Raw genomic sequence first — 72,089 nt, 5'->3', positions numbered from 1 at the left:
AAATCAATGAAAAACGAGTTCTTGAAAGGTTATTTCGAGTAAACAATACAATTGTAAATTTCTCAAATTCAGAACCCGTTTGGACTTAAAAATGGTCATTGTGTACTTCTGGTTCTTCAATACTTAATAAGGGTACAGCTTGAATTTCACAAATGAGTAATTTGTTAATATTAGACGAATTTTAATATTTTTAGAAACACATACAGTGTTAGAAGCACGACACGTCTTGTCAAGTACGGAGTACAGTACTGTCCTGGAATTCCAAACAAATTAAAAACGTCAACACATGGATATCAACATTTATATTGGATCAAACCTTCCCCCTATAACTGTGTTATGTGTAAACATCCCTTCCGGATTATTCGGAAGAAAGGTAGATTTCACATGTGGCAGTCGTATCAATATGCCAAATGAAGGTGCAGTGTTACTTTAGATATTTAATTTGCACAGCACTGATTGAAAGATAACCACCAGGGTGGTATGTTAATATATTTGTAATACTTTCAAATATCTAGAAACTCCGTCATCTTAAAACCTTGTTATAGAAAAAGTTGTTATAGGCATATAAATTTGTTCGTAAAAATTATTTGATTTACGAAACGAATAAAATATTATTTTTAAAAGTCTATTAACTTATAATAATTCTTTTATAAATTTCTAAAATATCGGTATGGACCCACCTTGACACCTTACAGAATTATAGAAAAAATTAGTAAGAATAAATGCTTTTTGAAATAAAAAAAATACTTAGGAGCAATTAATTTTACGGTTTTGTATTTTATGTTGTTTTGGTGCTTCAAAATCCACACCACCAAAGTGGTGTTAAGTGGTGTTTACTTAACTTTAACATCCAATAAGCATAAATTTTTAAAGTCAAATACAAATAGTTTAAATATTACAGATAAAAATGTTTTTGAACAACTTAAAATAAATGAACTCAAATTAAAGTTAATATTTTTATACACAAAAGAGCCATGGATTTTTATATCCCAGTTATGTTGGCTTAAAGGATTTAAGTCAACGACCACACGTTTCAACGTTTTAATTGTTGCATATACGAATCAAGCGAGGCTCTAGATTATATAAATCTTTTTCTGAATCTGAATGTAAAAATAGTTTCGCTTGACATGTTGACTGCGACAGATCCTTCAGTACTTACTGAATGGTTAAGGGTACTCAGTATCACTCAGTGTGTAGCCACAGTGATTCATGTTAACTGCGACAGATCCTTCAGTACTTACTGAATGGTTAAGGGTACTTCAGTATCACTCAGTGTGTTGCCACAGTGTGTTAACTGCGACAGATCCTTCAGTACTTACTGAATGGTTAAGGGTACTCAGTATCACTCAGTGTGTAGCCACGTGATTCATGTTAACTGCGACAGATCCTTCAGTACTTACTGAATGGTTAAGGGTACTCAGTATCAATCAGTACGTAGCCACAGTGATTCATGTTGACTGCGACAGATCCTTCAGTACTTACTGAATGGTTAAGGGTACTCAGTATCACTCAGTGTGTAGCCACAGTGATTCATGTTAACTGCGACAGATCCTTCAGTACTTACTGAATGGTTAAGGGTACTCAGTTTCACTCAGTGTGTAGCCACAGTGATTCATGTTGACTGCGACAGATCCTTCAGTACTTACTGAATGGTTAAGGGTTACTCAGTATCACTCAGTGTGTAGCCACAGTGATTCATGTGACTACAGTATAACCACATAACTGGACAGTTGGTTAGGGTACTCAGTATCACTCAGTGTGTAGCCACAGTGATTCATGTTGACTGCGACAGATCCTTCAGTACTTACTGAATGGTTAAGGGTACTCAGTATCACTCAGTGTGTAGCCACAGTGATTCATGTTGACTGCGACAGATCCTTCAGTACTTACTGAATGGTTAAGGGTACTCAGTATCACTCAGTGTGTAGCCACAGTGATTCATGTTAACTGCGACAGATCCTTCAGTACTTACTGAATGGTTAAGGGTACTCAGTATCACTCAGTGTGTAGCCACAGTGATTCCATGTTGACTGCGACAGATCCTTCAGTACTTACTGAATGGTTAAGGGTACTCAGTATCACTCAGTGTGTAGCCACAGTGATTCATGTTAACTGCGACAGATCCTTCAGTACTTACTGAATGGTTAAGGGTACTCAGTATCACTCAGTGTGTAGCCACAGTGATTCATGTTAAACTGCGACAGATCCTTCAGTACTTTACTGAATGGTTAAGGGTACTCAGTATCACTCAGTGTGTAGCCACAGTGATTCATGTTAACTGCGACAGATCTTCGAGTACTTACTGAATGGTTAAGGGTACTCAGTATCACTCAGTGTGTAGCCACAGTGATTCATGTTAACTGCGACAGATCCTTCAGTACTTACTGAATGGTTAAGGGTACCCAGTATCACTCAGTGTGTAGCCACAGTGATTCATGTTAACTTGGACAGATCCTTCATACTGCTGACAGTTGTTAAGGGTAAACTCAGTGTGTAGCTGATTCATGTTGACTGCGACAGATCCTTCAGTACTTACTGAATGGTTAAGGGTACCCAGTATCACTCAGTGTGTAGCCACAGTGATTCATGTTGACTGCGACAGATCCTTCAGTACTTACTGGAATGGTTAAGGGTATCAGTATCACTCAGTGTGTAGCCACAGTGATTCATGTTTGACTGCGACAGATCCTTCAGTACTTACTGAATGGTTAAGGGTACTCAGTATCACTCAGTGTGTAGCCACAGTGATTCATGTTGACTGCGACAGATCCTTCAGTACTTACTGAATGGTTAAGGGTACTCAGTATCACTCAGTGTGTAGCCACAGTGATTCATGTTGACTGCGACAGATCCTTCAGTACTTACTGAATGGTTAAGGGTACTCAGTATCACTCAGTGTGTAGCCACAGTGATTCATGTTGACTGCGACAGATCCTTCAGTACTTACTGAATGGTTAAGGGTACTCAGTATCACTCAGTGTGTAGCCACAGTGATTCATGGTTGACTGCGACAGATCCTTCAGTACTTACTGAATGGTTAAGGGTACTCAGTATCACTCAGTGTGTAGCCACAGTGATTCATGTTAACTGCGACAGATCCTTCAGTACTTACTGAATGGTTAAGGGTACTCAGTATCACTCAGTGTGTAGCCACAGTGATTCATTGTTAACTGCGACAGATCCTTCAGTACTTACTGAATGGTTAAGGGTATCAGTATCACTCAGTGTGTAGCCACAGTGATTCATGTTGACTGCGACAGATCCTTCAGTACTTACTGAATGGTTAAGGGTATCTCAGTATCACTCAGTGTGTAGCCACAGTGATTCATGTTAACTACATGTATAACCACATAACTGGACAGTGTGTAGCCACAGTTTTGCTTGTCATGTTGACTGCGACAGATCCTTCAGTACTTACTGAATGGTTAAGGGTACTCAGTATCACTCAGTGTGTAGCCACAGTGATTCATGTTGACTGCGACAGATCCTTCAGTACTTACTGAATGGTTAAGGGTACTCAGTATCACTCAGTGTGTAGCCACCAGTGATTCATGTTAACTGCGACAGATCCTTCAGTACTTACTGAATGGTTAAGGGTACTCAGTATCCACTCAGTGTGTAGCCACAGTGATTCATGTTGACTGCGACAGATCCTTTCAGTACTTACTGAATGGTTAAGGGTACTCAGTATCACTCAGTGTGTAGCCACAGTGATTCATGTTGACTGCGACAGATCCTTCAGTACTTACTGAATGGTTAAGGGTACCTCAGTATCACTCAGTGTGTAGCCACAGTGATTCATGTTGAACTGCGACAGATCCTTCAGTACTTACTGAATGGTTAAGGGTACTCAGTATCACTCAGTGTGTAGCCACAGTGATTCATGTTGACTGCGACAGATCCTTCAGTACTTACTGAATGGTTAAGGGTACTCAGTATCACTCAGTGTGTAGCCACAGTGATTTCATGTTAACTGCGACATGTATAACCCACATAACTGGACAGGGTACTCAGTATCACTCAGTAGTTTTGCCACAGTGACATGTTGACTGCGACAGATCCTTCAGTACTTACTGAATGGTTAAGGGTACTCAGTATCACTCAGTGTGTAGCCACAGTGATTCATGTTAACTACATGTATAACCACATAACTGGACAGTTGTTATAAAATAGTTTAAAGTAATTTTTAAACGCATCACCCACCCAAGCTGAATTTTCATTTATGTACTTCACGTACATTGTGCAGTGATGTAAATATTAAAATATGATCTCACTCCTGTTCTTCGTGTGTAAGAATAAAATGCTTCAAGCTCAGAGGGGCAATTATTTAAGCTGCAATCAATTTGAAACTAGTTCGTAATAATCTGCCACATGCCTGTTGCGTGCGTATGCACACAGAAATTTTTCCAGTTGGCTTCGATTTTCAAATTCTGTTTTTACGTAATTTATTGTTTAAGTGAATCTAAGGTAAGGTCCAATCCATAAAAGTAAAGGTTATAATTATAATCAACATAAAGACTTATTTTCTCCCAGGATTAAATTACAATACGGCTTCGTTAGCTAGAAAAGATCGAATCAATTTATTTTAAATCTTTTTTTAAATCTCTTCAGGACAAAACTAGTAGTGAACGAATTAATATTAACCGTGTTGAAAATAAATTTAAAATCCGATGAGCTTGCTATCCAAATACTGCTATTAAATGACGACCATATGCTATTACCATATATTTTAGTCTGTTTGCAACGATTTTTTGGCGATGAAAGTTTTTTAGTGCGTTACAGTCAACATAGCTACTAATAGCAGAGTATGAATTGATTTTGTAAATTGTGACAACTATTTAATTGGAGCTTAAGTAAGCAACCTAACCTGAAAAATTCCATAACAACAAAATATAATGTCAATGAAAATGAAGTAATTGTCTCTGTAATACAAGATTGTAGTGAAAATGATACTGACCAAATTATAGAAACTAATATAAACGGTAATAACGAAAATGTATGAATATTTATTATTTTAATAATTAGAAGTCAGTGATTATTGTAATATATGAAATGTAAAAATTATACATACAGTAAAAAAATCTATAAAATTAATAGAAAGTATAAAAATGTTTTATGTTAATGAATCGAGTGTCTCATGTTATTTTAAAATATAAATAAACCATTTAATAATTAGCAAACGCACTTTTCGAGATATAAATTCACAGCCCGTTATAAGAAGTAATCACTTCTGTCGGTCAGTCCCGCGACTGCGTTTTCTTTTTTATTTCAGAAACCAAAAAAGATATATATCTCAAAATTACCACATTTTATTACAGTCTAAAATTACGAGAAAAATAAATATATTATAAATTAATTAATTAAATTTCAATATAGCGCACGGTTGAAGTTTTTGAAGTTGAATACTGTAAAAACTAAATATTTTATAATATGATATTCGGTCAGAAAGTAATGTAAATATAAGCTTGTAACTGTTGCAATGCAAGGTTATAATGCTGTAAAGTGTAAACAATGAAAACTTCGCCATGCATTATAATAGTTAATAGCTTACATCTACATTATTTATTGATCGTTTTATGTGTCAAAATATTTGTAATTAGATTGAGCAACATTTTATTACTATTTAAGGTTTTTTCATAATTGTATTAATATTTACGGTATTAAACTTTAAAACCCATCCAACATTTTGAAACGTGATATGATAATATAATATACATATTTCTCTTGATTTCAGACTGCATGAAAAATAACAGTACTAAATTTGGATTTGATATGTTTACTTGTTTCTGAAATAAAAAATAAAAACACATAAAGACAGTCGGTAAACGTAAATACATAAATCATTGGTTACATTTAGTTTTTAGCCCCTTTTGGTCTATGGAACAATATTCTAACGTTTGCGTAGAGAGTTTTGATTCACCCTGTATAAAAATGATATCTATACTCGTATATATATTATACGATCGCTTATTCAATATTAAAGTACGGTGAAGATTTTCCGCACCAAAAGAACATAAAAATACAAAACCGACAAATTACTCTAAAATAGTTCTGTAAAAGTAAACATTAATTAATTGAATCCATGTGTGTTTCATTTCAAAAAACATTTATTCTTACTATTTGCTTATAACTCTGTAAGGTTACTTTTAGTAAGCCATTGATTATTTTATAAATGTACAATTGAACAATTTGCTTTCAAACATAATTTTTAATTCATTTCGTAAATGCGTTTTTACGAACAAATTGATATGTTTATAACAACTCATAACAAGGTTTTAAGATGATGGAATTTCTAAATATTTGAGAGTATTACGATTATATTAATATACCAACCTTGGGAGTTGTTCAATCAGCTTTGTGCAAATTAAATATCTCAAGTAATACTGCATCTTCATTTGGCATTTTGAGATGACTGCCACATGTGAAATCTACCTTTCTTCCGAATAATCCGGGAGGGATGTTTGCACATAACACAGTTATGGTGGGAAGGTTTTTTCAGTATGAATGTTGGTATCCATGTGTTGACGTTTGTAATTTGTCTAGCATTCCAACACAGTACCGTAATTGACAAAGCGTGTCGTACTTCTAACATTCTGTGATAAGAAAGTCTTCGTGCGTCTGCTGTTAACTTACGTTCTATCCGATGTAAGCGAAAGAATGACCTATCATACACCATGTAATCTGTCACCAAACCCAGAGACGCTGAGCCAAAGACCATCTTCTCTAACGAATTCTCCATTGGACATTTCCCACCTGCAAATAAGTTAATGTCAGAGAGACTTTCGAACAATGCCGCATGTATTTTAAGTGAGCCCACGTTAATATTGGTTGGTTATAAGCATATATCGTTATAAAGCACGATATTACTTCACCTAATCAAAAGCAAGATTGATGAATATGATAAATTGAATTAGTATATTGGCTAAAAAGTCTTAGAAGTGTTGGTACAGCTACGTTTTTATTCCAACAGGTTTCTTTGTTTAAAGATTAATATTTAGAATGCATTCTTTGAGAGGATAACATTATTTCTGACATTTACCGTCGTTATAATGTCGAAATGTTACAAAGCTAGAAAGTTTTGAAGATTTTAATCTATCATCTTCTTCAGGCGTTAAAAGTGAAGACACCTGTATCTTCTGTTTTGAATCTGGTTAATAACTGAATACCTAGTCTGACAATAATTTCATTAGATAGGCTCGTACTAACTATGTACCAGCATGGTCAGAAATTATATCTTGCTTTAGAGAAGAACTGCCGAATAATCAACAGGTATATAAACGCTACGTTATCTAAGCAAGCTTAATTTATTATGATTTAAGACATATTTTAAAATATCTTGGATATCAGACACATCAGTTTTCAATCTATCTGCATTTAGGTTACCTGCAAGAACCAAATACTAAGACCTAAACGTTTTACTTGTAGTAAAACTAAATACATTTTCTAGACTGTATAAATGTTTGTGCTTGAAATTAGAATCTGTGGTACGCCACAAGGAGAATCTCTGCAGAAATGCCCTGCCAGGACAAAGCGTTCCGGAATATCTCTATATTTTTCCAACGAAGACCAGTGTTCATTAATACAAATAATTTCATGATTTTAAGCCTAAAATTTATTTCTCAGCTATTGACTATTAAAAGAACATATATTTAATATAAACAGTTTCTTTTCAAAAAATAGGTCCTAGGTCATTTTGGTTGTTTGGTGGTTTTATACAAAGAAAAAACAATTTCTTTCTAAATAGTAACAAATTTAAGAAGCCAGTTTTATTGTAACTATAGAACACTCAGACTTTATATTAGGATTCATTAATTCTTCACCTAGTACTAATTATACACATATTTTAAAGGATACTAGCAACTATGCTACATATATATGGTTACTATTACACACACACACACACACACACACACACACACCACACACACACACACACATATATATATATATATCTATATATATATATATATATATATATATATATATATATATATATATATATATATATATATATATATATAGATATAATGGCTGAATTTTTCACACTGATTTAAGCTATTCAAATAATTATGTCTAGCATCAGGTTTCAGTCCAGACATGAAAGTACACAACAAACGTTTAGTCGGTTTAAGAGTATTATTATTGTGCAGTGGATAACTGTATTTATGTTGTTACTTTTTAATTCCCATTGTAAGAAGCACGATTTAATATTGAAAGTTCTAGTGAACTAGTTTCTTTTACTCTCCACATTTGGAATTTCTGGACAAATCCCTAGGGCTATTTTATGTATTATTATTACTATAAACCTTGACTCATCACGTAACAAAGTAATCGAACAAAAGAAAGAATTAACGAAATATTTTTTATCAGGAGCACAATTGATAAAAGTGCTCAACAGCGATCATTGTAAGGAGCTGCTCGATTCATCACAACACCGTTAGAATTTAGAAAATGATTTTTGACGTCTTGCGTCATAAAAGATTCTCCACGATCTTAATGTCATGTATGTACGTACATGGGTGTCCCAAAAATGCAGAAGAGAGTTTTAGGTATTTTACAACATCAGTTGAAAACATACCTCGACAAGAATATACAAATTGAAAATAAGATAATTCATCAATTATTGTATGTAGAAGTTTCTAGGATTTGTTGGAAGCTAACCGTTGAAATCAATGTTGAAACATTCAAACTGAGAAGTTGCCTTCACGGGTTCTTCTAGATTTTAGAAACCTGAACTAGACTTCAGCTCATATAAAGCAATTTTCAGACACTTTCGGACGTTATCAAACGAGTACGGTAGATGTTTGCTTCTTAGCCAGTTAAATATACAGGTAATTCCAGAATGGTGAAGGGACTGGTGAAGTTGATAGAGTGCATTTACACCATCAGTGTCGCAAGGTTGTGTTAATGGATCAGGTTTACTATTTTCAGTACTAGATGGTAATTAATGTTTTATACAAATTTGGAGCCAATTCTATCCTATCGAACTATTTTCTCGTTATTAATTTAACTTTTTGCTAGCTTTTAACTGAAATTAAAAACACAGCTTCTTCTGAAAATACGTGTGATAAAACGAGGTGAAAATTTCTTCCAAGAAGAAAAGCATATCAGCTCCTAGTAGTACCTATATCGGAAACCCCGGTGTGCTTTATAGGCATCATGGTCCCAACACCAAAGGCAGATGTGCGTTAAACACTCTACAATTGCAGCTACCCATTTTCTACTGAAGAATGTATTCCAACAGACTTATTTACCGATCTGAAACAATGCAACTGGGCGCTCCCTTTTTCTAGCAGTTGCTGCTAATACTACGTCAGAGGACTCTGTCTCCATCAGCAAAGGGTATTAATTTTTGCGTTTTTATTAAAGATTCTGTCATTTCTTTCTTCATAGTTTCAATGCAATCAATAGCTGCACTCAGAGTTTGTGGAAATGAAGAACAATCCGAGAGTTTCCTGGTTTATGAGAAAACGCAATATCCACTTTGAGCACATAAATAGTGAGCAAAAAGCCCTAGAGCTCTTCCCTGGGATCGAGAATTCTGAGGAAGTGTTATGTTCAGAAGTGGAGTGAGATGAGATTGATTGGGCTTAATAGAGTTGTACGAGATCATGATACAAAATTATCTAGTATATTGTTACGAAAATGTGGGAGAATGTTCCAGATAAACGGGACAACCTCCAATTCAAAGAGACAATAGGTGAATAACGGCGTTGGAAAGGGAGCGATCATTGGGTTGGATCAGTTTCTTTGATCCCCCCTCCTTATCTGAACGGGGAATGAGGCACTATGACCCTTCTCCACTCGTCTTGTAAGTTCTGGACTCCACTTGAATTTTCTAGAAGTACCAATAACCTTATAAGGAGCTGTGGCTACGCAGCTAGTTGAGTTGAGCTTCAGAAGTGAACTTGTGAAGTCACAGAACTAGTGATAATACTCGTTACAGCTGGATTTGAGTTAATAATGATTATTGACTGTGACAGTGTTAAATAGACTTGTTTGTAATTAGATAGCTAATTTAGTGAATAGTGCATTGTGACAGAATAAATTAGTGCCAGTTAATAAGGCATGTAAATAAGTAGTTTATTTAAAGCCAGTCTAGTTTTAAATGGATATTATTTTTAGATTTATTTACATGATTAATAATAATATTTAATGATTCAATATTCGCCGAGTGTTTCATTCAAGCAAGCCCTTAACAATTGGAGTCAGAAGTGGGATTGCTGATTTTTCTTTACTTTTGAATTTTTGCTTAGAATCACTTGAAAGTTTAATTATTTTTCGTACACTAAGAATGGCTGGCGTAGGCATGAAACTTTCGGACCTACAAGTAACAGAGTTGAAACGTGAACTGGAGGAACGAGATCTTGAAACAGCGGGAACAAATGCTGTGCTAGAGAACCGGTTACGGATGGCATTGATCCAGGTGAATTCCTATTTGAGTCTTACGTCTTACTTAAGCAAGCTTATGAGTAAACGTTTGAAAAAAATAAAAGAATTTTAGAAGATAATAAAAAATGTTAGAATGTAAATTAGGAAAAACAAAAACATTTTAGAGGCTAAATTTCAATAAAATTTTAAAGTATTTGAAGATAAGGTCGAAGTTATTAATATAGATGCTAAGGTTAACATATTAGAAGATGGATTTACAACACTAGAAAACAACCTCAGTAAACTGGAAGACAGGTTCATACACTTAGAGAGCGGCGAGGTCAGGTTAGAACCAATACACCGGGGCTTGCCAACAAAACGGAACCTTCAAGCGATAGAGCCCTGGGACCATGGTGTTATCCCTACCACGCAGCGAGTTACCTATTTTCGACTGAACCCTGAGAGGACTTTCTCTCTTTGTTTGAGACAGCGGCATCAGCTGGATGGACACCTTTAGTCAGAGCGGTTATGTTATGCCTGTTACTTCGAGGCGACGCATTGGTGCTCCAGACTGTGCCTATGGCTAATATACAAAGTTTCAATGAAATAATTAAGCGCTTGGATGTTCGTTTCGGTCATAGACACTTTGTCATTCCCAATTGAAGAGTAGTACCTATAGAAGCCTAACGAGTCTTTGTTTGAGACTGACATCTCGCCCTGAGAGGAGTGCTTACATTTCAGTAGATGAGAAGGTCTATGCAAGTTTATCTGTGGGAAGGTTCTTGGACGGTCTTCGTGAGCCAGAATTGCAGCGGGCCATCAAGCTCGCCTGCCCCAAATCCCTCAGCGAAGCATTGAACCAGGCCCTAGAATTCGAAGCAATGAGGTAGTCTCTTCGGGGCCATGGACGAGTGAGGGCTGTGTGAGCTGAAGATGTGTGCTCGCCATCAGTAGAGGATATTGCCAAGAGAGTGGTAGAGAGATTAAATACTGAAACAAGACTCCGGATTTGTGGAGAGAAGAGGCATCTCCTAAATAAGCATACGATGTGAGTCCAAGGAGGAATAATCTGAGAAAAGGGTTGGTGAGGAGGGGCGGCCGTTGACCTGTGGACTAAAGACTAGGCATTAGTGGCCATGTTAGCTGGGAGCGCGAAAAGTCTCAATATTTTGATGAACATGAAGCCGAGTAAGCTCCTATTCTGGAGCCTGATAGAGGGAAAATAGTTCCAACGTCCTAGATATTAAGGATCGCAACACGAGAGGCTGAAAAGGTCTACGGAGAGACGACTGCTACCTTTCTCATCGGGAGAGGCTGCTTCAAGCATCGCGTTGGTAGCTAATAATAAAGAAGGTGTTATACTAGGAATTGACTTCCTATCCACCTTTGGACTCGAAATAAGAAGCTGGTGCAAGAGGTAGAAAGTAAGTGCATTGGGATGCCGCTCAGTGGTATCTTTGGTGGTGCGCTAGGTCTTGTCAACTCGGCTTGAAACAATACGCCTTCCAGAGAAGCTGGAAAACTTCGTATCAGAATCCTGCCGAGAACTTTAGAAGGTACAAGGAGACGTAGTGAGAGGGCCAATAACTAAATATCGGGACGTCTTCAAGATAAGAGAAGGTCCTAAAGAGAAAACCAGCATCTTCCAGCACGCAATAGACACTGGGGACACCAAGGTTATCCACCAGAATTTCCGGAGGTTACCGCTAGATAAACTGGAGGAGGCAAGGAAGATCATCATGGAAATGAAGAATGACGGCGTTATAGAGCCAGCCAATTGTCCATGGGTTTTACCAGATGAATTGGTAAAAAGGATGGAACTCTGAGATTCTGCGTGGACTATCAGATGCTGAATAACGTCACAAACAAAGACAGCTACCCTCTGCCACGAATTAATGACACCTTGGACAGTCTAGAAGGCTGTAAACTGCTCTCCACATTAGATCTGAAGATTGGCTATTGGCAAGTGGGACTTCAGCCGGAAGGCAAAGAAAACTGCATTTGTTATCGGGACATGGCAGTTCAACATGATGCCATTTGGTCTATGTAACGCTCCAGCGACGTTTGAAAGGCTTATTGAAAATGTGTTCAGAGGATTGGCATGGGAGAGTTGTATGGTTTATCTTTACATCATCGAATCCTTTCAACAACATTTGAAAACTTGGAACAAGTTTTGGAAGATTACTGCAAACCAACTTGAAACTTAACCCGAAGAAATGCAATCTGTTTCGGAGGTAAGTTAGTTTCTTGGGCCATGTAATTTCCGATGAAGTTGTATGCGTGGAACAAGAAAGACTATAAAAGTTACCAAGTGGTCGGTCCCCGAGACAAACAGGAAGTAAGAAGCTTCTTGGGGCTTTGCACATCGGCGGTTCGTGGAAGGATTTTTAAACATCGCAATGCACCTCACAAAACTTATAGAGGAGAAGCGAAGCTTTGTCTGGGACCTGAACTGCTAAAATGCGTTTGACAGTTTAAAAGAAGCGCTTCGAAATGCTCCAATCCCCGGATACCCAAGGTCAGAAGGCAGGTTTATACTTGACACCGACGCCAGTAATACCGCAATTGCAGGTATACTGTCCCAGGAGCGAGAGGATGAAGAAAATGTCATCAGCTATTTAGTAAAATAGCCGATGACATTTTCTTCATAGTGTTATTAAAGTCAGAGCGGCACTGTGTCACCTGAAGGGAGTTGCACGGTGGACAGAACGTCCGCAAGAATATGATTTATAATCAGTCCATCGTGCAAGAACTAGTCACCGGAACGCCGATGCTCTTTCCCGTAGACCCTGCGATGAAAAATCTCAACACTGCTTGCGCCAAAAGATGACAAGGAAGCCATTAGAAACGACTGTTGTAAATTTGCCACAGTGAACGCTGTGATATTAAAGACGCGGGAGGAAGACATCGAACCGAAAACCTACGGACTTGAATGACATCATGGAAGGGAAGACCAGTAGGAAAAGTAGGAAAGTAGAACCGTTTTTGCCGTACATTAAGACTTTGTGGGCACAGTGGAACTCACTTGTAGTAGACGAAGGCATCCTGAAGCGTGCATTAGAAAATGCAAAGGGAAATAAAAAAAAACTGCAAGTCTTGGTTCTCCGGCATGAGTTCCTAACGTACTACGGCATCTGCACAACGGCATTTCAGGAGGCCATTTGGGAGTGATTGAGACCCTGGATAAGACACAAGAAAGGTTTTATTGGTCAAATATGTCGATGGATGTCAAGAATTGGTGCAGGAAATATAGTACTTGCGCATGAACAAATGACCCTTTGCGTAGGGAAAAGGCTCCTCTAGAGAAGTACAACGTTGGAGCACCTTTCGAGCGCGTAGATATCGATATAACTGGGTTTTTTTCCTAGGATGAGAATGGAGACAAGTACATTCTGATGACGGAGGACTCTTTTAGCAAATGCGTTGAAACTTATGCATTGCCAAATTAAAAAGCAGTCACTGTAGCCGACGTGTTAGTGAAGGTTCATCAGCCGTTTTGGGGTCCCGGCAGAACTACATTCTGACCAAGGAAGACATTTTGAGTCTGCAATATTCTCCCAGATGTGTGAAGTATTGGGCATCCGCAAGACAAGAACAGTTCTTCATCCACAAATTGATGGAATGGTGGAAAGGATGTATAGAACTTTGGGAATATATCTATCCAAGGTCGTCTCTGAACATCAGCGAGATTGGGACCAGCACATACACTTCTTGCTGATGGCGTACTACACCTCTGTCAGCGAAATACAAAACAAACACCGGCAAGTATTGTATTTGCTCGAGAAATTCAATTACCGTGCAACTTACAGTTTGGTTGCAAACTATGAGAAGACTTATCAGGAGAGGATCATATTACCCAGTTTCGGAAGCGGCTGAATGGAACTAATAATAGAGTGCGTGCCAACATCCAGGAAGTAAGTGACCGGACAAAGGACTGATACGACGTTTGAGTTCACGAAGGAGTCTATCAGCAAGGAGACCTCTTTTTGGTTATATAAATCTCGAAAACGCCGTTGATTGTCTCCAAAACTACAAACATCTTGGCAGGGGCCGTTTGAGGTAGTGACAAGAATAAATGATGTCATCTATCGGATTAAGAAGCTACCGAAAGGGAAGATTCGAATTGTCCATTTTAACCGCCTCTCTCCCTATCATGTAAACAAAGGAAAAGAAGAAAGCCGGGAAGTTTAAATTCTACAGTCGGCACAGATTCAATAATTGCCGAGTGTTTCATTCAAGTAAACCCGTAACGATGTTAATAGACATCAGATAGAATTTTCTCTTCAGCAATTTTAATGCCTAATTTTTCTAGAGCCAACAAGAATTTACTAACCAGATATTAAACCTAAACCGCAGCACCAAGATATACTATCGAGCACGTATCTTTTTTTGCCATAATTACTTGGATGCCATTGACACACGCCCTTCGTAAGGTATTATTGTAATGTCATGTTTCCTTTAAATTCGAAAGTGATGAAACTTTCCGTACTTTCTGTATCCAGTAGAAAAATACAGGACATATCATTGATTGTAGTGAGAATAATTGCCTGACTCAGTTGTTTCAAAACTCTTTTTAAAATGTTTTGAATCATGTTTTGTCTAAAGTTTTCTGTACCCATATAGTGCCTTTTAATTGTAGAATTACTATATTGCCCTTTTCTAGTACCTTTAAATTTTAGTAAAAATGTGTAAGAGACAAAAAGGTTAAAGAATTTATTCCTTACATCGATGGCATAAATATTTTTGAGATTGAACAACTACATAATTAAAAAGCTTAAATTTTGTATAGAATAATAATTGCCTATTATTAGTCCTAATTGTACAGTATTGTTTATTCCATATAGTTGCACACTCAAACCCACGCATCTAATGAATATGATTTCTCAATTTTTTATACTATTATCCAGAAGTTTTAAAAGTAGAGTTTAAATTTTTTGTTTAAGATTTAAATTGAAATTTTGTAATGATAGTAAGCAAGTTTTATTTGATAAAAATTTCAATTTTCATTTATAGAGTTCCGATTTCAAAAATATTAGTTTTTGAGGAATTTAGCTTTAAACATTTGAAATAACCACCATTTTAAAAAGGAATGTAGTACAAAAATGAAACTTTTAAGGAATATGCAAATTAGCAAGACCAATATCCATACCAACGTTCATGATTTTATCTTGAATCTGAGCAATTAAGCTTTTTGTAGAAATCACATACAGACAGAATAGATGGAATACGGAGAGAGATAGACATTATGATCTCATGACATTTTTTGTTTCCTTTGACCTTTGGAATAAACTCCTGAAGTTAGTTCTTTTTACTTCCAATCGTTCTAAAATAAAAGTAGGCTACTTAACTTTGCCTAATTTATTTGTCTTATTTTATTTATTTTGTCAGATTACTCAGTTTCAATATTTGCTCAATAACTGATTCTTGTAGAAAGATTTGCTATCTACATTCTGATAGAGTAAAATCTGTTAGTTATGTCATTTATACAAATTAAGAACTCAATTAGAGTATCTGCGGTCACTACCTGTATGAGACTTACATTGTGTTGCTTTATAGTATTTGTACAGAGATCGATGCAAGCATAACACTTAAGGATCTACTGTAAACAACAAGAAATATTTGTGTTTGTAATGCAGGGGCGCTCTCTAGGAGTGCAATTCAAAATATAACTATTACATTGGAACGAATTACTACTAGACGTCATCAATCACTAGATAGTAAGGACTAATGAAATGCAATAAATGGTGCTTATGATACTTAAATTATTTTTATGATGGTTATTCTTATACTCTTTTGAACTCAAGAATTTATATGGACTTTATAACGTTGGTAAACCTGGAATCCTAAGGATATGGTCAATGACAATCGTCTGCATTAAGTCAGCTGACTATTGGAGTCGTCATCGTTTTTGTTTGTTTTATGAATGTTGGTCTGAATTTACAATAAATTTACTACAGTACGTAGCTAATTTGAAATACCGGTGAGGTAAGATTTATTATTGTATTTTATGAAGTTCGCAAGAATTTAACAGTTTGCTTGCAATTTTTAAGTTATTTTGTTATTGAGTGTTTCAATTAATAAATTTCGAGATTTTATAAATATGCTTGAAAGTTATTATATTAAATATTTATATAGTAATAAGAACATGATAGGAAATTTTGTACTAGCAACATTTAATAGTAGAAATAGAACATAAATAAAGATATTTCATGTAAACAATCCACTTTTCAGAGGCACATTTTATGATAAAAAAATAATGCAAGATAGTCATTTATAACAATCAGAAACCAACAATAATAAGAGAAGTCTCATTAACTGTTGTTAGCAGTCATCACAATCTGCAAACAGTGGTGCCACTGAGTTGGAAGCCTGAAGATTATTTATTCCAATTTTCATATCAAATTTATAGGTAGGCTAACAATTACAAAAGAGAAATCGGTACTTTGGTATTATCCAGAGGCCACTTTCTTTTTAACAGTTTTGGGTAGAGTACGACAAACAGACCCAATTTTCATATCGCTTACTACAATCATCGATACTTTACATATCGAATAACAGAACTATCAATCGTTATCAATGTATATAAAATACTAAATTAAAGGCACACACTTCAAATTAATAAAAATAATTTAAACAACTATGTAATGTTATGAATAATAAACCATAACCATTATTCAAACAAAAAATTAAGAAAGGTGACAGGAAAATGTCATTTAAATGATAAACAAAACGTAACAACAAAATAAACATCTTGAAATCGATAAAGACATAGTTAATTATCTTTTAGTGTTATTATGAATAGTTATTTAGAAATTTAAATATCTTTTTTATTTAAAAGAATTTACTTATAGAACAAATTGTGTTGGGAATATGATAATGTGCATACAGTTGGTGCAGATGATAGTTATTGGTCAGATTAATTACTATTGGTTGGTTTTATATATATGGGTACAGTAATTAAATATTGTTTGCTAAATTCTATATAAAAACCGGGAGTCCGCTTATCGTACTCCTCCCGTTTTTCTTACCAAGGACCTTAAAAACTACATTATCAGAAAGAACAGACTTTATTTGACGTACTGTGTAAATTACATGTCATTATGGTGATCAGTTCTTAATTTCTGCCTCCTCAAAGGAAGTGATGTCGCTGAGGAGTCCACTGTGTCCCTATCTACTATGTATCAATAGCCAATAAAAAAAAAACATCCACTTGAATTAAACAGATTTAGTTTCCTTTTATTTTCTGGAGTAGGCTACATGTCTCAAAGATTCTCGTTGATAACACCCCTCTCTAGAATTAACATTTTTTTAATCCTAGATCTGCATCATCATTATAAGTTGTAAATGAATTATTACGTATTTTACTATATTATTTATTATAATGTAAATATTGTATTCAAATTCATTACATATTTCTTTGCCACTTTTAACTGACAGTTAAGGGTAGACTTTAATAAGCGGCCTACACTCATTATTCTGTTGTTTTTATCGAATGGTTCAATGTTTTTATCCAAAGGAATAATTTAATATTACAATTTAACTTAGCATATGATTTCAACTTATTAGTTATAGTAATTTTAATGTAAACAATAACCGGTGAGAAGTAAGTAATGTTTTGAGACATTGAAAATGGCAATGAATATGAGGAAAATATGTGAGATATTTCTCACAAGTGACGAGATTTGTTTAAGTGGCTTCAACATATGGGTTTGGCTCTTGGTAAGTCATGGGGACAATTCTTCCTCTATTTCACAAAAACCTTTACTGACTCATATCAAGCTGGGCAAGTTATAAATATTGTAAGATTTCTTTGATATCCAAGACTAGGCCATAGTTGGTTTAGTTGTTTTGCAATGTTAGTGTTAAATATATTTTTTTTCTTAATTGTAATGCACGAGATTCTTCTTATTACGACAATTTATTAAAACTCTTTTTGTGTACAGTTTTTACATATCGAAGTTGGATAATATATCGAATCGTTCAATAAAAACAACCGAACGAGTATAGGCTGCTTATTAAAGTCCCCACACAGTTAATTTATTAATTTAAGCCTTATTATATTATTGATTAGGGCTGCAGTTCCATATCGGATCACCAAAACAATTTATTAGAATATTGAATCAATATAAATCTATCTATATCTACCATCAAAACAACATGGATTTTACTATATTATGTAAACAATATAGATAACAGAATGTATGTGGGTCTATGAATAACAGAGTTTACATGTGACAACTTCCTTACAACAACCAGGATCAAAAATTGTTAGTTCTGGAGAGGAATATTATCAGTTAGAATTGGACTAAGCTAAACAATAGAGCATCATGTAGGCTACTGTAGTCTCACTAATTCAAAACAATTAAGAGTCAACCTTGGCTGTCATTGCTGGGTCTTTGGATCAATATATAATAAAATATTTGCTGTAAAAAATGCTACATTGTTAAAGTAAAGCTGTTACCAAATAGCAATATAATTAGATCTACCTCCAAAGACAAAAGTCAATTCCGGTTTCGTACTGCAAGAATGTTTGGTTCAACTGAATTGTTATTGAAACGATCCAGTTCGGAACATTACAAATTCAGGGATTTTCACATAATCAGGGACATTACATAAAAATTAGCCTTCAACGTTTGGATACTCGTTAATATGTGAGAGGTAGCACTCATAGTTTTTGGCATGGATTTTGGCTGAGGAACAGATGAAGTGGAGATAGGTTGTGATGCCCGATATTGAAAAATTGTATGATGATAGGATATTTGAGTGTTGTGCAACAATGTTCATTGTAAATAATGTAAAATTTGTTGTTGTGGGTCTTTACCAATTCCCTAACGCAGATGTAAACATATTTTTAGATAGATTAAGTGTTTTGATAGGATATGTTCTAAAGCTCTTCTCAAATATAATCTTAGCAGGTGATTTAAATATAATCACACAAAAACAGGACATCATCAATTTTCAAAAACATTTTGAAGAGTTACAATATGCATTGTCTAATTAACTTTCCAACGAGAGTATTCCAGGGCTCGAGTTCAGCAATTGACAACATTTCTACAAACTTTAAAAGGGAATGTTTGGAAATTAGTGGTGTAGTAACAATGCTATCTGATCATGATGGGCAAATTTTAAAAATAAAAAATCTGAAACATTGTAATGGACACAATGATTATTACATTGAAAACCGTAGGGATTACTCTGCACTTAATATAAAATTATTTAAAGATTTTCTAAAAAAATGAAACTTGGGAAAAAATATACCTTGCTCCATGCAGATATAAATATAATATCTTTGATCAGGTTTTTACTTATTATTTTAACTGGTGTTTTCCAATAAAAATGTTTAAGATAAAAAATAATCCATTTAAGTGGATAAAAAATTAACTTAAGATGGAGAAACAAGAAATCATAAACACTGGCAAATATGCAAGATCTACTAAAGATGAAGAGCTATCTAGTTTTGTCAAATTACAAACCAAGACTTATAGGGAAAAACTATTACTAGCCAAAAGGCAATTTTTCAGTGATAAAATCAGTAAGGCTTCCAATGTAGTAAAAACCACTTGGAATATAATTAATTATGAAGTAGGAAATAAAAGATGTAGACTAAATAAGAATTTTAATATAGTAGGCCTACTTCAAGAGAACAATGCATGCATAGAAATGTAATCCATAGAAAATCCAGAAATAGTTTGTAACATTTTTAATGATTATTTTATAAATATGACTAATAGAAAATCGAAAATGTCCAACCATTAACAAGTTTAAATATTAATGACTTAGATATAAGAAATGTTGAGAATTTATTCGGTAAGTTCTTTTGTCTAACTCCGACAAATGTAAAGGAGGTCTAAGAAATTATTGTCTCTTTTGATAATAAACTGACTTGTGGTTACGATGAAGTGCCATTAAAAATTATAAAAGAAGTTAAAGAAGAGCTAAGCAAAATTCTTGTACATTTGATAAATTCTTCATTTGTTAGTGGAATCTTTCCTAATCTACTCAAAATTGCTAAAATTATTCCGATATTTAAAGCAAATGATACATTCCTTAAATCAAACTATAGACCTATTTCCTTGTTACCATCTATATCGAAAGTTTATGAAAAAGTAGTATATAATAGACTGAAGACTTATATAGAACAAAACAATATTACCAACGACACCCAACATGGATTTAGGAAACATAAATCAACCGTCACAGCAGCAGTAAGTTTTATAGAATCAGTCATAAATTCAATAGACAAAGGGGAAGTTGTTATTGGAATTTTTATGGACCTCTCTAAGGCCTTTGACAGTGTTGATCACCATCTTTTATTATCAATATTATATGATATTGGAGTTAGAGGTATTGCACTGAATTGGTTCAAATCATATTTGACGGGTAGGAAACAGTTTGTTGAAATAGCTCATAAGTCGACAAATAGAAATTTAACAAGATTTAAATCTAAATTAGAGCAAAGTGTGATTGGAGTCCTGCAAGGGTCAAATCTTGGACCTCTTCTTTTTATATGTTATTTGAGGAATATTGAAAGCAAACTATCTTATACTGCAAACAGTACGTTGTGTTTATTTGCAAATGATACAAATCTAAAGGTATCTGGAATTTCGAAAGAAGAAGTTGAATTCATCTCAGCAATCAAATTGGCTAATCTACAACAATTTTTAACAACAAAAACTTAATTTAAATTATGAGAAAACTAAATTCATTAATTTTAAAACTAAACAAAATAATAATGATTATGACTTTGATATTCTTATAGATGATTCAGAGATTGAAAATACATCAAAAATTAAATTTCTCGGATTGATCATTGATTGTCACTTGAGCTGGGATGACCACATTAAATTTGTGTTTGGTAAAATTAGTTCTGGCTTATATTCAATTAGGCAAATGTCTTGTTTATGTACTACTGAAGTGCTAAAACAGATTTATTATGCTCATATACATTCACATATTGCTTATGGCATAGCCATATTTGGTGCCACAACTAAGAAAAACCTAACTGACATTTTAAAGTTGCAAAAACAAGCCATTAGAAGTATACTTAAGCTTAAATTCTCAGAATCTGTTAGAAAATGTTTTAAAGAATTAAAAATAATAACAGTTTTTGGACTTTATATATATGAAACCATCCTATATTTTAAATTCAATCATGGCCAACAAATTAACTTAGAAAATAATGTGCACAAATATAACACACGCCATAAGAATGAAATCATCAGTGATCATCATAGGCTTGAAATATAGTCTTGCTCATAGTCATAGCATCATAGTCTTGCTCGATATTTTTACTTAGATAAACCAATTTACAAAAGACACAGAGGTACATGGATGAAAATTATACTTTTTACATGCTTCTTAATTACTCAATTAAACTTTTAACTTCCAAAGTAACTTGCGGGAAAACATACGAAAAAAACTATGTATGTCGGGAAAAGATTTCTGAAAAATATTCCTCAAAGCATAAAGATGGAAAATAGAATTACCAAATTTAAAAGAAAACTAAAAAACTATTTGATTGATTTAGTTTTGTATTCAATAGAGAAACTTGAGTACGTTTAGTACGTTTATATATACATAAGTAATGTATGACACTATTCGATGTACCGTATTGTACAACTAATGAATAAAGAATTATTGATTGATCGATGTCAGTTTGCTGCTATTTTTAAAATTCATAGTATTATTATGATTTGACAATATCAGCTGCTTGAGAACTCGTATCTCTTCTACATATTTCTGTACAAGACCTTGACATCTGTTGCAGGTAACACCAATTTACTACAAATGATCAAGTACAGACTAAAAATTCTGTAACCGATTGGCAATCAAATAAATCCAGGGCTATGTGGTACCATACTGATAATACTTTTTAATCCTTGTAAATGTCAAATGTTATGTGCATTAAATTTGACTTTCTCTGCTATATGTTTTGCTTCTTACAAACACTGTTATCACTCATCGTGACTCATATGTTTGCCGTAAGTTATGCACATTTAGGGATCTCAAATTGATAATTGATTACTGGTAATTGTTTCATGCATACTTTTAATACATGCTCACTGTTATCCATTGTTTACAGTCATTTATTTCATTTGGTACTTGTAAAAAAAGTACATTATGACTTGGTTTTATTCCTACAAAAATTTGTTAACATGTTCATTGCTGAATAAATATACGTATATTCACGTATATGTTTTTTTTTTTTTTTAAACATTATAATTAATAAAGCTAGCCTATTTGGCGTTACTCGCCTATCAACTTACATCATCGATTTTGCAATGTGAAGGGAACACTAATTGGTGTTCCATGCTCATTTTGCAGTAAAATTAGAGCACTTAAATGTCATTACAAATATTTAAATATTACTTACTAAATTTTGTTGTTTTAGTGATTGTCTAAACCAGGGGTTCTCAACTTTTCAGACATTGTTTTTTTTTTACAATTTTGTAAATATCTTGGTTTTAACTATCACAAAGCACATCGCAGATAACTTTCAACGTCCAGTCTTGCTCGATATTTTTACTTAGATAAACCAATGTAGAAAAGACGCAGAGGTACATGGATGAAAATTATACTTTTTACATACTTCTTAATTACTCAATTAAACTTTTAACTTCCAAAGTAACTTGCGGGTAAACAGTAAAATAACTCAACCAAAAATCTTCAATGCCAATGTTTTGAAATTCCGCCAGAGCTTGAGAATCACATTTTATGTTGTTGCCTATTACTAAATATGGTCAGGAAGTATATCCAAATCAAATTTAAATGGATCTCTTTTCAACTTAAATTACTAGCTAGCTCTCTGTCCTAACATCTGGAAAATATTGTCTAAATTAATTTTTAAGTTAGACCAAATGCTGTGATACAAAAATTTTTGATTAATTGCAGAGGTGGATTTATCTTCGACAGCATTCTTGTTTTCCATTTGAAAACTTCCAGTAGAGTAGAATTAAAACTGGCCGCATAGTATCATTATTAAAAATATTATAACAGTCTTTGTCAATGAAGATGAATCCATATTTAATATATCATCACTATGCAGTATTTTTGTTGGCAGTGGTTTGGCTATTTTTACTACAATAACGTCATACAACTTGTATGTCTCACTTTTTACTGGTCCAACAAACTGCAGTACACTACTAATAAACCATGCTAATGACAATAATCATACAGTAAACAAAATAACACCTGGGCATCACGAGAATCGCATGCAAGCCGTGTTCACCAACACTTTCCTATTATTCTGATACATTGACACCTCCCTTGAAAATTTACAATTCCCCAGGGGGCGCACCCCTCAATTTGAGAACCACTGGTCTATACCATTTCAGGTTCTAAACACAGTAATATTTACAATAGTATGTACAACACACTTTTGAGTTATTACAATAATTGTTCTGTGAATCATTCTCCGAAGCAAAAAGCTGGCTTATTGTCACATGTCTCACAAAAATAATTAGTATCTTCTCTTTTTCTATTACTAATGTAAACAATGTTATGTCTATATAGAGGTCTGCCTTTTTCACCCAATTTAAATGATGATCAAAGATACTGTATTGCTTTACTTTTGGGTTCGTCTGGTTTTAATGGATTTAAAAGCCTATCAATTACTTTAGCCTGAATTCAAATATGTCGTCTTTTTGTGTATACTATGCTATTGTATAAAATGAAAGCATTAATGATGTACATCTGAAAAATGTTATTAACAATTTTTATACTACATAATGGTTTTTCTCTCACGGGTAATAGCATAGTAACTATTCCTGTCAGTCGATCCATTCATACATGATTATATTTGGCAATAGGTTTTTTTTCTTTTCCTTTCCCCAATTATTTAGAGTTTCAATCATTTTGATTTCATATTGATTAGATATGTAAAGGACTGTTATTTGATCTATGCACATACCCACCATTGTTCCTTTGTGTTATTTGGCAACTGTTTCTACCCTTTTAAAGTTTTTTTTTTCTTCATAGGACAAGAAGCTTATAAATTGCACCTAGTCCAGTAAGGGCCTTTGCACTGCTTCCAGAGTGACAGGATATTCAGGGAATCTCGACATTTGAGGGTAGTGATGTGCCGCTCCTGTACAACCATAAGGTTGCCCAGATTTAGGCAGGGGGTGGCATACCCTTGTTGAAGTTAGCAAGAACCTCTGAGGTTAGGGAACAAACCCCACCAACTCCAACAGTCATCTCCCACACTAGACTAGACCTATCGAATTGCCCTTGAACCCCAGAATCTCGACATTTGAGGCTAGCTCCTGTACATCCATAAGGTTGCCCAGATTTAAGTAACACATTGGTGTTTTGCTATACCAAGTGGTAGGTTCAACTGGGAGGTATAAACCAGCCAGAAATGATCCCTGCTGGGTACCCCTTTAAAGTTATTTTAGATACTACTTAGGGATTGTTGAGCCTGTCTACACACAATGTGCCAGTAACATAAACTTTTCAGCCACAAAATCCACGGATTCCTCTAGGAAAAGTTCTTTGCCTGGTGAAAAGATACAGTTGATCTTATTGTTACAATCATCTGCAACTAGTCTAATATTATGTAGAGGTGATCATCAGAATCTGGATCTCATAAATTCATCAAAACAAGTTTTGAATAGATTTCACACCCTTTGTAAAAATACTGAATGCCAATTGGTATTTCCAGCAGAGAACGTGTTTGTCTAGACGATTAATATTAATATTAGCTGAATTAACATTAGGGAAGTATATCATTCAGGGACAGGAAAAACTTCATTTCTGTCTGTCTTTCTTCACGATATCTCGAACAAAACTGACCTGAAGATATTTCATGGATTTGTCATGAACCTTTATTCTTGTGTAAGGAATATTGAGTTCAATGTTAGTGGTTCAAGCTACTCTATGGGAGTCAGCTGAATGTTAGCAGGCATTTCTACATTAGTTTAATGGATAACCATGATTGCAAAGGAAACATCATAGAATAAACAAATTTGTAAACAGACCGATTAAAATTATATGATATTTTAACATGAGATATTTGCTATATTTGTTGGTAAGACTTTCCTTACAATCTATTGTCTCCTTCAATTTATTCAGTTGTATCAATTATTTTGTAAACTATTTAATAAATTACAAAAAGGAGGATGGATTGTAAATATAAATAGGTTTAAAAGAGTTGTAAGCAAATGGCTTATAAAGAAAAGGCATTTTACTCTGTGAATGAATATTTGGCCTGTGATATTAGTTCCTTAAGTTTATAATTTTATCTAGTCAAGTTTTAAGTTTTAACTTTTGTTTTATAGTTTGGAGATTTTAAGTTTTAACCACCTCATTTACATATTTTAAATATTTATATTGTTAAATTTTTCATAGGGTTTTTATTGTGTATGTCTTTGTGTTTCTTGTTCAAATTGTGTTTTTTTAATTTATTTTACCCTACAATGCTTTCATTATTTCTTAAATAATTTTGTACAACCACTCTCTATTTATACCAGTTATTAGTTTTGTAAGTTCTTATGTCTTTTGCAACGTTCCTGTTAATTTTAAAATAAGTCTCCAATTCTAAAATTGTTATTTTTTTAAGTATTACTGCCCAATAGTTTGACGAAGTCTATTGTAACTTATTATGTTACTTAGTGACTAATAAAGACATCTTGAATCTTGTTACGTATATAGATAAGCAAGAATTCAGTGATATTGCATGTCCCTCCATGGGATTTAGCCGAGTGTTAGCAAAGTTTATAACTCAGAGTGGCTCGTACAGAATGAATTGAGCTATAAAATTGAAGTCATTTTGTACATTTTGCTTTCACTAAAGATTCTGACAATATTTCTCTTCTGTCTATGTGTCTGTTTTCCACTGGATATCTTAAGAAAATTGAGATATGTACTAGAAATGCCTGTAATGTCATTTCTAAACAGGCAACATCATTTTTAATGATGGGCATGTTTCTCTATGAGATTTTGCTAAGACTATATGTAGGTTAACTATCCACAGAATATCAAAAGGACAAATTCATCTGTAGACTTTAAATTTTGCATAAAACTTAACTTCTACATAGACAAGAATGAGTTTGGTGAAGGTTTATGTATATCCACAGGACTTGATTGAGCATCATTGAAGTGTTATCACTAAATATGCTGGCATATTTTCCCTTCTGTCTGAATGGAGGCTGTAAACAGTTCTTTTATTGACTCATTTTTAGTCCGTCCGCAGTCCATCTCAAGAGCTATAGACTTGAAATATTGTGTGTAACTTCATCAAAACATGTTACACAACACATGATATGGCATATTCTTACTTATTATTATTATAATGCTTCATCATTCTAAGCATAAACTAATTAAACATAATCTCATTTAACCTTATGTAAATGTTGTTAAATTTGTGAGAATAAATAAGAATCTTCATAAAATCGCATTCATTCAAGCAGTCTTAAACAAAGTGTGTGATGGTTAATAACGACACAGGACTAATATAAATTTAATTATTAGTTTACAAGCATAGTTGCTATACGATTTGCTTTATTTGTAAGTATTTATACTTATTTTCCTATAAAAATTTAGATTTGGATCTCTGTGTTACAGGAAGTTCCATAATTGGCCAGCCATTACTTTAAAAATACTTTAATAATGCAGTCCTGAGCTGAGGCATTCTATAAACAAACAAAACTGGGTACCTCCATGCCTTTCTTATGAGATACAAATTAAAAATAATGTCAAAGATATTTTGAAAATCCTAATTGTAATATCAGATTATCAAATCTATGAGCCTATATAGTCGGCATGTAGTTATGCAATCTAGTAACTCCGAGCTGCATTGTACATATACAATGTACAATTAATTATGCCAGAAAACCTCAGCAACTGTTAAGATGCACAGCAAGAGCACACAGTTCCATTTTACCTACTTACCTTTTACTTGCAAAGGAGAAATTACCATTTGAAAGAATGAGTTATGAGTAACTGTTGAATCTCATCATTAGGTCGTGTTTAACCCTAATGTAAACAGCAACTAGTTTAAACTTTCAAATGTTATGTATTTATCATGATTGTATCATGCACTTTTTAAATATATCATGTTGTACTTTTAATCAGAAAACATTTATTATGTTTATTAACTGCCTAAATATTATATTAGGCTACAATGAAAATGCAAAAGCAAAATTTGCAGCTAAAGTGTTGAAAAATGCAGCTACTTTGTGGGTAGGACTATTGATATATTTAGTTAGATGTCACTATTTTGTAGTAAAACACAAATAATTTTGTAATTAAATGTAATATGTCATTTTTACACATATCACGGCATGAGCTGTGAGTGAATGTATGGACACTTGTTGCCATAATTATTTTACAGACTCTTAAATGTTCATCGTTGAATTTACATAAACAAATTAATATTAAAAAAGTGTTATTTGTGCTTTGTTTTCCTTCAAATTCATATATTTAAAAACGTTTTAATAAGATCTTTAAAAAATTATCTGTAGCCTATTGTTCAGTTTTTTAACCATAAATATCTAATTTGTATGTCTAAGTTTTGCAGAACGTGACTAGAAAAGAATAACAAACCATAAAACAAAGTGTGTGTGTGTCACCATATTCTTGGTAACAAATATTCCTTAGTGTGGAAGCTCATGTGAATTTATCAGTTTCTACATTTAGAAAACATTAAGAGACTAAAATAAATCTAATATTCTTTTTACTTGTATAGGCCTAGTTGTAGTACAAGTTGCTTGTATTGTAAGTGTTTACACTTACATACACTTAAATTTTCCTAATGTTCGATAGATAAATAAAAATAAAATTTAGTACTCAACTCACACTTTGTCAGATTTGATTGTTCTATTTTCTCTGAATCATAGATTAAATTTAATTCAGCATCTGTTCATTGTAGTGGGAAAGCCAACTCAAGTAGATACAATGGTATCTAAATCATGAAGTACTTCATAAGTGGACAGAAAAGATACAACAGCAACCATGCGCAACCGAGCTCCTGAGATTGTAATTTGGTAAGCCCCATGTTGTAATTTGTTCTACAAATATAGTTTAACTTAATTTATTTTTATTTTATAGTAATAGAGTACAAATTTGAACCAAATTTTAGTATAAGTCTAGTAATTTTTAATATTCACAACATGTTGACATTTTGGCAGAACTTTTATCAACAAAATTCAGATTTTATTTTCTAATGGTATTTTTTAAGGGAAAATTAAATGTACGGCAGCTAATATGTTCCTACATACAATTGAACTTAGATGGACATTTTTCGTAGTATTTATTGTGGTTTTTGTGATTTTTTTGGCTATTTATTCATATGTAGGTTATTATTTTTACTACCAAAATAGTCTTGGAGCACAAAAATACTTTGAAATGTAATTTACAGCAATTTTATGAACAAAAAAGACATTTTTAAAAGATTGTAACTACCGCGTATTTATTGTTAGATTAGATACAGATCAGTTATAATTCATGAATTAAGTTAGTCCCCCTAATTTAACATGGTTTCCTATTTATTTTCATAATATTCTTTTGTTTTTGTAATTTTGTTATTAAGTTCATTATATTTATATCTTTGTAAAAATGTTATTTTTAGATTTACAGTATGATAGTTTCATGCTATGTGAGATAACCATTTTTAATTATCACTCTGCAAAATTATTGTCTTTTATCAGTTAAAGTACACGATTTTCATGAAGGCCTATTTCCACTGTGCAGTAAGTAAACCATACTTTTAAACTTACAGGTTATTTTTTACAAAATGAATGTGTTTATTCATCTGTTCTATTATGTTATCTTAAGAAGAATGTCTTAACAGTTTCTATGAAGATTGTGAAGAAACTACCACATATTTCATATATTCAGCTTTATTTAAGAAGGTGTCAACTTTATCTGCCATGTCAGTCGGCCTTGAACATAACTGTAATTTTTTTCAATAGATAACATCTTTAAAAATATATGCAAGAATAAACTATGTTCAAATCAGTTATAGTTCTCCATGCGCACAATTTCTCGAACATGATATTTGTCATCTTCGATGTTTTTATAAACTTCAAAAACATGTTTATTCAACTTGAGTACTGCCACTTTTATTATTGCATCCTCTATGCCCTTTTGAGCTTTAAAAGAATTAAAGTTTGTGGTTTCTAAAACAAAACATATAATTTAATGTTCATATGTTGTTCTAAGAATGGCATGTAAAAGTCTATGGAAAACACAGGTCTTTATCCGAAGAGCAACAGAAAGAAATAGCATTGGGAGCTTTTACCAATAGTACTGACAATTACAGAAAGGAGAATTTACTCTTCACCAAACTTTTGACTGTACCTCATTTATACTCATACAATTTTTCTCCTAATTACATGCTGCTTTTATTTTTAATTTTAAAGTACAGTTAATTTTGTATTTTTCAAAAAGTTAATACACAGATAGGTTTATAAAATGGATGTGTTATTTCTAAATTGTTAACTTCTTTAAATTTTACTCTGACACAAATATTAAGAGTGTTAATGTTTGTAGTTGACTTTTGTTCTCTTGAATCAAATTAACATTTTAAGAGATATAATACAAAGCGTTTCTAAGGATTCTAAAAATCTTACATTAAATAATGTGTGTAAAAACTTAACACAGAAAGGATCATCATGTGATGACTGTGTTATGATTTGTAGCCAACTGACATGCATATCTTCTTCTTTACATATAAATATTACATTGCAAGATGTAAGTTGATTAGGGAGTATGTATACGTATTTGTAAAAAGATGAACATGTATGAGTTTACAAACCAAACTGACATTCTATTTGTCTTACATTTTTTAAAAATTTTATTCCTGTAATCAAATAGTTTGATATTTTACGTTATAGTAACATATATGTGTCCATTTTTATCATATGCCAATTTTTGTTTTCTTAATAAAAAAATATTTCAAAATATTTGGAGTTTGTGCAAATCATTTACACATTTATAGTTAGACATCTTGCATAAACAAGAATAAGGGAGTGTGTAAGTCAGACATCCGTCATAATCTGAATAGTGCCATGGGAGACAGCAGTGTCCTTTTCAATCGATTTTATAAGTTTAAGGGTTATTTTAATAAATTATATATAAATTAATTACTGAATTATGTGGATAGAATATGGTTGTAATTTTAAATACATTGAGGTATGTAGTTGTAAATTAGAACTAAGCTTATTGATATTCTTTTATTTTTATTTATTTTTTATAAAATTAAATAAAAATAGTTTAGAATTATAACTTTTAAAATTTTGTAATATTCAGGTATTGTGACACAATTCATTGTATGGAATGTGCAATATGAATAAAGATATTTTGACTTGAGTGATAATTAGATTTAACTGGATTGTATCTATCACTAATCTCCATTTTACATTTAGTATATATACAAATTTAATTTTAAATTATTTCTGTAGTTAGTTTTCATAATACTGGCTTACCTCATTAGTGTTCAGATGATTGAATTTTACCATTGTGTTGAAGCTCTCTTGTAACTGACTTCTCTAAGACAATAAGAGTACCGTAAACAACAGTGTTTGTATTACGCTGAGTATTGTGATATTGATCTGTTATCTGGATACCTTTGTAGTCCCAAGCAATGCCATTCTCTCTCCATAATACTGGCTTACCTCATTAGTGTTCAGATGATTGAATTTTACCATTGTGTTGAAGCTCTCTTGTAACTGACTTCTCTAAGACAATAAGAGTACCGTAAACAACAGTGTTTGTATTACGCCGAGTATTGTGATATTGATCTGTTATCTGGATACCTTTGTAGTCCCAAGCAATGCCATTCTCTCTCCATAATACTGGCTTACCTCATTAGTGTTCAGATGATTGAATTTTACCATTGTGTTGAAGCTCTCTTGTAACTGACTTCTCTAAGACAATAAGAGTACCGTAAACAACAGTGTTTGTATTACGCCGAGTATTGTGATATTGATCTGTTATCTGGATACCTTTGTAGTCCCAAGCAATGCCATTCTCTCTCCATAATGACAATTAATTTCATTATTAATTCAATCACACATTATAGTAATGAATTATTAAAACTTTCACTGTGTAGTACTTAGAGCTTCCATTGTGAAAAGTACTGTATTATCATTTATATTATGAGTGTTATAAAGAAAGACAAAATATCTTTTAGGAGGTCAAAAATAACATTGTTTCATGCACGATCTTCATGGTAAGTCCATTTTTTTAGTATTTTACAGTGAAGTGAAGCTTAGGGTAGTAAACATTTCTTCTACACTCATTACCTAAATTGACATATATTAGGTTTATTATGTGGTTTATTATGTAGTCACAATATAACAAATCTTTTAAGAATCAAAAATAATTTGTTATTGAGAAATTCTTAAAAATCAGGTTTTATTTAATGATATTAAATGCCTCAATATTCACATTGAGGTTTCTGAAGCTAAATGAGAAACTCTATTTAACAAATATCTCAAGCGTAACCCCTATTTTCATGATGATTTTAACTTGCTTCATCTTTTTACAACGTTTAGTTAGTCCAACCTGAACCTCATACTTCTCTTTATTCTTAATGATTGTCTCTCACCTGTAGGGATTAATGTTAAATACTCTAGCATGATCTAATTTCTTCTTTTTAAATTTTAATGTCAAAAACGTATTACACTTTTTACTTAAATTCAACTTAAGATTTTTTTTCTTAAGGTTTGTCCATCATTACACATTTCAACAATTAATAAAAAGAACTTTCAATTGTCAATCGGATCGGGGCACAATATCAACACCACATCTGAGACAACTCTGACTTAGGAAAGAAGATAAGATAAACAGGTGTAATTGTTCGCTGTGTTATAAATGGGGTTGTAAAAGTGAGAAACTAATTACCTAGACATTACATTTGTTATGTAGAGGTTTAATACAGTAAATATTCATTGTATAGAGATTTTATTTTCTCCCATCAATTGTAAAAAATTCATTATATCAAAATTACAAACCATAGTAATTTGTAACACAGTGACATTTTTAACAGCATTTATATGTAAGTTTGAAGGATATTAAATAAATAGTTTGATCAGTAAATTATCTCAGTACTTTTAATGAAAACTTAAATGTATTTGTAAAAATGCATTAACTTAACGTTAATGCTGACCAGAACTGTTATCAATTAGATACTGAATATAACAATAATTGTTTTATTTTGAGGTATTCAATTTTCTCTAGACATGAACTATGCTGCAACAACAAGGAATGCTTCTGGTGATTGATGTGAATGTTAAGTTCAGTTCCTTTTCTCTTTCTGCTTAGTGCAGCATCTGAAATCTGATAATGTCACAGACTTGAGTTCTGGAATCTGGAGTCCATATCTGTTTCAAGAGATAAAAGAAGCTCAAAATGAACTTTTAGCTTCATTTCAGCATCAAAGACACCTAGATTACAAAATTAAGTTTAATCTGTATGACCAGGTGCAAAGGAGCTAAACTCAATATTCGCATTGAATCAATCCTTCCACCTATGTTATGTGTGATTATTGGTATTGAAAGGTTGCTCTCTGTCCATATGGAAAATGTAACTCACCATTTATGATATGGTCAGAGATATGTTATCTTATAAAATAACAAATCTCGAGCCTCATTAGTAATAATACGTTCAATGTGTTTTGTGTTATCTCTAAAAGCCTATAACATCACTGATTATAACTGTATGTTCATTGTATCTTCTGTCATGTTGTAAAAATTACTGGTACAGTAAGTACACTTAAAGCTTTTTTGTCACCTTATTGGAGCTGTACTATCACTAATAGCAGTATTATCAGAGCTTCTTGTTCATTTCCTGAAATTGTAATGTCACTGATAAGTTTCTATTGTTACCTGGGAAAGCCATGTTATCAATAATGGAATGCCACAGGGACCTCATCAAATGCAGGTCATCGTATATCTTATTTGTATCTGATATTGCTTTACTGTTATCAAATAATCTGGGAATCTAGTTCATAAATGTTTCCCTCAAATTCCCTTTGTCAAACGAAATTCCAAAATCCAATGACATCACAGCATGAATGCTAACAAAGAAGAAAAATGTAGCAAACAATTGCTCAAATGTTTTTTATATTGAATACATACATTCAGGTGAATTCACAAGTCCACATAGTTTATGTTCTACACACTCCACTAAGGATGAGTCTCAAGTTGAGGTTAGTGGCAATGTATCTTTTTGAAGTCAAACTTGTACTTATTAATCTTCAATCAATAAAAAAACAAATTAAACCTATTGGACATTTTCAATCGTACTATTTTATGTGATATACTGTGTGTCAATGAACATTGGTGTACCCAGGGTGAAATAGGATTATATGTACCTGATGGATATTTTCTAGCTGCTAGCTATTGTAGACATTCTCCCTACGGGGGATCTGCAATTTTTGTAAGATACTCTTTTTCAATATCCATTTGAGGTGGTAAATATTGACATTTACTGTGAGTGCAAAATATTTGAAGCAGCCATGATTGTATCCAATGCTGTCGGTCTGATCATTTTAACTGTATATCGTACCCCCAGATTCCGCAATTGACATTTTTAATGATAGATTATCTGAACTTTTGGACTTTATAACTAGTAACCCTAAATTCTGTAAGTTTGAAGATCGTTATCGCAGGTGACATAAACATTGATCCTAGAGTAAATAGTTCACAAACTATAAAGTTCATCAATATGCTTAAGTCTTATGATTGCTTTTTGTTTTGAATTTTCAACCCACTCGTGCGGAAGCGTGCTTGGATAATTTCATCTCCAATCTCCATCCAGCTACTTATACTTGTAAAACTGTCCAACCTCACCTCTCCGATCACCTTGGCCTGCTGTTGAATTTCGAACTTCCAGTTACAAGTCCACAACCCCGTAATGCGGGTGAAAAAAATAACCTTACAACTATAGACTTTTAAATGATGTAAATATTAATAGATTGAAGTATAGGTTAAGTAATATTAACTGGCCATATATTTTCTCAGTAGCTAATGATCTTGAAAGTGCCTGTTATTCTTTTCTACAGTCTCTGTCATTGAGCCTTGATGAATGTTGCCCTCTAGTTACTAAAACTATTTCTAGGCCTAGGCGTGCCAAAAACTGGTATATACCCCTTTCTTAGGAAAAACTTAGGCTATTGCTAGATTTAAGCCATCAAAAAAAGCAAAAAATGATCCTAGCCTGTTACAAAATCATACGAGAATCAAGAAGTTTTATAAAGAACAGATTGATATTGCAAAAAGGAATGCCAATGATAAATACATACTAGAATCTCGTAACCCTTGCAAAGCGGCTTGGAATGTCATCAATGCTGAAACTGGGCGTAGTTTAAAAAACAATTGTCAGTCTAAACTTCCCTTTTCTGCCGATGACTTCAATAACCATTTTGTCAATATATGTAATAATGTAAATAGTAGTAATGATAATGTAAATACAGCTAGTGCCATAGAGATATTAAAATCAACCATCAAGAGTCCTCAGGTATTGCCTTTTAAGTGGAGTTATGTTAACCCTGTTGATATTCATAACACTGTATGTAGGCTAAGTAACTCTAAGTCTGAAGATGTCTTTGGATTATCCAATTTTTTGTTTTAAAGAAAGTTACAAAGGAAATTTTGTATCCCTTGACAATTCTTATTAATTGGATGCTCAGTGTTGGTGTTTATCTAGATGTTTAAAAAAACGACTGTAACTGTGCCGATATACAAATAAGGCGATAAATTAAATGTTAATAACTACCGACCATTGCTTTGGTGCCTGTTGTGTCCAAGATAATCGAAAGCATTGTTTAAATTCCAGGTTGAACATTATTGTTGAGCAGAATTGCTTACTCTCATCGGAGCAATTTGGTTTTAGACAAAACCTCTCCACTGTCAAGGCTGTAGAAAACATGGTCTCCTATATTTATTAATGGTTTTGAAAACAAAGAAGAGATATGCACTTTATTGTTGGACCTTAGTAAAGCTTTTGACATTGTACCTCACTCAGAACTCATTGAAAAGCTTAAACCATTATGGACTCGGAGATGTTGAACTATCTCTTTTTAGTTCTTACTTGTCTGATAGGTAACCAGTTTGTCAAACTAAGTGGCCAGAACTCTGATCTCAAGAGAGTGACTAGGGGGGTTCCCCAGGGCTCTGTCCTGGGCCCCTTTTTGTTCGTCGTCTTCATTAATGACCTCCCCAAAATTTCTACCAAACAAGAGTATCTTATATGCTGACGACACTACTTTGATGTGTTCTAGTAAACTTCCTGAGCTTAATCTTGTTATGATGGACTATTATGAAAGAGAGATCCTACCTTTGGTTTACTGCAAATAGTCTAAGAGTTAATGAGGATAAGTCAGAGGAAATAATATTCAACCTAGGTGTCAACTCTGTAAATAAGTCTGTTAAGTTACTAGGTCTCCATCTTGACTCAAGACTTACAATGGAGAGCACATACTGATGCCTTGTGTGCTCGTCTATGTAGAGTTATCTTTTTACTTAAGAAACTTAAATTTTGTACTAGTTGTAATTTAGTTTTAAAGGCTTATTTTGCTCTTTTTCACTCTCACCTTCTGTATGGCACCCTTCTCTGGAGTGGATCTAGTGGTGCTAAAGAGGTTTTCTTGTGCCAAAAGAGGGCTGTGCGTACAATTTTTAATATTAGCTATAGTGACACCTGTAAACCATATTTTATAGAGTATGATATACTTACGCTTCCTTCAATTTTTATCTTACAAATTTTTATCATATGTAAAAGAAAACTTAGAATTATTTAATTTAAGAAGCTCAGTCCACAATTCATTATACTAGAAACCAACATTCTATTGATCAGACGTTTGCTAGACTATCTAAAACACACGGTGCATATCTTTATTTAGGCGTAAAACTCTTTAATAAGTTACCATTGGTTGTAAGAGACATTTCATGTAAAAATTTTAAGAATTCAATGACTAAATGGTTAAAAGAAAAAGCTTTTTATTCTGTAGAAGAATTTTATTCCTGTAGTATAAGTGATTGCATTTTCATGTAAATTTTGCTATGTTGATTTTTATGTGCCATGTGATTTATAAACTGTTTTGTTGTAGGCTATTTTAATTTTAACTTAATTTTTAAACTTAAATTTTAATTTTTAATTTATTTATGTGCTCCTATATGTTGGTCATATTTATATATTTATTTAGGCCTACTAGTGCTATTCTGACGTTGTCAATACATTGTTATGTGGGATGACAATAAAGATTCTTGATTCTTGATTCTTGAATCATGTTGATAAGTTAATATTTCACACTATTTCAAAATATTAGCTTACAAGAGTGAGCGTATGTTCAGTAGGTAGATTGCCATCAATTATCAAAATGAGATATTTATACCAGGTATATAGCGGTCTATTACCAGAAAGAGGGTTTAATGAAGTTGAACTGAGATGAGTTGAAGCATCTGTCCTTCACAGCTCTCTATTGAGGCAGTATTAGGCTTTCAACTGGAAGAGTGATGAGTTAATGAGAAATAACCACTGTCTGAGATGGACGCATCATTAGGGTTACAAGGGTTACATCGAAATTTTATTCTATCACAAAACTAGAATTACAAAAATGTTCTGTTTTTTTTTTTTTTTTTTTTTAAGTGATTATGTAGTAAACATCTATAATTGATGTGAAACAGAACATACATCTTTTCAAATCTAATAGTGATTACCACAGTTATGAAACTAGAAATAGGCAGGAACTAAGAAATGATTTAGTATCCTACAGTACAACACAAAATAGCTTTAAATATACTCCCATTAAGTTATATAATCATCTGCCATTATACTTTAAAAATCTACCATCGAAAAGTTTTAAATGCTGTATTAAAAGATTGTTAACAGACAATATTTTTTATAGTGTTGATGAATTTTATGCTATAATTAGTTAATGATTATTTTATTGTATTTTTGACTCTGCCTGTACAATTATGTAATGATTGTTTTCTTGGCAATAAAGAAATGAATGAATAAAGAAATGAATGAATTGATTTCCTTAAAGGCCAGTGTTAGTTTAATTTTATATGAAAATGTTATATATATATATTATTTATTATTTTATTATTCAATGTGGAGTCCTCCTGACTAAACTGTTTATTCTAGCCTGGTGGTGCTGTTGTCAGTGGCTATCATCTATGCCATCACCCAACTGCTCCACTGGCTCGTCGGAGACGATGAGCCAGTACCTGAAAGCTTCAAAGCCAGTTGGCTCTTCTCCCTGTCACTCAACATTCTTGGTTATGCCACCATCCTGCTACCTGGTGTCATCATTTACAAATATGTCAAAGCCAGTAAATACTTGGATCGAGCAGGTACCCACCATTCAACTGTATTATACTGTAGTCTACTAGTTGTTATCTATTTGTTCATTGACCTAAACAATGCTAGAATGGCCAATAGAGATAATGACAATTGACAATGTTAATTTATTGTTTGACAAGTTATGATAGATATAAATTAACTTTGATCAGCCTTAAATTTATATGTTCACCGTGGTGTAGTAATCCACCATGAACTTGGATACAGTGTTTAATATTTTGTAACAAACTGAGGTATTTCATTCTATGTGGATCAATTTTCAGTTGCAAACATACTCTTTTTACTCACAACCCATTTTTAGCATTTTATTAACGTTTCTGGTAATCACCAGAAGTAACTACCTAAATTATATATTTTATTATTATGCAATTTATCTGTTGTTGTAATCTAAATTTCTTGATAAGAAACATCTTATCAAGAAATTTAGATTACAACAACAGATAAAAACAATATTTTCTATTTGTAAGTATTTTTAAAATTATGATTAGTTATATTGTACTAGGGTCATTTTAAAAGTAAGAATCATTTGCGCATTGTGTCAGTGCATCCGGTCATGGATGTCTGTTCAAGGTCAGCCGCTCTTTGGTTAGTTCCCCACTTGCCGCAATTTTGATTTAATCTCTGCCTGTATTGGTTGTGTGCTTATACTGCTTTGTTTGTCACCATGTCAATCATTAATCCCACCGGTTGTGAAGTGTGCTCAGTAATTTGGTTTTTAAAGGCAAAAAAAGTTCATCCTACGTAAATTCACTGGCGGCTTGTTGATGTATATAGGTGAGAAGGTGTAAAGAATGATGGAAGTTTTCAAAATAGTGTAGGCTTATTATTGAAGGAAGGACAAATGTTCATTATGAAGTATGACCTGGACAGCCTACTGTCATGAACTCTAGTTGACACAAAAAGTTGATGAGGAAAATGCCAAAACAGGTGTTTCACTATTGATGAACTTCATCAGAAATTTCCACAAGTTTCAAAGTCTGTAGTTTATGATATTGTTACTAATAAACTTTGTTACAAAAAATGTGTACCAAAAATATTAACAGAAGAACATAAAGCAAAATGTATGACACATTCTTTGTCCCTTTTGGAGCACTATCACAAGGATAGTGATGAGGTCTTAAGTCACATTGTGATGGGTGATTAGACGTGGGTTGCGAAATACACTCCAGAGACTAAACGTCAATCCAGTAAATGGCATCACCCAAACTGCCCACAGTCTTTTTGTGACCGGAAAGGTATACTTTGGATAGACTTTCTGTCGCTAGGAAAGGCAATAAATGCAGAGATATACAGCAAAATGTTATTAAAGCTTAAGTGCGTCTTTCAAAACCACGACAAGGCTTGCTCTCTAGCAGCGTCGTTCTACTTGACTAAAATGCTCGGCCTCACACCGCAGTAAGAACACAGAAACAGCTGGACGAGTTTTCTTGGGAATTACTGGATCATCCACCAAACAGCCCTGACTTAGCACTATCAGACTTTCATCTTTTTTCTATCACACTTTCATAATTTTTTCAAAATTCAAGGAATTTCTTAGTAGGAAGGGCTTGGAAAATGATGACATGTTAAAAAAAAACAGTTGCAGTGATAACTGGTTGAACGGCCAGGCAGCAGAGTCCCTTGAGGATGGGATCCAAAACGTGGTGCCACAACTTGAAAAATGTTTAAATGTTCATGGTGACTATGTATAGAAGTGAATAAATGTTCATAATTTAGTTTGTGATACAATTTAAGTTCATAAAGTTTCCCTTGATCCATTATAAAACAGTTCTTACTTAAAAAATGACCCTCATAATTACAGTTCAAAGATGTTTTCCAATCGTGATGAGATCATGTTTCGCTGGAACTGACAAAGACCTACTGCTGGGCACTGATAATCCCCCATTCACTCTAGTGTCATTATTAGTTATAATGTAATTACAGTTCAGAGATTTTTTCCAATCATAGCGAGGTAATGTTATGCTGGGTAAGACAAAGATGTGCTGCTGGACATTGATTTCACCCCCTCACCTCACTCCTCTAGTGTCATTATTAGTTATAATGTAATTACAGTTCCAGGATGTTTCCCAATTGTGGTGAGGTCATGTTTCGCTGGGACTGACAAAGACGTACTGCTGGGCACTGATGTCCCTTCCACTCCCTCCTCTAGTGCCGTCCGAACTCTCAAGCAAGATGCGTTATTACTTATAATTTGCTTTGTCGGTCTTCAAGGTTCCTATTTAACTTGGGGCTTGCTACAAGAAAAAGTCATGACTCAGGTTAGTATAGTTGTATTTTTATTTTGTCTTGTTACAACATACATGGCTTGTATGATTGTAACACAAAAACTTGTATAACATAATGAATGAGCAATAAGGACATAGAGGTATCTTCCCTAACAACTTAAGTATCTAGAAGCTGTTCAGGCAGTGTTTTGTGTCTTATAGTTCCATTCAAACTATTCTTTTTATCTTATTGTGCATTGCACTATTTTTGGTCTTATTATTTTTCGTGTGCTAGTAAATAAATAATGGATTAAACATCCAGCAATGGAAATAGTATGTTCTGATTCTAAATAAATACCTACAAAGATTTATCAATTATCAATAAATAAAATAAAATAAACTAAATGATAAGAAAAAATAAATCCTTTTTTAATAATTACTTTTCTTATCATGTTTGTATTTTCATTTTTTTACGATGCTAGATATAAAATACAACTTTTTTATGTTGTGTACTTTCTGCATAATTGGTTTTACTATATAAAACTCAGTGAGTTGTAAGTAATGAAATTAATATTTAATAATTGATTATTAAAATTTATGATATCAAAATGTTTAAAATATTGTTAAAAATAAATGTTTCCTCCCAAATTAAAAAAATATTGAAAGAAAGAATCAAATGTCTTTCATATAATACTTCTAACAATCAGTTTGTTTCTTAATTTGTGTTTCATAGGTAATCATTGAGGAAGTGTACATTCACAGAGGAAGAGATATGTTTTTCAATTTAATTGCACCATGAACAATGTCATTGTTCAATTCAATGATCACCTTATAAACTGAGCCAGTATTGATACAGTTGTGCATACATGCGCTTTCTAGATATCTATATTGTCAAGGTTAATACTATTGTTTGAATCAAATTAATTGGAAGGTCATATTGCATCATCCATCTTAGTATTACTCAACACACAGTTTCCATATAGAAACACACACTCCTTTCTAGAAACAGTTATGCACTTTACACTTAAAAGAAACTATAGACAAAGTTTCCTAAATATGTGTGTTGAATTAAAACTGTATTAAAAAATTATCAAATGTTTTAATATTTTGCTGTAGCTCTATTAGGTCTGGTTAAAAAGTAACTAAACTGATTTTCTAGCCAGACAACAGTGCCTCAAGGTCAAACGCATTTGACATTCAACTAACAGTGGGACGATCCTTGATGAGGGACCACCATGGAATTTAATGTAGGCTATGTAGAAATGAAGTTTCACCCAACTTCCAGACCCATAGGTCAATTCAATATTGGGGAATTCCCCTGAGTGTTAGGATTCGTTAACCCTCGACCAAACCCTTATCAGCCCAGGTAATAAGGTGAGAATAACACACTTGGGTATTAATACCGTATTAATTCACCACTAGGCTGTTACAGATGCCACATACACACCCCCTCCCCCCATGGTGGTGGTGTGCATGTTGTACGGGTGTATACATTGCACAGATGGATTTTTGTGTGGTAGAGGGTACAATACAATACATCTTTAACAGTTTTAATTTTTGTATTCATTTTAGGCCAATAAACAAAATAGATTGAAACACAATGTTATCTTATAGTAATAAGTAAATTCCTTAACTTTTTTTTACATTTTACTATAATTTACTTGCTACAATACAAGAGCTGTTCAGAAAGTAGCTTTCGCTTCCAATGTATCATGAGAAATAGAGAGAGGGAGGGGATTGTTTAAATGAGTAGTACCCCTCAAGCAGCAGTGGTGCACAATACACAATGTACTGCAAAATGTGAAGTACATTTCATTTTATGATCTTTGCTAATGATACTTGGGGAAATTTGTGATGTTTAGGACTGAATGTGGAAGTAATATGTTGTGGCGATATTCATTTAAGAATAGAAAAAAATATGTTACTTATGACAACAGAAGTGTTAATATTTAGTTATTCATTTGTAATTCATCTACTGTACTAGTACTTAGTACTATTAATGCACAATGTAAGTTTAGTGTTTTCATTTTATTTTCATCACATTCACTAGTAGCTACTGTGCTCGGCATTACCTGGATAAAATAAATTCTTGGAAAATGTTTTCAAACATCTATGGCCTGGGTAGAGCTGCTCCCTGTGCTAGCAGCTAGTGGAGCTACATGAAACAACTCAGTCCATGGAATCGAATGGGCAATTGATACGCTCGTAGCATGAAGACTAGCTTTGCTTGTCTGTTCGAATTATTTAACACCCAAAGTTTCATAGCGATCAAAGAAATATTATTGGTAATGCATCAAGGAGAAATGCATACATTAATTTGTTTTATATATAAAGATTGGGGTAACTGGGTACTTGCCAGGGTACTGGATCCACTTGAACCCAGTCACCCCCAACCCCATGCCCTAGTTAACCAATTTTTATATAAATTCTTGGGGTAACTTGAATACCCCTGTTATAAAAACAACAACAAAATTTAGAGTGATGACAACCATATTTATAGATCAGTCTTAATTTTTATTCTAAAGTAGTTAGTTAATAGTTTGAAAATACTCACCACATAACTGTTAAAAACATCAAATCTCACTTTGGCAGACCATAGTAATAGAAAATTTCTTCGCAGAAATTTCACGTTAGCTCAAACAAACAAAATGGCTCCAGTTGTGGTTAAGACTGTTGTTCAAGAAAGAAGGAGGGGAGCAGTAGGTGTACCAACCTGATAAACTTTAAATTCCCACAAATAAGAGTATGAACTACCCATACCCCAGTTACCCCCTGGACCTAGTTTTCCCTGAGCCCCTTACTAGCAAGTTCAAGCACAAAAATCTGTATTACTCAGCCATGTATGGCTTACTGTACATTCTTAATACTAACAGAACCACTTGTATTTCCCTCATATCTTCTTCCCCGTTGGTATCCTAGTGAATATTCTTGTATCTTCGCTTTATGTTTACAGCTGTATGGACGTGAGAGTCTGTAATATTCACATTATAATATCTTCCACAGACTTACTAATCCTATGTATGGCAGTCCAACCAGTGTTTGATAGAGCCACAATATTGCAATTACAAATATACCACCTTGAGTGTTGTGGTAACTTTGGATTACATGAGTGCCACCCCCATGTCCAGCACTTACATCTAAGTGTAGCCTTCATCTCAATGAGCACATTGTTGCTGTGAAGCTGTTGAAATTAACAACTTGAAAATATCAATGTTGAAGTTATGAAATTTGGACTCAATCTCTCTCTCTCTCTTTTTAAATCTAACCATCGAGCATTGAAATTAGCTAGTAAACTACTTCTGCTGATACTTGGTGTTGCCCATGACTATCATGAGCTATGAAGTTTAAGTTTAAGCTCAGTTATTGTTTTTTTTTTTTTTCAACGTAGTTTCTCTATACACTAATGCACTTGGTCCAGCTATGTTCAAATGCCTTGATTCCATCTCAAAAATAAGATTCTTCCATGCCTGCAAAATACCTGTGAACTTTGGCTGTCAGTTCTCTGTTCATGATAAAATGTTGAGTTCAGGAAGAGATGAGAAGTCTGATAAAAGCAAATAAGGTGGATGTGGCAAAAAAATTGTTATTTGGTAACTTGTATTTGTGCCGATATAAACATACGTATTTACACTGTATGGGGGCACCCATTCAGTCTTGAAAAGTGACTGTTCCTAGCCATACCTGGCGTTTTTTTTATATCTTTGGGTGAAAGAGGTAGATAATCCGTCAGGAAAGATCCTTTCACTTTCCAGAAAACTGATGTCATCACTTTTCCATCTGACTGTATTACCTTTGCTGTGTCTGGTGGTGGTGGTGATAAATCAACATGTTTACATTGCTTTGACTGTTACATTTTCTTTGGGATATAATACTGGTCTCAATTTCCATCTGTGTTTGTAAACCAGTACATAAATCTGGTTGATTGCTCTGAAAGTGAACTAATGAATATTGACATTCTGTAGTGATTCTGAGAACTTTTCAAACCTCCCTCGTACAACAGTTACTATATCATAACCTAACTGATGATTTACCACAGGAGTACATAAACTCAGCAGGCCAGAGTGGACACTTCAAGGACTCACAGTTTCTGGTGTTCGTGAATCGTATCCTGGCATTCGCCCTGGCAGGTGTGTACATCACTGTGACTCGACAGCCTCGTCACACCATGCCGCTCTACAAGTACATCTACTGCTCCTTTTCCAACATCATGAGTTCCTGGTGCCAATATGAAGCCCTCAAGTTTGTCAGTTTTCCTACACAGGTCAGTCAACAGTCAAATTTGTAATCTGCATATCTAGCTAGCTGTCTCAAATAATCATTCAGGGTTAACCACTAGCAGCCTCTAAATCTTTAAATTGTTTTCTATAATAGTTTTACTGTTGGAAAAACAAGAAAAATGCACACCACCAAAAAAACAGTCTTTACAATTGTTTGAACAATATTAGAAAGGGTAGTGATGTTATATTTTTAGTAGAAGCATAAGTTTTGTCATCAATACTACAAAAGTAAGAAAAACTCCCAAAAGATAGTACTTTGTTGTTATGCAATTGGTGTAATCTTATGTTATGTTACTACTTGCTTATAGCTATCATTACATGTACTTTCTTTTATATGTATTCTCTACATTTCACTTCAGAAATAGTAAAATACATTATTATAACTATTATTTTTTTATTATTATAAAAAAAATAATAATAAAAAGGTTAAGTGTTAGAGAGGGCTTCTTAGCCCTAACTTCGCCTGGTAAAATAAGACATTCTTTATTTTTTTTTTTTTTTTATTATTATTATTATTATACCAACTCACAACTATGTAATGGTTGCTGAAAAGTATGAAGCATATTTTTTTTAAGTACCGTTTTTATATATTAATAACAAGTAAACTTTTAATAACAAATTTATTTTACACATAACTTAACAATGGTAGGAAGGGTTGATTCAATGCAAATCTTGAGTTCAGCTCCAATTCACCTTCCTCTTAGTGTGGCTCCTGGAATCTGTTGTTATGTTGGTGTGAAAGAGATACAAAAAAGATGGCGACAAAGAAGCTCAAAACAAATTTTACATCGCTTCGACATCAAAGACACCTAGACTACAAAATACAAAACTATAGTTTAGTCTAGGTGGAGGTATTCTCATTGTCTCATCAGGTGCATAATTTTTTTTTTTTTTTTTTTTTTTTTTAAGGAGAAGCCGATCCCCTTTTAGGCCTTATTCTGCCCGTCCTCATGGGCCACTGGCCTGTGCGAGGATCTTATCAAACAGAATAAGGGGGAGAGTCGATACAGTACAAGGTCAATGGTACTGATAAAAAGTGCAAGGGTCACAGACAGGATTCGAACCTGCGCTATCTCTAACTCAGACTCAAAGTCCGACGTCTTAGACCGCTCGGCCATCGGCACTCCCAGATTGAGTTCAATGCAAATGTTGAGTTCACTTTCTCTTAGCGCAGAAGTTGTAAACTTTCTGCATTCTTGTAGTCATTTTTTAAAGTTCTTACTCATTTTCCTGCTATTCCCTCACTCATAAATATTTGTCTGCACACTCTTCTGACAGTGAATACCAATTTTTTTCATGCCTAATGCTAAGATAATAAATAACAGTATGTATTTCGTAGTTGGCATTATTCTTAATTCTTAATTTTAAATACAAGGAATTTTATATACACATAAACAGATATAAACATAATTTATTCAGTTTTACTGTAACTGTGTATGTGGCTCATTTGTGAACAGATGAAGGTAGTCCTTATGCAATCGCAGGACACCGCTACTTCACATCAATACTTACTTAAAAAGTATGCCTCCTGTATGTTATCTTCTGTTTTTGCAATCTGTATACTGACCGAAACTATAACCTAGTTTCATTTGTATTATCAGATAGTTGTTCTAGATTCCATTATATTCTAATTTTAATTCATGCTTTACTGACTAATTTTTGTATGTGCAGGTGCTATCCAAAGCCTCAAAGATCATTCCTGTTATGATAATGGGGAAAATAGTTTCCAGAGAGAAATATGAATACTATGAGTACGTCACTGCTGGATTTATTTCTTTGGGAATGGCATTCTTTCTTTTTGGGAGTTCTGACAATCAGAGAGGTAGGCTACAGTGTTAGATTATTAGTTATGTCTTGAAAATTTTCAAATCTTAATTGTAAGGAGTAGATGTAACCCCTTAACCATCAAAATTTTCTGATGTATCTTTATGTCATATCTTAAGAGAAGTGATGTGGCTTAAAATAAACAATTACAAATTGGCAAAAGAGAAAAAAGGGAAAACTTACTTATAAACAAAATAAATAATATTTACCTTTTTAAATTATCCCACATAAAAAAAACTTTGAAACGGAAACAAAGATTGGCCCGCACACTTTTCCATACTGCAAACACACACACACACACATATTTCTTACACATTTATTTTATACATTTCTTAGCAATAGTTAAACTTATTTGTTAAAAAAAACTGAATAAAAAATAGGCTAAAAAGTTTCTTACAAACAAGAGGATATAAACAACTATATTTCCTTGTAAAAGGGCTGTTTTCAAATGTACATCAGACTTAAATTGTGGTAAGTTTCCAGTAAATTATATTTTACAAATATTTTACAACAAAATAATACAAGTTTGTCCAAAGTAGTGGATGTATTGGTCTATTGTGGCAGTAGGTGGAACTACAGCCGCCATCTTGGCATCAAAACATTCCTTCACTTAGTACACATAAAGTTTTACCCCTTGTACTTTGCTCTGTGCATGGACATGTCTAAATTGCTCAAGCCACCCCCCTCCCCCGAAATTTTAAAATACAGATGTTGAAATTGCACCCAAAAGTTAGTCTTAAGCTATAACACAATTATGAGGATTCATGAAGATTCTTGAGTCCCTGTTTTTGGAGGGTATTTTATACCTTCTAAACCACCCAATGTGTCATCCCCCACTGAAATTATTTTCTAAATACGCCACTGGCTCTATGCAATGTGTTAAAATGTGCACTACAATAGGATTCCAGCTACTTGTCAGGTGTGTTTTATTGACAAAAAAACCACAAACCAACTAAAATGTATTTGTAATTGTGTGGTATGTATGTAAAAGAATAATAAGTGAAATTACAAGTGAGGCACTGGTACACTGATTTCAAAAATAGTCATACCAATGTTCATGATAAGTACCTCAGTTAGCCTTGTAACTGTTAAACTAGCTATGAAAATCAACAAAATTCATGAACTAATGTTTCATGATTGCTAAATAATGTGAAACATTTTCCCAAATTTCATGGAATTTTAGTGCGTGAAATTGTGACAGAAAATCTTGGTACTTTGTTTAAAGGTTATTTTTGACGATGGAAGGATTGTGAAGGAAACAGGATTTTTCCGGACATTTGCCATCGTTCAGTGAAACAAGAAAACAGTAACACTACGTTTCGAGATCTGCAATCTGATCTCTTCTTCAGGTAAAGAACTAACCTAATACATAATTACAAACTAAGTTAAAATAAACAAATCTTACTAAAGCGTTGTGGCACGCCTAAGTCTGGAATCACAACCTACATGTTGTTGTCAACTTCACTAACACTAAAGACATGCACTTAATACAAAACTATACAAAACACTAATCATTAAAAGTAAACTACGGAATACAGGTCACAATGCGTCTTCACTCGTCTACTGACCACCTACGACCAGTCAGTAGTTTACTTTTAATGATTAGTGTTTTGTATAGTTTTTGTATTAAGTGCATGTCTTTAGTGTTAGTGAAGTTGACAACAACATGTAGGTTGTGATTCCAGACTTAGGCGTGTTAGTAAGTAAGATTTGTTTAGTAACTTAGTTTGTGTATTTTAACTTAGTTTGTAATTAGGTATTAGTTAGTTTCTTTACCTGAAGAAGAGATCAGATTGCAGATCTCGAAACGTAGTAGTGTTACTGTTTTCTTGTTTCACTGAACGAACGATGGCAAATGTCCGGAAAAAATCCTGTTTCCTTCACAAATCTTGGTAGATACAAATTTTGGCTAGGTGGGTAAAGATCCTAAACAAAGACCACAAAATGCAGAGATTGGCTGTAGCACTGACCATTTTCAAAGACTACTGTAAGAATGGTAACAAAGTTATCGATTGTATCACAATTAGAAACAAGACTTGGATGAAAGATGTGAAACAGAAAGATAGTCGATGGAATGGTTTCTTACAAAGAACTATGTTTATATGTAAACAGTGGTTAAAACCGCAGATGGTAGATTTTTACAGAAATGTGTTGAAAATATTGATAGTCATTATGTAGAAAAATTGCACTAACTGTTATTCATAGTGCTGCATAGGTTGGTTCATAAACTTATGTTATAACTAATTATATAATATTGTCTATGTTTACGGTTACAGAAACAGTGACAACTTTCTCGGGAATGATTCTGCTGGGAGCGTACATAGTGTTTGACAGCTTCACATCAAATTGGCAGAGTGCGCTGTTCAAACAGTATTCCATGAGCTCAGTCCAGATGATGTGTGGTGTGAACCTCTTCTCTTGCGTCTTCACCGCTACTTCGCTTGCACAACAGAGTGGCTTCATTCACTCCTTGCAGTTCATGTCTAAGGTCACAATCGAACTAGATTTCACAGACCTAAGCTATTGTATTTTACATTGAAAATTATAAAAATTGGATCATTTATTTATTATTACTGCACTTATAACTTTGTATGAGATAGTTTGCTAAAAGCAGGGAGTTGTATCAAAATAAGTTGGCATTTTTATTACATTTGCCTAACTTTACTCCATGTAATATTTTTTGTTAATTACTATTTGATATTCTATACTAGACTTTCAGTTCACGTTTTGTAATGTTGCAGCTTCTGCAAAACATAGGTTTATGCAGCTATAGACAGAACATGGTTTTAAATGAGACCATTCATCTTACCTGTATACAGAAATTATTAAATCTATAATTCCTGATTTAACAAATGGTTTCCAGCCCATTTCTTTGTGCGAGTTTTCAGTTTTAATTGTGATTATAGTAGACAAATGCGTTTATCATGAGTACATTAAATTCATGTGTACAAATTGCATATACAATACAAACAGAATTGATAGTTGTAGTTGATTGAAAGTTAATGTATTGTACATTCCTTAGTAATATCACCTACTCTGTCAAATGTTTTAAATTATAAACATTTCCAATTTCAAATCATTAAATCGTCACATTTTCCTAAATATTACTGTATGCACCACAATAGTGAATAATACCTTAGCCCCATGTAAAATGAAGTTTTTTTAACACTTTCACTGCCAACAACATCATTTGACGTTGTGCATGGAATTTTCTTAGAGATTCAAGAAAAATGTTGACATCCTTGTTTGTTTTTTTTACTCAAATAACAACTAAGTAAAATAGTAATAAAAACTGTTATTATGCGCTTTCATAACTAAAAAGCGATCAGGCAAGGTTGCAAGAAGAGACACTTCCTATCAGTGTAGCGAGTACAAAATTGCCATGTGCAAAGAACCATGTTTCAAGACTTTCCACAATAAAAGAAATTAAAAAATATAAGTAGATAAAAAGTAATATTTACAATGTTTGGCTATAGTGACAGCAATGACAATGTTGAATACAGCAAATATTATTATTTGCTGTCTAGTACTTGAGAAATATATTTATGTTATAGACCAGCACATGGTGATGATTTTTTTGTCAACTTTTTATTTTTTTTAAAACATTATTATGTTAATTTTAAAACAAGACTTTCTGTTTGAAAATATTTATGCATGAGCATTTATGCGGAAAGAGGAAAAACTTATATTTAAAAAAAATGTAAGTCCTATGGTTTTCTTATAATTGGTTAACAAATTATATTTATTGAAGTGAAAACTTCTTTAGGCACGTTGAGCGTTTTGGTAGAGGGTAAAATCCTCGGTTCGCGTCACCGACATGCTAATGATACTAACCTTGCATGAAAAAGTCAGTCTCGCTGTGTTTTTTAACCGTAGACTTGGCCGCGGACTACTAACCTGCATGAAAAAGTCAGTCTCGCTGTGTTAAAACTGTCCCGGCGGAGTATGAAAACAGACTGCGAAAATCAGTGACCTTTACGGCTTCCTCTCGCGATTTAAAAGTGAAGCCAATGTCGTACAATTCTGTAAGATGCGTCAAATTAAAGCTCTTAATATTGGCAATCTATTGGTTACATTTTTAAATATTAAAAAAAGTTCGAAATAATTTTGATTATTGTTTACATTTTACATAGCGTTTACAATGACAAGAAAAAAGTAGTAAGCGAGGATTTTTTTTTATTTTTTGGTCAGACAAAATTTGTCAGCGAGAAAGTTGTGTGAAAATAGATGAATATTTTTTTTGTAATTTATCATTTTTTTATTGGAAGTTTAGTTTAGCCTGTAGTAGCGTATGAAGTGATGAGTGAACGTTTCTGTCGGAACTGTAGTTGTTTAGAAATCATTAAAACGGGTGGCAGTGTGAAAAAGTTTTAAAATTAGGGGGCGGCAGTGAAAGTGTTAAGATGTTCTGATTTCAGAAATCTTGTCAAGGATAGCATCTGGTATAATAATTTATCTTGGCAAACGTATAGCTACATTAATCATTGCAAATGAAATTGTTCATTATCTTGCTGCTGTACTGCATGCTACGATTCACAAAAGCACGCTCCACAATTTGACCTCCTCTATTTGACAACCTGAAGAGCAGATCCAGAACCACCAGCTCCATACACCAGGTCTCACTTCCACAATTGTATCACCTTGCCACTTTTTGAACTTAGATCCATTAGTAAACCAAGCTCTGCTGTGGAAAGGATTTGCTTCCCACAAATGAACACCCTTAGGAACACTACCCTGGATGATTTCTCAAAAAAATCTTTTTGAACCATGTGATCAAAAATTATGTGCAAACAGTCATCTTCTTGGACCACTATGATAATTCTAGTGTCCACTGCTGCAATCAGAAACCAATCAGTATCTAGTTGACAATAAGCACTAATTCTGGCTTTCGCACAACACAGACTGCAATATACAAGAGAGCAGTACAAATACAGCCCTTAGAAAAGCTCTAGTGATAGCCGGGCAGCCATCCATTGGGTGCTGGCTATCACTCCTTTAACTTCTATGGTAGAAAAGTTCTACCAGACAAGCTTGGAATATAAGCCTCAACATAGAGACAACCATTTGTCCATGTGGTTAGTGAGCTACTTGCAAGAATAACCTTGCTCAGCAGTCACCCACCCAAGAAGGCGTCATTCTCATTATTCCTTCAGATTGGATATGTCAGTGATTATAACCACTGTGACTTTACCTTACATAAAAGATATTTGAGATATTTCATTTAAATATTTTACTAGCCCAAGTGAAACATTGTTTAATTTTTTAATGAACAGAATAAGTATACCATGTTCATTTGGTAGTATCGTTTAAAGTGGCAACTTTAATAACTGAGTGTAGTCCTGTCATGCCATAGAACATAGGTATCTTTTTTATGGTTATTTATTGATTAAACTGAATATCTTGTCATTTCATGTTTCAGTTCCCCATGTTCACTGTGGATTGTATACTGCTGTCCATTAGTTCTGCAGCTGGCCAGCTGTTTATATTTTACACTATTGCTACTTTTGGACCTGTGGTGTTTGTTATCATCATGACTATTCGTCAGGTATGTTCTTTTTATATACTGCACTAGTAAATATTTTCTGTCTGTCCAATGAATTTTTGTTAAATTTGTACAACCAACTATATTTTTTTCTCTTTGAATGAATGGGAAAGAATGGCTGACACATTAGCATGGTCAAGTTCAGTCACTCGTTTTAACTTGTTCTCTCTCAAGTGAATGGGACGTAGTTCAATTTAAAAGATAGTACCAAAATGTTTTCTGAAATACAATTGTGTTACTATGAAAGGCCTGAGACATATGAAGAGTTTTTTGCACTAGATTTACCAATCGTTAGACATGCTTAAAGTAATCCTCTCCAGCATCAATACTCTATTGAAGTCGGAGTTTCTGTTGGTTAAAAGCACTCAGCTACTCAATTTTTGGAATGAATTCCATCATCAATCTGGAGAAAAGCAACAACCACATATACATGTTTAGTTAGATTGAGGTACAACTAAAATTGACTTTAGCTGTACCTCACATATAAAAATTAATTAAACAAAAACTCATATAGTGTAAATGTGTGTTTCTTGTATGTTTTTCCTCTCTTTCAGTCTTTAAAAACATATTTTTCACTAATCTATTTCGATGTAAATTCAAAATTTTAGTAATTACATTTTAAATTAATATAATTCTATATTATTATAGTTTTATTATAGTATTATAGTAATGCTTTATGAATTTTTATTTTTTAGATATTTTTTATTATAACTATTCAAAACCAAAAATGTTTAAAAGTTAGTAAATTTTAAAGTTGTCATGTAAAGATCATATTAAATGAACCTAAAGTGATTAATAAGTAAAGCACATCCAACTTATTAGTAGTTTAACATACTTGTCTGCAATTTTCTTAATGGTCCTGTTTAGTTTTAATTTAACCCTTTTAGTGCTACATTGTCTACGTCGTAGACGCTGCGTTTATGTCTAAAAGTGCTAGCGTCTACGTCATAGACGCAGCGTATATTTATATGTATTGGTTCAGTTTATGCAAGTTGCTGGCTGCAAACGATGACAGTTCATCCAAAAGCCATAGAGTAACGATATTTGTATATTTTATTGCCGACGACCAGCTGTTTATACGTCTTCGACGTGAAATAAAAAGAAGGTCAGTTCGGATGTTTCCGTTGCGAGCGCACTGACTCTGTGCTTTGTTTACTCTGTTTTATCTGATTTTATCTATTAAATTGTGTTATAATTGTGAAGTACTACTTCATTAGTATTCCAAATCATTGCATTACTTCATTTTTCATTTGTGTTTTCCATGTGTATTATAATTTACTAAGTTACAAACTATGTCTAATAAGAACCTTGCGGGTTATGATGAGTTACTTCCCTTTTTTATAGTTTTATTACTGAATAAAACAATTATTTAGGTAAAAAAAAGTGTTAACTGTGCTTGAATTTCTTCTTTTATAGATAATGCTAAAGTTAATAAAGTATTTATGCTAATAATAGTAAGTGTATTACATTTCTCTTGAGCGTTTATTACATGTAGGGCAAAATTTGGTGCGGACAACATATTATATTTTTCATCCACACTCCTTATTTGTTGTGTAAAAATAAAATAAAATATATGGAATTGGTTTAGTTTTAGTTGCTCTTTCCGATGGTAGCATCAGAAAAATAATATAAAATTGTTTACATACTAAAATTGTATGCCAAAGTAAAAAGAAAATTATAAAAAAATTGACATTACAAAGAAAATTTTTTATAACAATCCAAATATGTACAAATGTACTTTTTTGTATTTATTTCTGTTTATTGGTTATTTATCTTTAATAAAACAAAAAAAGTAACAAGATATGACCTGAAATAAGGAATTTATTAAAACTCTGCATTTATGCCCTAAAATGCTTAGCACTCTTGGGTATGGCAATGCGCCAGACCCCTTAGCACTAAAAGGGTTAAATATTTAACTCTTTTTTAGTTGCACACAGATTCATGCACTGGGAAAAGTTCACTGTGCTATTTTAAGAGTTGTCAGTCTGCACTGTCCTTTAGTCTAGATTACTTGTAGAACCTTCAACACTACAGTTGGTGGAAATGTACTAATAGCAGGCTGTATTCAGGCCATCTTGAGTTTTATTTACCTCACAAGAATAATGTTAAACTTCAAACATTTTTATACTCTTACTTTTGGTCTTAGTTTTATGAGACATATCTCATTTTTACTTGTAAGGGTTCTATTTTTTTATGGTATATTAACCCTAGAACTGTTAATCGACATAATTATGCCGGTTAATGCCGCTTTTGTGGTGTTAACCGTCAAAAGTTTGTCGATCAAACATTCCCTCGTATAATTACTTTTTATAATATACTCCGGTAACGTATCGATATAATTCATGCACCATTGGATTCGGGAAGAAAAATGCTAAGGAACACATGAGTTTTATTCCTCTTTGTATTATGGTTATGACGTAGCAAGCTTGTTATTTTGAACGTAAAAGAAAACGCGACGCCGTTTGTTGTGACCGCCATATTGCCGCTGCCGTTCTGTATCACTTTTAGTGCCGAGCTGTGGATATTTGTAAGTTTTAATAGTTTTACGCGTGTTTTAGTGTCGTATTTAATGTGTAGTGTGTTGTTTGATGTCGTAGTAGTGTAAACGTATATATTTTAGAATAAATCAATTTCTATTTACTGAAATATGTTTGAGAAATTACCGGCTTTGTGTAGGCTATGGCAAAATGACTTTGCTAAAATTCATTTCACATAGTTTGTTATTGTTTTCACTTACTAAACGTTATTTATAGCACTCTTTTAGCTCTGAAGTAACTATTTATTTTTGGTAAATAGATAGTTTTCACAATAATATATATATTGCCTGTAATTTCTTTGGTTATATATAATAACTGTTTGGGTTATTCTATATTTTTTCAATATCTTTAGTTATATTTATATTTTTCTAACTACATAATATTTCCTATTACTTATAAACCATAAATTTATAAATTTTTATATAGTACAAGCTTTAGAAACTATTTTATATTTTGCTGAATGAAAATTTTTCGCAAAATTTTTGAATAATGGCAAAATTTAACTTTTTTACTTTTCAAAAAATAATTTATGGTAATTATTTCATTACTACTGTATATTCTATTTCATTCTAAGTAATAAAATATGCAAAATAACATGTATTCATAGATAAATGTATTAGCAAAACTTGTTTTACCAAAGTCTTACGTGTACACCCGATTTTCAGAATTTATACGCATCGCTGCTTTTTGTTCTATAGCTTTATGATGCTTTCATAAATGTGTATAATGTTTATGTTTTTCTGAAACTAGATACAATTTGACACAGAATGGCTATCTCACTTATAAATATTTCTCACTATAACTTCATTTGCTAGGTATGGTCCCCCCCAAATTTAAGAAATATTTTTCGTAAATTTTATATTTGATTAAAAAAAGTGTTTATTAGAAAATTTTTGATGGTTAATTTTACAATATAGTGCAATTCTACGTTTAATTCTGAACACAAAAATATATACTCTTATTTATATATTGCTTTTATTTTATATTTTTAATAATTTTTTTAAAAAAAACCTTGCGTGAAGCTCCAAAACAGCCCGACACTACAGGATGAAATGACCGCCAGTTTTTGTTAATTATTTTATATTTTAATTATGTTATTAACTCCGTTTATAGGGTTATCTATATATATTAATGTAATAAGAAGTAACTAAGACCCTTTTAAAAATGTTTTTATTGACATACACGTGTTTCAGTTTTTAACCATCTTCAGTGTACATTAACCTCTAAATAAATAAATAATAAACAATTAAATATACACATGTGGACCATTTAAACATGTAATATTTTAATTTTTTCAAAAATTGGGTTTGTCTTATTTTTGAGATTACTATTTAAAATGTTATGAGCATCTTTATTATAATTTAGATAGATATGTAATTCTTCTTTTGTGTTTAATTTCTCTCCTTTCCTTTCGATATCTAAAATTTCCATGTTCTTTTCAATATTTGTGTAGTTATGGTCAGTTTCCAATAAGTGTTCAGTTTATTAAGATTTCTACCAGTTTGCCCAATATAATAGCACAGTCACTACATTTAATTTTGTATACTCCAGATTGTTTATATAAATTCTGTTTGTCATCATTTTGGTTCACTTTGTTTTCAATAAGTTTAAATTTTTATTTCTTTTGTGGTAACTGATGAAAAATTTTGAATTTTGAAAAGTTTTTTGAACAGCTTTGTTTAATTTAGTATAGAAAGGTACACATATATATTTCTGAATTGCAGGCCCCGGCGACAGGATTCTCGGGCCCCTATGCAATCATGAAGACCGGGGGCCCCCCCCCCCCCCAAAGATTCAACAGGCAACCAACCTAATTACATTAAAATTCACCCCCCCCCCAACGTTAGAACAAAATTCCCATATTGGTTTATATTAACATAGCAAGCATTATTTTATTCCAAAACTTACTACTCCATTACTTGATTTACTTATTTGTTAAATGATTCACTTCTTCAAAATTATGCCAAATCCGTGATTTTTCCTGTATTTACTTCAATTTAAGTTATATAAATAAATGTTGCTAAAACAAATGGAAAGAATTGAGGTTTATTAATTATGTAGTGATTATTTTTTTACTATTAAATCAATACAAACAAAACTCACTGAACTTAATTAAAATCAAAAACACCATCCTTAAAAAATATACACTTAATGAACTAAATGGACAAAACATAATTAACAAAGAATAAAATCATTAAAATTAAAGTTCAACTCGTGTCGCTCTCCTTTTTAGTAGAAAACAAAACTTAATGATAGGTTTCCTGGAAAACCTAATGAAACAAAAACTAAAATATCATTGAACAATCACTTAACGAACAAAACTAAAAAAAATTAAATGAACAAAACCTAATGAACATTGTAACAAAACATAAATTGAAAATTAATAAAGAAACATTTGGGCTATGTTACTCACTAACATTAAAACATGACTAAAACACAACTCGTCGGGCCTTCTTCCCAGCAAAGTCTTCTATAATGTCGTCATATTTCAAACTACGTGCCAAATCTGACTCCATGGCTAGAATACTCAGGTCATTCATGCGGTCTTGCGTCATCGTAGAACGATTTGCACTTTTAAGTCTTTTCATCAAACTGAAGCTCCTCTCCCCTTGGCTGACAGATACAGGTATGCAACAGAACAACCGGATCGCTGTAGTGTTTATTTGGAAATAAACTATCTAGTTTGTTCTTCCTTAGAGCGTTTATTAGACTTAATGGTTGAAGAGTTTGTTCCCCAAGTTAGTGCGATGAATCGATTTTCAAATGTTTAAATTCATTTAAAATTTCCATCTCAATATCCCTCTTTGTATGTTTGACACAGACTCAAACATTGCTGCTCAATAAAACTGTCGTCTTCCTCAATATATTTCCAAAGACATTGGAAAAGGTTGCTGATTTTTCCAGCAAACTCGAATCTCTGAGACAGTCCCCCTAAGACTGAGTCTAAGATCTTGAAGAAGACATCAATCCTAAAACGTTCCTCTTCGTTTTTTAATTGATGTTCCGTGCCGTCCCTTGTTTCGTCATGAAAAATCTTTCTTTTCTTTAATCTTTTTTCCTTAAAATCAGTTTCGCAATCTACACTCTCAGCCATGTTGCCTGCCACTAGCTTGGCCTCAGTGTAGAGATTGCTCCATCTGTCTCTCAGTACTTTTAGTTCCTCTATTAAATCATTCAGATTTTTTGTTTCAACGTCTAGAGTTGTTGATCGGGCTTGTAATACTTTATTTTTGTTGTCTATTGCAACAAGCACCTTTAGCCATATTGTCGACATCATGATACATTCGAACGATTGTAGATATTTCAATAGCCCTTTCAGATCTGTCTTGCATTCTGCAGATAGATTCAGTTCTTTACAATCATTGAGGGCATTGATGATGAGAGGCAAATGCTTTACGAAAGGGCGCACACTATCTACTCGGGGCTGACCATCTCGTTTGAGAAATACTGTGCAGAGAAGAGCCTATTCTGTTTTCTAAGTACTCCCATCTTTGAGGGCTTCTAGAAAAGAAGTTATACGTCTTTTGCAAGCATGCCAAAAAATGTTGTAGCTTCCTCGCAGCATTCAGCAGCATTAACCCCACACAGGTTGAGGCTATGTGCGGCACAGTTATTATAAAAAGCCAAATTGTTGGTCTCCATTATGATGGCTTGGGCACCTTTGTATATTCCAGCCATATTGGATCCATTGTCGTACCCCTGGCCTCTGCATTCCTTCAACGGAATTGAGTGTTTGTTGAGCTCGCTAATAATCAACTTAGCCACATCCATTCCAGTTTTTTTGTTACAGTCAACAAAATTTAAAAAATCGTTCGCAAATTTTAAATTCTGATTCACAATCTAAGAGATATCTCAAGATCAACGTTGTTTGCTCAGTATGTGAGGCATCGGGGGTAGAGTCAGCAATAATAGCATAATATTTTGATTTCTTCCTTTCTTCCAATACCTTTCTGGTCGAACTCTTTCCCCACAAACTTGAATGAATTCATTTTGAGAGTCTTTAGACAGATAATGAGCTTGAACACGTTTTCCCTCTTCTTGGGCCTTTTTTTACTTTTGCAATATGTTCTCTTAGTAAAGGGTCATTTCTTATTCCGCTAACAGCTCTATCAGACCCAGAAAGTTTCCATTGTTGGGATCCCCAATTTTTTCAGAGGTCCCTCTGAGAGCTAATCCTCGCTCTCCAAGGAACATGACCACGGAGAGCAATCTTTGAAATATATCCCTCCAATATTTGGTTCTTGAAGCCAGTCTGAGTCGAGTTGAGAATGTATGTCTGATCCATCACTTAGCCTCCTTTCTAACTCTCTCCATTGGATGTAGCAATTTTTGTGGGAAGCGCTGGTTTCATGCAAAGGTAGCTTGTTGTAAAGGCTTCCGCCATCCATATTCCTTTTTCCATCCATCGTTACTTAACAAAACTGACTTAATTTGAATCGTGTTTTTCACCCCCACTATTATTATTGAAAAGTCTACATGGAAAACAAAATAAGGACTCAGCAGTCTCACTCCATACAAGCCAATCTCTTCTGACGCTCTCTCCGTTCGGCCTTTTTGAAAAAAGAACCGTTTTTGGAAACGCTCTTTTTCCATCACTTGGCAGATCTGAGACGGCATCAAAGATGGACCCATTTTCACTAAAGTCTCAATCACACTGTCAGTCACCACCTTGTTTTTCAGAAGTCCCAAATCTGAACTGGTAATTATTAGTTCCTAACCCCGAATCTACATTAGCATTTAGAATGTCACGATTGTGATCTTCCAAAAACAATATCATCTTTAGGATCAGGTTCTGAGGTTAAAGCTATCTACCATTGTTTCTCCTTCATCAGCATTAGGCCTACAGCTTTCAAGATCTTCGCTGTCTTCAGTATTAGGGTGTTCATGAAAACTGTGAGAAACTTCGCAAAGTTTCTCCCTGGCGGCGCCAGGGTCGTTAGGGCCGCTGTTAGAACTAGTTGTAGCTACGTCTACTTTGATTCCAACGTCAAATAATGTCCTGGATCCTTTATTTGAACTTTCAATTTTCTTTTGCCTTTCTTTACGTTTTTGAGCACCAGATTTATGTTTGTAAGTGTCCATTTTGAGATATAACGGTGTTTTTTTATGCGAAATGATGATAAAATACTGTGAATGGACCTAAAAAATAAATATCTTGGATTAGTCAAGAATAATTAAATTGATGTGGGGCAGATCATAAAAATAATATTTGAAATAGAATTTTAGAACCTAAAATATCAAAATACAAATTTAAAAAATGTATCAAATTGATCATAAACACTATTAGACAATTAAAAATTAGTATTGATTACTAGGCCTAAACCGAGCAGTTGCTAAAATAAATACGGAATGTAAATTATCAAACGCTGCGTTTAAAGTAGTAATGTATCTCAAACTGGGCTAAACTAATCAAAAACCGACAGGTGCAATCACAGGACACGTGGTGAGGGATGTGATGAGTCATTGAGCTATTTTCGGATACTGTATCGCTTGCTGCGCTCTCACTCAGATTTCCAAGGTCAAGTTTTTTAAGACGTTCACCCAGCGATCTCTATTGTTTACCTGTCTTGCCAACATATTGGGGGTTTACTTCCTGTTTCTCTCTCTGTTTATCCTGTCCTCACTCCCCATTCCCTCTCGTAAACTGCGCAACTAGTGATGCGATGCGTCGCCTCAAGTTGGTTGTCATAACAACCAATATATCAGCCAACGAGCCAACACGAAACAATACCAAACTATGTCGTCATTGAATAATATTTTCTACGTGCTAACGTGCATACTGCATACAAGCATGTGAACAACCACAAAAGAGTGAGCGATGAGCCGTCGTTCTCTCTGATTTAATAGGATAAACTTGATTAATTGAAACTTAAAACGACGTTCAGTAGCAGTAGCAAACCGAATTTATGTGTTTGTTTTTTTTAATTTTTAACCATCCTACTCCTCATATGTTTTAGTTTAGATTTAGATACACAGTAACGTCAGTAACATTTATAATTTCACGTCTTATTACATAGGTACGTTTATAAGACGATTTACAACGTCTCAAATTTTGCAGCCCAGTAATAATTAAGTTTATTTGTATTTTTGCTGTTATGGAACCTTGTTGATCGTCTTAAAGGTTAACCAGCCCTTGGATAATCGGGAGTTAACTGTAGCCTAATTTATTTTATGAAACTGATTACTGTATAATTCAAATTTATAATGAGGGGGTAAAAATCATGGCTCCACATGGGTTGGGCTGGTGGACCCCTGGTCCCAGGCCTGGGCCCCTGGGGGCCCGGCTCTGTCCCTAATTTTATATATTTTACAATTTTTATTTTATTATGTTTATATTATAATCATCAGTTAAAATAAAAATCTGCGTTACATTAAAATTAAAAATCTCATGTTTTAATTATGCCCTACAGCATGACAAGTGAACAGAAGGAGCGGGCCCTGAGCCTGATCCTGGTAACAGGGCCCGCAATCAAATGTGGGATCCATGGTAAAATTTATTCAGTTTTTTAATTTTTTTCGGAAATTTGGAACTTATTTTCTAAAATTAAATGATAAAAATATTTACTAACTCACCTGTATGTTTCTTTAATTCACGGTTAAATCAATCTCAATCTCCTTACAACAACAACAACAACAACAACAAACCTAATTAAGCACGACAACAAACTAAAACTAGAAGTGTACAAAACAACCAATCACGATAACTTAATAAAACCATTACCACCAGCAACCAGCATAGAAATGCAAGATTGAAAGAAACATTAGTTTATTATCGTGTCGGTATCACTGTCATCCGACGCTCAGGTTGCAACTTGTAGTGAGCAAGGAGGGGAGGGGCCGGGAGGGGAGGGGGTGGAGAAGAGTCACTGCCTTCGCGTCTGGGCGATGCGGACCCCGGGCCCGACGTCTGACAGCCACAACCACAAACGGTTCGCGCCACCTCAGTGTTTACAATTTTATTGGTTTAAATCGGAGCAAAGAAAAGTAGTTTAAATTTAACATTGCATGTTATTTCCTGAATATTTTCACCGCACAGGCCCTGGGCCGATGGTAATGGGCAATGATAAAAAAAAATAAAAATACATATTTTAGTCGGCCCGGGCCCCTGTGGCCCCGGGCCCCTATGCATTTGCCCCCCTTGCCCCCCCCTGTCGCCGGGCCTGCTGAATTGCTTTAGTATTAGGATTAGGTAGTATTAACATTAATATTTTTCTAGACTTATGTTTTCGAAAATATAATAATACAATTCCTTTAAAAATCATTTTAATTCAAATCTTTCATGTTTTATTTATAACTATGATCTTTATCCCAAGTGTTTTCAGGGATTATTTGAGTAAGGTTATTCAATGCTTTTCTAAGCAAGTGTGGACTAACACAGGCTTCATATGAACTTAATTTGTTAAAATTTCTGAAACTATTTATCTGTAGTTTATTTATTACAGTATTTTCCTTCAGACATTAAGTTTTTGTAAATTCGTGATATTTATATTTATTTGTTACCTATAAGATAGCAACTATTTAATGAGTTTAATCTTTTTCCCACAGTTACAGCAATTACAGTCAAAAATTTAAATTGATGTGTAATACTTGAATGTTACATTTTATTTTTTAACATTTAAAAGTAAGTAAATATAACATTTTTAGTTGCACAATTTTAAAAAATTCTGAAAGAACTATGTACAATTTGTATTTTATTCCTAAAATAAATAATTTTTATTTAAAATTATCTTAGTTCCTAAGTTTTCTTAGAATAATAAACAAATTTTGTTTAATCCTGTTTCAAATCAAGTAGAATAGAACGTGGCTAAAATCATGTAATGGAGTATTTGTAATCATTAGTAAGCATTTCTTCTAAAGACTTTGATGATCATCTATTTCTTAAACGTACATATTGCAATAATTCTTCTTGATATAGAATTAAATAATTTATTTCAATGTTACAACCAACAACAATGTTCACTTAACAATACTACAAAGCTATTGTAATAACTGAAAAATGAGTTTTTGTTTCCAGGGATTTGCAATTTTGCTGTCATGCATCATATATCAACACTCCATCAGCTTCATGGGTGTGTTGGGCGTGTTGGTGGTGTTCGCTGCAGTCTTCCTTAGGATCTATTGTAATCAAAGAATAAAAGCGCACAAAAGACGACTGCAGTCTTCTGCTGGGTCAAAAATTTAGATCAAAATAATATTGTATCTTTGAGAAATCTGTAAGAAATCCCATCCCAGTCATCCATATATGCCAGTGAAGTTCAACTATTACATTGCTTTGCTTCCTGTAATCCAACAAGGAAGCACAGTAAATTTGAAAGTAAACAAATGAATATAAACTAATGCAGTTATTTGCATTTACATAAAATCAACAAATACTTAATCTATGCATAATTACTAGTTATAATTATATTTATTTATTTAAAATGTGTGTTAGGTTCCTTTGTACAAGATAAGCTGCCAGGAGAACTTTTAGGGATTTATTCACTAAAGTCAAACTGATTATAACTTAGTACAACAGAAAAATTATTATATTTGAATGTAATTAAATTACTTATGTTTAACTCCTCTTATTGGGTTATAAATGAAATTGATTCAGTTCCTACGTACTTGAGAACATTATAACTTACTGAAATATAAACTGAGTTCAGTCGTATGCCACAGTAAAATTAGAATTAGAGGCATAATGGAAATTCTAAAATATTTCACAAAGTACAGTATAAACAATAGTAAAATACTTGTTTCCAATTTACCTGTACAAACATTGTTTTATTTGTGAAGCAATAATTAAGTGCATTACACTAAAAGCTGGCTTCCAATTTGGTACTTAATTAGTAGGACAATCAATGCCATGTGTTTTTAATGGACAATGTAACATTTAGCCTACTAGTAAAATTAAGAATTTTCTTTTTTTAATATAATTAGGTAAAAGTGTATTACTATAGTACATCTAATCCTCTCACTCTATAATTTTAACTTAATCCAACACACTTTCTCTGTGAAAGCTTGCAATTATTATAATTAAATTTTTTTAATTAATTCTTGGATTAGACTGGGAAATCTCTCTCAGAAGGAGAGTGTTTTTATTTGATCAAACCAAGATGCTGTGATGTCTCAACTGTATTGCTACCAGCACAATACCATATCTGATCATAGTTGTGCTGTTTTATTTTGAATTTTATACACAGTTTGTATTTTGTGGCTTAAAGTGTTAGACATTGAAAGTATTTTTTACTTGGCCATATACTTAACATAAGTGACAAGTGATAGTCCATTAATGCTATTCTAGTTTACTGTAGAATTGTGTCTAGAATAATAAAATTGCCAATTGTCATAGACTAAGCAATTATGTACCGCTGTGTCTTGTGCCAGGAATTGGTGTTGTGATTCATTATGTTAGGATGTTTACCAAAGAAAATATATATTAGTTATACATAATTTATTGTTATTTTAATTTCCTTAGTCTTCATGAATATTTTTTTATGTATTTTCATTGTTCAAAACAATAGTTAGAGGCAAATACGAGGGCAATCCAGAAAATAAAAGATGTTTTTGAATGGTGCTGCAGTGGGTGGGGCTACAGCCGCCATCTTGGTGTCAAAACACTGTGGTGTCAAGCTGTAGTCATCACTGTCTGTATCTCTTTTTTACTTTTCTCACTGTGATTTATTGAAATGTGTGCTGCAATTGAAAATCCTGCCACTTGTGAAGTGTGTTCAGTGATAAGGTTTTTGTTATAAAAAAAACAATAAACCAATTGAAATCCATCACCAACTGTGTGAAGTTTATGACAATGGAATAATGAGTGAAGGCAGTGGTGTATTGACTTTAAGAATGGCTGCGCCAATGTTCATGACTATAGTCATAGTCATCGGCCTAGCCTAGTGATTTGACGTTGAAAATCAATGACAAAGTTCGTGAAAACCGCTGTTTCACAATGACTGAACTCTCGGAACCCACAAATTTCATGAAATTGTTGTAGGGAAGCTTGGATACCACAAATTTTGTGCCAGGTGGGTTCAAAAAATTCTTACAAATCACAAAAACAGACTTACTGCATCGTCAACTTTCCTTGATTAAAACGACAAACATGGTAATGAACTTGTATCCTATCGTTACTGGTAATGAAGCATGTCAATTGTGAAACAAAAATGCAGTCTATGGAACGGGGGCACACACATTCTCCGAAAAACCTAGAAAATGTCTCCAAACTCCAAATTTCTCCAAGAAATTCTCTCCAAATGTCAATTATGGCAACTGTATTGGGTTGCTAAGGGTGTAATTCTGGTTGATTTCCTTGAACAAGGATCAACAATCAATGCAGAGAGGTACTGTGAAACATTGCAGAAGCTACGACGAACAATACAAAACAAGCGTAGGGAAAAATTTAACTCGAAAATTTTCTTTTTTCATGAAAGTTGTGGATGATTTTATTGGGAGTGTTTTATTGTCCACCTTATAGCCCAGATCTGGCACCAAGCGACTACCACCTCTTTCCCATGATGTAAACCTGACTCGAAACAGCGCTTCAATAGTGACACTGGCATTAATCAGTAATAATATCTCAGGTGGCAGATTTCTACAATGCTGGAATTAAAAAATACTTGTGTCACGTTATGATAAATGTCTCAATTTAAAAGTGAATTATGTTGAAAAAATCCTAAGAGTGTAGTTTTTAAATGTATGTAATAAAATGTTTCTATTTCAGTTGGTTAATTTTTTATTTCTAAGCGGCTGTTACTTACTGGATATCATACAAAAAAGTATTTAAAACAACTATTAACTTACAAATCAAGCTAAGACTATAAATATATACAATAAAAACAGAAAGTTTTATATCGGATTATTATTACAGTGCTAATTAATTCTCAATGGATTAGTAACTCAGTTGGAATGGGGAAAAGGTGAAGGTTTTTATGATATAGAGTAACGGTATCCAGTATGTAGATTGAATTGTATCGGAAACCATTTTCAAATCTCAAACTGGAATGCAGCAGATAATCCAAGTAGGGCTTTCTTCTGCAATATAAAAATGTGGGAATTCCACAGATCATGAGCTCCCTAGATAGGCATAATGAATGACAAATGAGGATAAATGCAACTATAGTACGCAGTGAGTAAAACCATAGATAAAAACATACTCCTAAGATGGATACTTTTTTCTCTATGATAGACCTTACATGCGTAGAAGGAAAGATTATTCTTCTGTTACAAGGACCTTTAAAATAAGACGTCAACCTTTTTTTTAATTTTAACTCACCTCCCAATTGTTTATTTAGGGTTGGGACTAATTTTCTCATATATCCCAAAAACCATGAATTTTATTTTAACAAAAAAGTACAACTTGTAAGCTACTTTTCTACATAATTTCCACACATACTGAGGCTCTTGTCATAGTGGCCAAAAAGTGTTTAATTCTCTCACCATATAAGTTTGCTTCATGCTTTTTAACCTCTGTTGACTTTTGTTTTGACCTATTTGTCCAAGCAAACTCCACCTATAAAGTCATTCAGATCCAGAGGACGGTGATAATCATTTGGAGCAAGATCAGGACTGTTAAGAGGATGAATAAAACATCCCACAAAAAAACTATCAAACAGCTCTGTTTTTTTTTTCTGCACCATACATATGCCTTTGCAGAATCATGGACAAAACGTGTGTCTTTTGACAATAGGCCATATTGGTGGTTCTGGATGGTACGCTGAAGTCGTCTGAGAGTCAAGCCATATGATTCAAACATTATGATTTAACCTTGAGGCAAAAAAATACACTATGGTGTTCCAGAAAAATGGTAGCCATAACTTTAACGTGTTGAACGGGTTTGCTTGCACTTTATGAGCCTTGACTATTAATTTACATAACACCATTCCATGGATTAACACTTTATATAAGTGTAAAGTGTGATAACCAAGTTTCATATTCACCAGTCACTATACTGTAAAACATTTCACCACCATTAGTGTATTCTTTAAGAAAACTCAAATGTAGCTGTGCCTTTGTTTATGGCCATCAGTTAGAAGGTGTGGAATCCCATCTTGCTCAAGTGATACTGTAATGATACTTGCTCAATATACTATTAAGAACAAAAAATACCCAGGCTCCTAGGTCCCTATCTACTATTTTTAATTAAGCTATACATACGTAAGTAAATATAAAAAGTTAAAGTTGACATTTACCAGCACTCACGTTATCTGAGCTTGAATTAAGGTACTATCTTTTAAGGGATGTTTTTCTTTTTTACCAGAAGTGCGGGGCACCGAAGCCCACACTGATTGCCTGGGCCATTTTCGATCAGTAATTTCCAGAACTCAGATAACGTGCCTGATCGTCTAATGTGATTTGACTTTGGAAACGGACAATCTGGAACTTAGATGATGTGAGTGCTCATAAAGGTTATTTTTATCTTTGGTACTAATATAGTAACATATTTATGATAACCTAATCTAAACCTACTTATATCGTGTAATAACAAGAAGTAGATAAGGATATAATGACCTACTTCTCGCCTACATTGTTTCCTTTTGGGAGGCAGAAAACATGAACCGATCAATCGTCATAATGAAATGTAATTTTCACAGTAAGTCAAATATAGTTCTTTGTAATAATTTAGTGTTTTTAGGGTCTCTGTAACAAAAACATTCCAAAAATAGTAGCCTCAGGATAATACCAAAGTACCATTAGAGCTTCTATCCTTTGTCAGGACTCTGATTTTAGGACTTCTCAGGTTCTGAGACCACTCAGCTTCTAGGAGCTCCCAACCTCCAGCAGGCTTCGGTTTCTGGCATCTCTCAGCCTCTGGAAGCTTGCAGGACCTGGTAAGTCCCTGCCTTTAAAAATTACTCAGCCACTGGCAGGCTCCGACATTTGGTAGTCCTCAGCCTCTAGCAAGACTCGGCCTTTAGCAGGTCCTGACCTCTAGCAGGTTTAAAAGATTCTCAAATGTAAAAGTAGGTCCAGCCATACCTCATTTTAAAGGTCTATTCAGTAATCATTTTGAAAAAAAATTATTTGAATTAATAAAGAAGTTCTCTTCCTTAAAATATGTTACAGGTCACTTTCAGCAAATTTCCAATTTTGTTAACAGTTAAACAGTTCAAATTTAGGATATTTCAAACTTGCAAAAATTTTAAAATAACAAGGTTGAACTTTCATTAGACCTGTCAATAGCTCTCTTAAAAACTAAAAATTTGTATATTTAAAGTTTAGATTTATCTTAGTAACAAGTAAAAGTTTCAAAATTTCTTGTCAAATATTTTTAGAATTTTAAATTTAGATAGGAATGAGCTATTTGATTACTTATAGATTAGCCTAATTGTAAATTTGTCTCAATAAAAATTTGGGTAGGGTACGATAAGCGGAACCGGTTTTTTATATAGAAAAAATGTAATCATCGATACCTAATATTCGCATCTCAAATCCTAGACTATCAATCGATATAAAAGTATCTTTAGTCCTCAATAACAATAATATTTTTTAAATTAAAATATGGATTTAATATTTAGAGATGAAACAAATTATTATAAGCAAAATTAGGAAAACTGAAGACGACCATATTTGCTCCTCTCACAGTTACAGTTGTTTCTTTCCCACAAATTTCACATAATGGATTTTTCTGTACGAGTCCAACATGTTGAAGCCACGTAAAACACGTTTTTTAAAAATTTTTTTTTTTTTTTTAAAAAAAAAAATTTTTTTTTTAATTTAAAAGTTTTTTTTTTTCCCCTTTTAAAATTTTTTTTTTTTTAAAAACCCTTTGGGTTTTTTAAACCCCCCCTTTTTTTTTTTTTTTTCCCCCAAAAAAAAGGAATTTTTTTTTTTTGGGGGCCCCTTTTTTTAAAACCCCCCAAAAAGGGGTTTAAAAAAAAAAATTTTTTAAAAAAGAAAAAAACCAAAATTTTTTTTAAAAATTTTTAAAAAACAAAAAAAAAAAAAAAAATTTTTTTTTTTAAAAATTTGAAAAACCCCTTTAAAATTTTAAAAAAATTTTTTTTTTTTAAAAAAATTTTTTAAAAAATTTTTAAATTTTACCAAAAAAAAAATTTTAAAAAAAAAATTTTTTTTTAAATTTTTTTTTTTAAAAAAAATTTTAAAAAAAAAAAAAAAAAAAAAAAAAATTTTTTTTTTTTTAAAAAAAAAAATTTTTTTTTTTAAAATTTTTTTTTTTTTTAAAAAAAAAAAGGGAAAAAAAATTTTTTTTTTAAAAAAAATTTTTTTTTTTTCCCCTTAAATTTTTTTTTCCCCAAAATTTTTCAAAAAAATTTTTTTTAAAAAAAATTTTTTTTTTTTAAAAAATTTTTTTTTTTTTAAAAAAATTTTTTTAAAAAAATTAAAAAAAAAAAAAATTTTTTTTTCCCCCAAAAAAATTTTTTTTAAAAAAAAACCCCCCGGGGGAAAAAAAATTTTTTTTTAAAAAAAACCCTTTTTTTTAAAAAAAGGGGTTTTTTTTTTTTTTGTTTTAAAAAAAATTTTTTTTTAAAAAAAAAAAAAAAAAAAATTAAAATTTTTAAAATTTTTTTTAAAAAAAAATTTTTTTTTTAATTTTTTTAAAATTTTTTTTTAAAAAATTTTTTTAAAAAAATTTTTTTTTTTTTTTAAAAAAAACCCCCTTTTTTATTTTTTTAAAAAAATTTTAAAAAAAATTAAAAAAAAAAATTTTAAAATTTCGGAAATTTTTTTTTTTTTTTTGGGTTAAAAAAAAAGGAAAAAAAATTTTTTTAAAAAAAATTTTTTTTAAAATTTTTTTAAAAAAAGGGGGGGGGGGTTTTTCCCAAAAAAAAATTTTTTTTCCCAAAAATTTTTAAAAAAAAAAAATTTTGCCCCCAAAATTTAAAAAAAATTTTTAAATTTTTTAAAAAATTTTTTTTTAAAAAAATTTTTTAAAATTTTTGGGTTTTTTGGCCCCCCTTTTTTTTTTTTTAAAACCCCTTTTTTTATTTTTTTTTTTTTAAAAAAAGGGTTTTTGGGTTTTTTTTAAAAAAAGGTTTTTAAAGGAAAAAATTTTTTTTTTTTTTTTTTAAAAAAAAGGGGGGGAAAAAAAATTTTTAAACCCCCCCCTTTTTTAAAAAATTTAAAAAAAAAAAAAACCAAAAAAAAAAAAAAAAAACCCCCCCCAAAAAAAAATTTTTTTTTTCCCCCCTTTTTTAAAAAAAAAAAAACCTTTTTAAAAAAATTTTTTTAAAATTTTTTTTAAAAAAAAAAACCTTTTTAAAAAATTTTTTTAAAAATTGGGGGAAAATTTTTTTAAAAAAATTTTTTGGCCAAAAAAAATTTTTTTGGGGGGAAAAAAAAAAGGGGGGAAAAATTTTTTTTTTTTTTTTGGGAAAAAAATTTTTTTAAAAAATAAAAAAATTTTTTTAAAAAAAAAAAAAAAAAATTTTAAAAAAACCCCTTTTAAAAAAAATTTTTTTAAAAAAAAAACCCCTTTTTTTTTAAAAATTTTTTGGAATTTTTTTTAAATTAATTTTTTTTCCAAAATTTTTTTTTTAAAAAAAACCAAAAAAAATTTTTTTTTTTTCCCCCCAAAATTTAAACCCCACCAAATTTTTTTTGGGTTTTTAAAAAAATTTTTTTAAAAAAAATAAAAAAAGGGGGGGAAAAAAAATTTCCCCTTTTTCCAAAAAAGGGGGGGGGAAAAAAAAAACCCCCAAAAACGCCCCCCCCTTTTTCCCCCAAAAAAAGGGGGGAAAAAAAAATTTTTTTTTTTAAAAATTTTTTTTAAAAATTTTAAAAAATTTTTTTTTTTAAAACCCTTTTAAAAAGGGAAAAAAAAAAAAATTTTTTTAAAAAAAAAAAAAAAAAAAAAAGGGGGTTTTTTTTTTTTTTCAAAAAAATTTTTTTCCCCCAAAAAAAAAATTTTTTTTAAAAAATTTTTTTAAAAAAAAAATTTAAAATTTTTTTGGTTTGGTTTTTCCCCCCTTTTTTTTAAATTTAAAAAAAAAAAACCCAAAAATTTTGGGAAAAAATAAAAAAAAAAATTTTCCCTTTTTTTTAAAAGGGGGGGGGAAACCTTTCAAAAAAGTTTTTTGGGAAAAAAAAAAAAAGGCAAAAATAAAAAAAAAAAGACCCAAAAAATTAAAATTAAAAAATTTTTTTTAAAAAAAAAATTTTTTTTAAAAAAATTTTAAAAACCCCAAAAATTTTAATTTTTTAAATTTAAAAAAAAAAGGGGGGGGTTTTTTAAATTTTTTTTTTAAAACCTTTTTTTCCCGGGGGCCCCTTTTTTTTTTAAAAAAAAAATTTTTTTTTTAAAAAAGGGGGGGGTTTTTTTAAAAAAAGGCCCCGGGGAATTTTGGGGAAAAAATTTTTTAAAAAAAATTTTTTAAAAAAAAAAAAATTTTTTTTAAAAAAACCGTTTAAAAAAAAGGGGTTTAAAAAACCCCCCCGGAAAAAAAATTTTTTTTGGGCTTTTTAAAATTTTTTTTTTTAAAAAAAACCTTTTTTTTTATTTAAAAAATTTTTTAAAAAAATTAAAAATTTTTAAAAATTCTTTTAAAAGGGGGGGGGGGGGGGGGGGTTTTTTTTTTGTTTTTTTGGGGTTTTTTTTTTTAAAAAAAAACCTTTTTTTTGGGAGGGGGTTTTCCGGGGAAAAAAATTTTAAAAAAATTTTCTTTTTGGTTTTTTTTTCCCCCCCGGAAAAAAAATAAAACCCCCCCAAAATTTTTGGGGTTTTTTTTTTTTTGGGGGGGTTTTTTTTTGGGACTTTTTTTTTTTTTGGGAAAATTTTAAAAATTTTGGGCCGGGGGAAAAAAAAAATTTTTAAACCAAGGGAAAAAAATTGTTTTTTTTTTAAAAAAGGGGTGGGTTCCCCTTTTTTTTTCCCCCCAAAAAAAAATTTTTTTTAAAAAAAAAAAATTTTAAAAAAAAAAAAAAGGTTTTTTTTTTTAAAAAAAAGGGGTTTAAAAAAAAAATTTTTTTTAAAAAAATTTTTTTTTTAACGGAAAAAAAAAAAAAAAAATTTTTTTTGGGGGTTTTTCTTTTAAAAGGGGGGGTTTTTTTTAAAACCGGGGCCCCTTTTTTTTTAAAAAAAAAAAAAAAAGTTAAAAATTTTTTTTTTTTTTTTTTTCCTGAAAAAAAACCCCGGGTTTTTTGTTTAAAAAAAATTTTTGGGTTTTTTTTAAAAAAAAAAAAAAAAATTTTTAAAAGGGGGGGTTTTTCCGGGGGGGTTTTTTAAAATTTTAAAAAAATTTTTAAAATTTTGGGGCCCTTTAAAAAAAAAAAAATTTTTTTTTTTTTAAAAAAAGGGGGGGAAAAAAATTTTAAACATTTTTTTTTTTTTTTTTTTCCCAAAAAATTTTAAAAAAAAGGGGGAAAACCCCTTTGTTTGGGGTTTTTTTAAAAAAAAAATTTTTTAAAATTTTTTTTAAAAAATTTTTTAAAAAAAAAAAAAATTTTAAAATTTTTTTTTTTAAAATTAAAAAAAAAAAATTTTTTTTTTTTTTTTTAAAAAAAAAATTTTTTTTTTTTAAAAAAAAAACCAAATTTTTTGTTTTTTTTTTAAATTTTTTAAAAAAATAAAAAAGGGGGTTTTTTGGGAAAATTTAAACCCCGGGAAAAAAAAATTTTTTAAAAAAAAGGGGTTTTTTTTAAAACCCCAAAAAAAAAAAAAAAATTTTTTTTTTTTTTTTTGGTTTTTTTTTTTTAAAAAAAAAATTTTTTTTTTTTTAAAAATTGAAAAAAAATTTTTTTAAAAAGGGATTTTTTTTTTTAAAATTTTTTCCAAAAAAAAAAAAAAACCCCCCCTTCCCCAAAAAAACCCTTTAAAATTTTTAAAAATTTTGGGGGGGAAAAAATTTCCCAAAGAAAGGGGGAAAATTTTTTTTTAAACCTTTTTTAAAAAAAAATTTTGAAAAAAAAAAAAAGGGGGTTTTCCCTAAAAAATTTTTTTAAATTTTTTTTTTAAAATTTCCAATTTTTAAAAATTTTTTTTGGGAAAAAAAATTTTTTTTTAAAAATTTTTTTGGGAAATTTAAAAAAAAAATTTTTTTTTTGGAAAAAAAAAGGGGGCCCCTTTAAAAAAAATTTTTTTTAAAAA

General features: G+C 32.3%; 1 protein-coding gene across 4 annotated transcripts; it reads left to right on the top strand.

The window, feature by feature from the left end:
• The first annotated feature begins 16,233 nt into the window (after positions 1-16,233).
• On the top strand, positions 16,234-63,496 carry LOC124360357 (adenosine 3'-phospho 5'-phosphosulfate transporter 1). 4 transcript variants are annotated; one of them, XM_046813912.1, is made up of 9 exons: positions 16,234-16,356; positions 28,241-28,355; positions 37,465-37,673; positions 39,733-39,938; positions 43,921-44,145; positions 45,833-45,983; positions 48,262-48,473; positions 51,405-51,530; positions 62,079-63,496. In XM_046813912.1, exons 2-9 carry the CDS (start codon positions 28,324-28,326, stop codon positions 62,244-62,246), a joined length of 1,329 nt encoding a protein of 442 aa, XP_046669868.1. In that variant the 5' UTR covers positions 16,234-16,356; positions 28,241-28,323; the 3' UTR covers positions 62,247-63,496. The 4 variants fall into 4 exon arrangements, with proteins under 4 accessions (XP_046669868.1, XP_046669869.1, XP_046669870.1 ...); XM_046813913.1 differs by having other exon boundaries at positions 16,257-16,351; XM_046813914.1 differs by having other exon boundaries at positions 16,288-16,327.
• The last annotated feature ends 8,593 nt before the right edge of the window (positions 63,497-72,089 follow it).

The sequence above is a fragment of the Homalodisca vitripennis genome, chromosome 4, assembly GCF_021130785.1.
Source record: "Homalodisca vitripennis isolate AUS2020 chromosome 4, UT_GWSS_2.1, whole genome shotgun sequence".
Classification (NCBI taxonomy): domain Eukaryota; kingdom Metazoa; phylum Arthropoda; class Insecta; order Hemiptera; family Cicadellidae; genus Homalodisca; species Homalodisca vitripennis.
The sequence above is the reverse complement of the archived record's forward strand: the minus strand, read 5'-3'. Positions and strand labels throughout refer to the sequence as shown.

What these genes read in the sequence shown, in the direction of transcription:
- LOC124360357 (XM_046813911.1), top strand. Translation starts at nt 31,470, where the DNA reads ATGAGTGTTATAAAGAAAGACAAAATATCTTTTAGGAGGTCAAAAATA. An exon ending in TTTCATGCACGATCTTCATG is followed by an intron (nt 31,544 to 37,464) that starts GTAAGTCCATTT and finishes TGTTTATTCTAG; the next exon opens with CCTGGTGGTGCTGTTGTCAG. An exon ending in CCTTGCAGTTCATGTCTAAG is followed by an intron (nt 48,474 to 51,404) that starts GTCACAATCGAA and finishes TTCATGTTTCAG; the next exon opens with TTCCCCATGTTCACTGTGGA.